Below are 71,003 nucleotides of genomic sequence, written 5' to 3' on the forward strand. Positions count from 1 at the left end.
TAAATCTTACGGGCGTACCTAAGATTATTTCTTAATTAGAGCAGTGATTAACGGGCGTACCTTGATCACCGACACAGTAAGGAGGGGCTGACTGTCATCGCTTGTTTGGCAGTTATAACCTATTTATTGGTGAATAATTGGGACTGCCTTTGCATCAATGATCAATTAGGTGAACCATTGCTGAAGTTACTTCTTGGCTAGATCTTTAGTTAATATTTCCTTGATTGTAGTGGATTGCCATTTGACTTTTAATTGCCTACTTTATTTTATTTTTTATTGTCTCTTTGTTTTAATTGATTTAGGCCTTTGATTATTGTTATCCTGAGTTCAGTAAATTGTGGTTCAATTTCTAGTTAGTTGTTTATTTTTATTTTCTCATTTGAATTTATTTAATTATCGTCGTTCCCACAAAATCACCTCCTGTGTTACTTTGGATTTCTTAAGAAACAAATATACCCAGTCTCTGTGGATACGACCCTACTTGCCCTGTCTACAAATTCATAATTATTTGTGAAAAGGAATAACCATTCCATTCGGGTATATTGGATCAAGCAAACTCTTCGGGAACAGGGTGAATCAAGTAACCCATTGCACACCTAGAGTCCCTGCTCCAGTACTTGGAATTGGGTTTTGGTCATTTTAACTGGCAATTAGGTTTAACTTTATTATTGCACAGGCTGACGACCTGTCAGCTGGGAACGCAGGCTGCTGTACCTTTTTGCCACGTGGTCGAAGGCCACTGACTGCTCGAGAGAGATCGGGCCCACCAGGATGAACAGTCTATTGGGTAGAGTAGCGAACAGTGCCCGGAGACATTGTTGAAATTTGAATTTAAATTGAAATTCGCCAGGTGCCAAATTGTGGCCAAGCCAAGAAATGAATTGACACCTACAATGGTAAGCTCGATCAGTCTTGAGCATTAGTCTAAAAGAACTTTATGTGGTCATTTTGTTAACGAAAAAAGAAGATAAATTTCAGATGATAAGAAACAAAACAAATATGAAACGCAAAAGTTTCGGGGTTTCGATTAGCCACTACAATCAAAGATGCATACACGATCAAACTTTTCAACAAGTTTTGTCACCCACTTCTATTAACTAAATAGGGTCCGTTGAGTAAGCATAATTAACAAAAAAAAATTATTTAACTTACATCATAAACATAAATTATTGTACTAACTTCATTATAAAAAGAAAATTCCATTTTCGCCATTAGAGGAGGATCCATGAAGTCATCCGCTACAGCCCTAAGAAGCAAGAAACTGGTGTTGCTTAGCAAATAGCGTTAATCACAATACCCCCCTTAAGATTTAATCTGTTTTGCACTTTACTCCCTAACATTATTTTTCTCGTTTTATTCCCTAAACCATTAGTCAAGTTTAACCTCGTATGATAGAAATGTCAAAAAGACATTTATACCTCTAGAGGTTAACTCCAATAAATCTCCTATAGCATATTTTGCACTTTATCCTCTAATATCATTTTTCTCTTAATTTCACTGTTTGTCCCTAAAATCACTCAAGATAGATAATATTTAAAATATCATTATACGTAACATAATAATGAAAATGGATAACTTCAAAAATCTCACTCGAGGTTCCTGAAAATTGCAGACAGCTCCTCTCTAATTTGAATAATTACACTTGCACCCCTTGTTATCATGTTTCTTGTAACACAAAAATCCATTTGGCTGACATCAGCCAAAAATACCCAATGAATATCTTAGAACGCCCCAACACGCTACTCCTCTTTTTCTTTTTTTTTTTCCCTAAAGAAAAAGCCATGAATCTTAAGCCAACATGGGTGTCCAGATCCTTTTGCTCATCAGTGTCATCACATTTAACCTATAAACAACACAAGCATCCTTTGCTGCCTCCTCCTAAGAATCATTGAAATAGGCAGGAGCTTCAACAACATCTTTTTTTCCCTATCATCCCAAGGTAAGCCTGGTAATCTCCTTCATCTTGCAGAGGATCGAGGATTATGGAGGAAATCTCCTCAGCCACAAATTGATTCTTCTCATTCTTATAGTTGACTTGCAATCACGAATTTATCATCAGAGACAGCAATGATCTTGAATGGCCATAATTCCATTTCACTTTGAACAAATAAAATGCTGAATATTTCCCAAATTAGTATCTCCGCATATATATCTTTCATATTTTGCAGTTTGTTAGTACACGAATATCAACATAATGCATTCCATAACTGACAATCCCTTTCCAATACCAACTTGAAATCATCAAGCAAAGTTTTTTAGCTTCATTTTAATCATATAAGATTGATGGCCACCTAACTCGTCAAATACCAATCATCTACAAATTCCTCGGGCATACTTATCGCATGTCTCTGTGGCCAGAGGCACTATTATTGATATCAAAGCGCATCCCATCTATTCATCACCGTCACTGCTAGGTATGAAGTTCCTCTGCTGTATTACTACCACCACCATATTCAATTACTAAAGCAACCCTCCACATAAATCTACCATCACCTCACTGACCTTAAACCCAAATCGAAGAAACTGTTATTTTTGTCCCTAGAATATATATTTCATATCTGCAAACACTATAATAAAGGATATGGCAAACGATGCTAGATGGTAGAGGGATTTTAGGGATTAAAGGGAGGGAGAAATTATAGACGTGAGGACACTTAAGATGCCCACTAAATGGATATGAAGGAGAAGAGAGATAAAAATGGACATAAGAAGGGGAAAAGGTTATTGGTGGGTCTGAGTAAAGGAGACCGAAACAGAGACATAGGCAGAGAATGGATTGCGTAGCAGTAATTGGGGTGGTAGGAAGTGGGGATTGAAAAAGGAGGGAAGGAGAAAGTAGGTAGCTAATTAACATATCTAGTCTATTGGGGAATGCCATTGTTTTCAATTGGGCTTCAATTGCTGACGTGGCTTGCTTGCATTGGTTGATTGGTGGTCGTCCGGCCCATGAAAATTCCGAATTGACGGTCGTCCAGCCCGCTCAGCATTGGTGGTCGTCTCCAATTAATTGAGCGAATTGAGTTGAGGACAAAATTGAGATTTCACCTCCTTCTTGGATAGATAGGGTTCTTGAGAGTCTTCGCTTGTGCCGCTCATTGTGTTTCTTGCTTTTGCTCCGTCGCTTTCTTCCTTTCTTCTCAGGTTCTTTCTCCCTTCCTTCCTCTTTCTCTGTTTTTCACTTCTCTTTCTTCTTTAATTGAATATTAAATAACAGTGCAAGACAAAATAGAGGTCACACGTTGGTCTTCTTCTTACAAGTTAAAGGGTATTTGCCTTTGGTTTTCTCTCTTAATTACCTTAACTTTCATTTTTATTTTTTTTTACAATCTTTCTCTGTATAGCTTTTTATTTTTTTATCCTTTTATGAAAGTATCTATTTACTATCTATTTTGTTGCTACCGTCTTTTCTTCTATTGTTTGGATTTGCAGGTTCGCATGGTAGCGGTTTCATCTTCTTGCTCCGGTATTTCGCTCTATTTTCTCTTACTGCTATTTTTTCTTTTTATTTTGAATATCTCCCCTCCTAGATCTTTCTTTTTTCTTCAATAATTTTTTTTTACCATCCAAAAATTATCTATCGTTGTTGTAATTTTTTCAGAGATGTCTTTTTTTAAAGATCTCTGGTTGTTGGTACTTTTAAACGGGAGTTCAGTTTCTTTTTTTTTTTAGTTTGTTCTACACATACAGAGTTTATGAATCTAGGGAAGTTGGGATGAATTTTAAGTATTTGATATTTTTTTTTTTTTGCAATATCATTAAAATGTTTAGATCATTATTTGACTTGTGTTTTTTTTTTTTGCTAGAGTGTCATTAGTTAACTTGGCTTAATGTCTTTATAGCTCGACATATTACTGTTGCTTGGGTAAACATTTTAGCTTTAGGAATCAGTGTTTTTTTATTGCCTTGAAGATTGCAGGGTGTAAAAAACACTTATTTATGTCGATATATTCACCAAGATTTAGTTCTACCTTTTTTTGGGAAGTCATTTGCTTTATTCATATATAAAGGAGATTTTTATTGTGCCTATAGCACAGCATATGGTAGCACAGGCGTGATGTGGACAAGATTTGCTTCAAACAAGAAGATTTTCTCTAGGAAAAAAAATCATATGATTTGCTTTAGTAATTTTATTTAACATGCATTTGTTTGCATTATATTTCAGGTTTGAATCTGCAGTTTGCATTTGCAGTTGATGTTTTTAGAGATTTTAATAGTTCATGTTCCAATCTCGGTCCTCCTTTATGTTTTGCATACTGTTTAGACAGAACTATCCAAAAGAAATATAGGTTTAGCTGGTTAGAATTCATCATATGCGGAATTTGATGGTTTTTTTTTTGATAAAAAAATCTGGATTTGTTTTTCTTTTCCCTTTTCTGATTTTTTCAGTTGGCGTTTTCTTTAATTTTGGTTTCTTAATCAATTTGCTTGATTAAGCTAGAATAATAGTGCATGCATGCATGTCTATTGTAGTGCATGTTTGCATATCTTATGCTAATTATATACAATTTGCATGTCTTCTTGAACAATCATGAACTCATATGTGAAAAAGATCATTGGCCAAAGTTTCGAGTTACCAAAGGCATCTTGTGATGATACGTATTTTAATGACTATTTGTTAATAATTGTTCTTATAGTACAAAAAATTATAAGTCTCTTAGTAAAATTTGTTGACAGTTTATATAGTGAATCTCAAGTTGATAAATGATCGAAGTTCTTTCTGCAATTTTTTTGGTTGTAATAGCTATTTTAATTGATTTTTTGTGTTTGTAGGCAGTCAAAGGTTTGCCCAAGGATAGGAAATCTCTATCAGATGCTGGGCAGTGGCTTGAAGCAGTGAGTAAATTAACAATTTGATTAAAGACTTTAAATCATATCATTAACTAGAAAATGGATCAAGTTACTGCGTAGCTATAGTTTTGCCCCTTGTTATTTTGCACTAATTAGCTGGATAATTTCTTACTTTTGCTTCCATTAAAAAGGTAATTAAAATCTTATCTTTACTTCGCTGACCTATTTCAATTTAATTCGTCTTACCTATTTCAATCTTTTGTGATTACAGATATAGTTCCATGCTTGAGAAAAAGACCAATGAATGACTTCATATTACCTATTTCAATGTGATTGTATATTTCCTTTTGTAGACAGCATATAGTGGCCCAAATCCTTTCACAGATTCACCTGGCATGCAATAAAATTAGCTTTAAAAGTTTTTTTTTTTGAGTTTAACTATTTGCTATTTTGAGTTTTAGATCATTGTTGTCTTCTGACATTGCAAATTACTTTTTTTTTTGGTAATTTCTAAAAGTCACATTAGGGACTAGGGGTTGCCCTACTGCATTGATATGAACTGGATGTGAAACTTTGGAAATGCATTCATATGTTTAGTGCTTAATGCCATTTATGGTTTGGCATAACAAATTCTTCAGTTCCTGCTAATACTCAGGCTTTGTTGCTATTGTTTTGCTTCATATTGTGTTTTCACATACCCTATGCTAGATTTGATGGTCTAATATATTAATTATAATTATCTTTTATACTCTAATATGTTCCAAATGTTTATTACAAGATATTAAGATATGCAACAAAGTACAAAGGATTGGAGAAATTCTTTTTTCAAAGTGCACCTTTATTTAGGTTCTTTGTTTTTATCCCCTGAGAAAAGGTTAATCTAATTTGATTTAGTATTTTTCTTGATAGGACTTATCAATATCTATCTTATGAATCTTTGTTGTACAAACTAACCAATTGCTTTCTGTCTAGGGGCAGTTTTTGCTTAATACGACTAATATAAATGGTTTTGATGCTTGTAGGTAGTAAAATATTTGCCGAAGGAGAAGTATCAAATATTAGATTTTTGGTACAGGCTATGATAGGTTGCAATTTTATCATTTATTTTATTGTTAATTTCCCCTATTACCTGACCCAAGGTGAATTAATTGTTAAATTCTATTCACTTTAGTGTTTTGCATTTATTTCAGGGAGTAGAATGAAAATATGATAACAAATGCCAATTTGACAGAAAAAGAGTCCAAGTCATAGAGCTTATCCGAGGGGCATAGTTGGCAAAGGAAAATTTGTACCCATCTTGGTAATTGCTGATGAGGGCGGAAGACGGTATAAAAAAGAAGAAAAAGGAACGCAGGACAAGTCTTCTTCTTCCTCTCCGGAAGAGGGCCGCCGCACAGAAGAATGGAGAGGACTAGAGCTACTTCTTTGCCTTTCTCCTTTAGCTTCACTTTTTGACTTTTTCTTTGTAGAACTTTTCTTCTTGTTCTTTTCTAGTTTTCTTAGTCACGCATGATAGGAACTAGAGAGCTTTGACTTTTTCCTTCTGTTTGTTTCCTTTTGGTAGTTTTCGTCTGCAGCAAGCGACGAATTGAACCATGTTTTTCCTGTAGCTTTCTGTTAGAATTTTTCTTAGAACGATGGCCGCAGCTTTTGCTTCAATTTCTTGTGGATTTTGTTCATCAACTATGAACTAATTTCCTCACCCTAGTCAAGGGACAACGGATGCTTTGGGTTGCCTAAAAATTGTGAGATCGATTTAATTTTATCTTTTGCTTTTATTTATTGGTATTCGCATATTCCCTGATTACAGTGCTTATGATTGTTTAATTAATTGATTGTTTTGGATCCGGATAATTAGTTAATTTGATAATCTATTGTCAATTGGGACGTTAAATCCGTAATTGTTTAATTGTCTCAAAATAGTGATAACTGGCATGATTGGATTCGTGTCAGGGGGATACGCGGGCTAATCTGAAATAACCCTAGTAGTGCGTTATTTGGTTAGAATAGGGCTCCTCTAATACGTAAGGCAATTGGGGAATTAAATTCTATGGGCGTACCTAGGATTATTTCTCAATTAGAGCAGTGATTAACGGGCGTACCTTAATCATCGACACAGTAAGGAGGGGTTGACTGTCATCGCTTGTTTGGCAGTTATAACCTATTTATTAGTAAATAATTGGAATTGCCTTTGCTTATCGATGATCAATTAGGTGAACCATTGCTGAAGTTATTCCTTGGCTAGATCCTTTGATTTTAGTAAATTGTTATTTAATTTCTAGTTGGCTATTTTATTTTTATTATTTTACTTTTAGTTGGATTGCTTAAATTGTCACCCCTGAGATAAAAACACCCCCTTTGTCACTGTGAATTTGAAAGGGAACAATTACTCCCAGTCCCTGTGGATTCGACCCTGCTTACCACTATCTACAGAAATTACTTTTAGTTTGAACAGGTATTTATTATTGCACAGGCTTCGACAACCTGTCAGGCTAGAAAGTGGTAAGTAAAGTACCATTTTTTTTAGATGTATTAAATTATGCATTTATGCTTGGAGTGGTCATTGACCACATTACAATATTTAAATTACCATTCTTGGAGTATGAAATTTTGTGAAGGCACCACGTTTCCTTTAGATTTAGAGTCAGTTTCTTTAGTATTTTACCGATTTTAGTAAATTCATCAATAAGAGGTTGCAAGTCGAGGTTTAATAGCATTTGCTTTCACCCTATTTCATTGAAAGTTATGATTACTGATGAAATCATTATAAATTTTTCTCTGCTTTGATGGTGTCATTTTTGAATTACTCTTTAGACGTAGTAATTTCTAAGAAAATGATGTACATTGACTGATTGTATCTTTTGTTACTCGCTGTCCTATCCTCGGAATGATGTAACTGAAATGGCTAAAAGAACCTCTAAGATAAGATCTTTGTATATAGAAAAAGATTGTTCATGTGCTGCATCCCAGTTGTAAGTTTAAATAGTGCCGCCCTAAATTTCTAGCCAAATTGTGTATGACTGGGGAATGATCAAAATGGTGGTGATTACCCCTTAGCTTCTCCACCTTTTCTCAATTAGACAACTAGAATTTTCCAACACCTTTATGTAAAAAAGAAAATTAAAATCTCAGAATTACAAAGAGAATAAAATTGCTTTTCAGGATTTAAAAAATAAACTCTAACAAATACCAAACTAATATATTAAAATTTCTTTGTAGCTTTTGCTTGAATCTTTTGGAGCTTTTTAAGAAAGAAGAGACAATTTTCTTTTAGTTTAAATTGATGTCCTATGTTCATTCATGTTGTCTAGGTGAAAATGTGGCATGAATGAAATATATCTACATGATTTATAGGCTAAAATGCATATGTTGTTTTTGGCTTTCTGTTTTTTATTTATTTACCTAGAATTCATGTTTGAGAAAAAATTGGCTGGCAAGAGGTATTTATCCAAATATGATGGTGGCTCAGAATGCATCTATTGTTTATTAGTTTTCTATTCTTTATTTATATATCCAACATTAATGTTTCAGAAAAAGTTGAATGGCAAGAGGTATTATTCAAATATAATGGTGGCTCAAACTTAGGAGTAGGGAATATGTTCTTGATGACTTTGTTTTATATTTCATGCTTTAGTATTTCCTTAAAATTTTGCAATGAAGTGTGGCAAAAACTGCAGGTACGTTACCTGTGATTTAACAAGATTGTCATTCTACTATTTATACAAAATGTTATTAAATTCTAATATAATTCATTCTTGGCAGATCTGATTGATATTTAGATAGCTGGAACTTGGATGTCATGAATGCTTGATGCTTTGTTTTCTCCTTTCCAATATCTTTAGCAAAATTCATTATTTACTTCAACAGCCACTTGTTATAGTTTAGATGATTTTTTTTTTGGGGTTCTTCACCACTAATACATAGTTCCACTAGAATTGGCTGATTGAACGCAACGCTAGATAAGAAAAGGTGAGAGGCAATTCTAGATATAGTAGTCCGTACTTTTGGATGAGTGTATCTTATATCTTAAATTGTAACTTTTCACAGGTAATGAGATACATAGTACAATTGGAGAGTTTACCTCAATTATGTGTTATTATGCTCTTCAACTTTATTAGTATTATTTCTTTTCTTAATTGAAATGTCGGCAAAATGCTTCATTATCTACCACATACAAAAAATAATAAAAAAATAATTTTTGATTGGAAAAATACAGCCAATGAGGGCTATGGGCATATTAGCCTTGTAAAATCCCACTGGGCATATTGAACTTGTAACTTCACACCGCACATAGTGCGGTGATCCTCTCCTAGTTATAAGAAAAGCGCAACCATATGCACATTCATAAAGAGAAATCGACAACATTCAAGCATTTTTAGATTTTTAATAATAATTTTTCAATAACAATTTTTTTTATTTTTCCACTATTACATGAAATTGCCAAGATATTTCTATCAATCTAAAAAATTATAATTTTGGGATGAATTTAGTTAAGAGCATATCTATAAATTTATTATTCTTTCATTAATGTATTCGGAATGTTGATTTTTTATACATTATTTGTCCTGGATGTTATAAAATAGTGGAGTTGATTAACGATTTTAGTGACAAATTGGAAAAAAATGATGTTAAGGGATAAAGTAAAAAATAAGATAGGGTAATTGGGGAAAGAGGAAGGGTTGGATTTGGTGGTAAGATGGAAGGGGTTGTAAGGAGGAGGTCTTGGATTCAAGACCTCCTACTTATTTTGTTTTTAAAAAAAGAAGCCAGGAAAATTACCGCATTTAACTATTAAGGGTATAAATGTCTTTTATCATTACCATTACATAATGTTAGAGTCAACTAACGGTTCAGGGGATAAAGTAAAAGAAAAAAATAACATGCATTAGAAGATAAAGTGCAATATATATATATATATATATATATATATATATATATATATATATCTTAGAGGGAGTTTTTATAATTTTTTGTCAATCTAGGGAAAGTTTTTATAATTAATCCAAATATATGGAATTCCTTACTACTCTTGCAAATGAGATTATCGGTTAAGTGAATGCTATTATCTTGATTAGTTATGGCGTAATTTCCTAATATATGTGAAACCTACTTTCGTAGTGAATCAACTATACTTGTAATTAAGTCATACCTACTCTCGTGGTTATGAAATTAACTACAAGTTCATTTCTTCTATGAAATTACATGAAACAAGTCACTTAAGCCACATAGGTGCACCTCTACTTTCGTGAGTGTACTCCCTAGGCTTATCACTTCTTTGAACTAGTGTTAAATTCCAATTTTCATTGCAAACTTAACACCTTAAGATTATCACAATTAATGGCCAATTAATCACGATTAGATAACCAAAAGTAATAAATAACTTGCTCAAAATAATATCATCAAATAGCCAAGTAAACCTCACAAACAAAATATAGCAAGTTCAACCATAACTCTAGGCATAAACTTTAACTAAACATAATAAACATAAAATCCAGTACTTGCATATTAACTAAATTTGGAATCAAGTACAAAAGATAAAGAGTTGGAAAGGAATGTAACCCATGTCACTTGAGCTCATCACCTTGCCTTCTTCATCTCCATCTTAATCCTAGTCTAGCAATATACAAGAATGGATGAACTACACTAGCTAAACTATACTACACAAAGGAAATGGAAGAACTACATTTCTGCACTCTTCTCGCTCTCTCCCGTATCCTCTCTGGTTTCTTCCCAAATGTCTCTGCATATAAGCTGATGAAAATCTCCTCTCTCCCCGTCCAAATTTGCTGCTATGATTCTTCAAATCTCCTTTTGTTAAGATAGTCAAAAACCATTGTTTTTGACTTGAAAATAAGCCATATTGTCTGCCATTTTGTCTTCTGAAGCATGTGCACCGAATTCTCTTGCAGATTGTAGCTGGAAAGTAGTTTGAACATAAGAGAATTGACCGAGCAAATTGCAGAATTGCGGCCAGAAAACGCGCCTACACAAAACGCGGTTACAAGTCACGTTTTGTGTACTCGCGTATTCACTTTTTCCTTACTTCAACGGCGATTTTCTCTATTATAAAGGCTGAACTGGCTTTTGTGCAAAACACCAAAGTTGTAGCCCTTTGAGTTAGCTTTCCAATGCTTCACGAATCATCCAAATCGGAGCTTTGTAGACTGAGATATGATCAAAATACTAAACACTGGTCGGAACTCTGTTTTCCACTTTGGACAGCTGAGTTGAATTTCGGTATTTCAACTTTTGGACTATGAAAACGGCTGAATTGGACTTTGATGTCTTCATACCAAATGTAGATCTCTTTCTTAGCTTCAAAATGGTACCAAGATCACCTTGATCCGATCTGTGTAGCTCCAGATATAGTCAAAATACCAAAACGTGTCAGAGTTGTTAAACCTGACTTTTCTTGCATTTTTCCTTTTACACTTCATATTTTATTTTCACCACTTTAATCCATTTTCAATCATCCAAATATCTTCCCAATGCACTTCATTTGATGATTGAATCATTAAACCTACAAAATATGAAGTTTTTTACCATAAAAATCCATAAAATGCAATGTTTAGCCATTTTAACATAAAATGTAGTTTTTTTACCAAAACCTTAGTTATTTTAGTTATAAAACTAAATAATCAAACCAAAATTAACTAATAAAACACACTAAAAATACGTAAAATAAACTCTTATCACTTTCCTACACTGATAGCGTAGCGTTAGATAAATGACAATTATACAAAATTTGAATTTGAATTTGAAATTGAATTTTTGCACACATATCATAAATCAAATGGTAATAGTATATACAAGATTTACTCTTATATATACTGACCGTATATATACTATCACAATTCGATTCATGACATGTGTGGAAAAATTGAATTTTAAATTCAAATTTCACATAGTTGTTGTTCATCCAACGCTGACAGTATATGCACTGTCAGTGTAGCAATGATTAATCCATAAAATAAATGGTGGGAGTACGATTAACAAAAAATGAAGTGAGATTAACATTCTTGGGATAGTACTTCTACTAAATAATACTTATGAACAACCTTAATGCTAAAAGATGGAGCAACTCAAACTTTTTCTCATCATTTAGATAATTCATCATCATTTTAGGTAATGCAATCAACACCATTTTGCAAATCTTGAGTAGGATAACGGACCTCGGTTGGGTTCCTATGACCGATATAGCTAAATCAAGATCCTCATCAACAAAGAAATGTGACTCCTTTGCATAAAAACCTTTCATCCACCTCCAAGTCTTCTTGACCTCCTCAACGATTAGAATCTTCATTTCAGCATCAGCTGGTTAGCATTTTTCCTAGGCGAATATATCAAACTCATACACCTGAATATTGGCATCTGCAACTTGGCTGAATATTGGCGAGAGTTTACTTCTTTTGATCTCCTCAACCATTCATTTCATCAATAATCAGACAACATTTTTCGCAGCAGATGTTAATGAACTATTGTACTTGTGCATACTATTAAAATCACAGGGGGTGAATTATGCAACTCGATCGGCTAAACGTTGAACTGTTTTTGGCTTCATTGATCGCTGCCTCAACGCTTCAGAAAAGCTGTTCAAGTGTCGTCTGACGTGATGCACATATTGTTTATGCTTATTTGAGAGTAAGGAAGCAATTAGAGACGTTTCTGAAACGAAGACAATCCAATACTCCCTTGAGCATTTCCTCAAGGCTATCCATTTTTTTGTGTTGATTGCTATATTTCAGTGATTAGGATAACTTTTTCAGTGATTGGGATCGGGGGCTAATATTGGTCAAGTTGCATGGGAACGAAATACGTACGGGGGGCAATCTCATGCCATCAAATTAAGGATAACAGATGTCCAGAAGAGAATGGATATTTAGCTTCATCCTCAACAGATATAGTATCAAATATTCGAATATTTAGACTGAAAATACGTAAAATTATATTAGTTATTTTTAACGTACTTTCAGGCTTTCTTCGGGTATGCTTTAATCTTTAATGCAGAATATAGTTTTTGGGATATGCGGTTACAATTATTTTTTGGGAGGAATGGTTTCTAGGTAAGCTTTTGCAAAAGTAAATCAAGGTAAATGATCGGTGGCCGCAAATAATTGAAAGTAAAAGAATATTCTAGGATTCATCCTCCTTGTATATACCTTTTTGTCCCTCCTAATTTTAACATTTTAAAAGTTAATACTACGGTAACAAATTGGCAATGGATAAAAGGCATTTATCCCAAAGCCAAAACAACATCAGAATGGCTTAATCATCACATATTTTTGATGTTTTCTCACTCACAACAGCACAAATATGTAATGTTCCTCAACGAAAATATCCACGCATTAATCCTCAATTTTACGCTTGTAAAATATGTAATGTTCTTCTACAGAGTCAGAAAATGGCGTCACGATTATAATGTAAAAGCTTATCAACTTTTCACTGATCACCACATAGAAACATACAAGCTTAGAGCCGACTGAGCTTAATTGTACATGAAAACTTTATTGGAAAGTACAAACACCAAATCCGATATAACATCATGACAAAGTAACAAGAAGTTACCCTTACCACTATTTAGGGAGAGGACTTCTTTAGAAGTAAATTCATGGTTGAGAAACAAAAGAAAAGCATATTAGAACAGTCAACAAGCAAATCTGTTTAGAGACATATGAACCCTGGTGGAGTATGCCGGCCACAAGCATTCAGACTCACGGCAAGGGAAAGTGGGTGATTAAAGTGGATGCCCAAAATATTGGCTTTGATGGCTTTGCAAAGGCAAACGGCTGCGTCGAGGTCAACAAGACCATCAAGGAGAGAGCAACAAGGTCTTGTTATGAGAGGTCCACCGAAGATCCCAATCACACTCAGCAAATGAGCACATATGCCCAATTTCAAGGCATCTTTTGGGCAAGTTGCTTGAGGAGGTGGTGGTGCGCAATGGACACAAGCACTGACCAGAATGAAAAAGGCAAGGTTAAAGGCAAGAAAGAGAGCTGGGGTTGTAGTGGCCTTGGAGCCCATATTCTCAAGCCCCAATAATACCTAAGCACTCTTGGTTTAGTCAAGAAAGGAGGATTTTTGCTGTGCAATGTTTTGGAAGAGGTTGAGGGTTTTATACTGAGCAAGGAGGGTCAATTTTCTTGGTTTAGCCGGCTACAGAAGCATAGGTTTGGCAAGCCCATTGGAAGCGTTTATAGTTCTTTATGAGTTTTAAGCTGTGCTGTAAACTTTCTAGTGGGTTTACTTATTTCGTGCTTAATGTATTTATTCCTTACATGATAGCTTGAATGGCATGGCAAAGTTTTTGTTATTTATGCAACTACTCTACTATTTCTACCCTGTCAAAGAACACTTGGGATCCTTGGTGACATGTTTTCTATGTCAATCCAATGCCACCTATAATATTGTGCCAAGTGTCCTGTTATTATTTATACTTATATTAAACCAAACCAAGTTGAATTATTAGAAAATTAAAGTGTAAATAATAACAGGACACTTGGTATAATATCATAGGTGACATTGGATTGACATAGAAAAACATGTCACCGAGTATTCCAAGTGGTCAAAGAAAGAAGGCTCGAATGGCATAGAGATTCAAAAGCAACTTTATTAGCCGTTTTTGCGCTGCTTAATTTATGCCTGACTCGTGTGCTCAATTCATTCTAATAGCGTCATTTCGCAATACAAGCTGGCTATATTAGTCAGGATGGATTATTTTTTCATAAAAGATTGTGTGTTCAAATCTAGCTATCAATGTGAAGGTTATAATGGTGGCTGATTTATAAAAATTCCCATAAGTAACATATAATTCTGAGAGCATTGCCTTGACCCATGGTGGTGATATGAGTTGAATCCATCCTAGTTTGAAACTTTCTACAAATTCACTTACTTTTGAAATGATATACCGGAACTTCAATTGAAGCTTAAACTCTTTTATGTACACTTGGATTAGTCTACTTTCCTCGATGATTGAAGATGAAGACAGTGATTGATGACTCAATGAGTTCAGGGATTTGAAAGGTTTTTTTTTTTTCTTATTGAAGGATCTATCTTACGAATGTCCAATGGGCACAACTTAAGATGGAGTTCAAATATTAACTTTTTTTTTAAAAAAAAATTCAATCCAAATAGTGTAAATTATATATCCCAGATGACAATAATGTAAATGTATACATTTACATAGTAAATTGATGTGCATTAACAAGTGTTCCATTAGAAAAACCCTTGACTTAATTCAGTGCTCTTAAATTTCCATATTCATTGCAAAATGATCTAAAAATACTCGACAATTTGGCACTTGTCTAGCCGATTATAATTGAATGACAAGGTACCAATTTAATCAAATCATGCGTGCAAGATCTCATCCCACATCCCACCTTTGAATGCTCAGCTATCTTTTAACTTTGCCAAATTCTTCCTTTGATGCAACCTGAAAAATAAACAACCACTTCTTTTGATGTGTGCAAACTTTATTTTGTCTTTGAAACTGGATCAAACTTTTAAATTGAATAATTGGATCATAATCAGCAAAATAGAAAAGAAATGGTAAAATCAATGTCGTAATAAATATAGGCTCGCATGTTTGTTAGTCGTGGTGATGCACCATGAAAGCTAAAGCAGTCGAAGGTATTTTGGAATAGAATGTTTCAATCTTTTTTCTTTTCTATTTATTTTCGTTTAAGATAACTTTAAGACGAGAGAAGCAAATTTGAAACAATTTTGCAATGAACAGAATTTGAATATAACATATTACATCAGGAATTCCAGATATCTTAATCATTAATTTGACGAACATAATGCCTAAGAACAAACTTCTCTGCACCATTTTGAGGATAATTGCTCAACATATCTAAAATATCAGAGCATGAAGCAGATCAGCGGGATAACCCACCATGGTATGCTTTCATGAAGAAACATTTCAAATAGATCCAAAATGATCATCTTACTCCAATTGTTCAAGAACTTCTGAACAACCCAGTTTTTCAGCAACTTCTGGATAACACTATTTTTCACAATAAAATGTGTTGAACTCCAGAGCTGCAACAACTTCTGAATAATACTACACTTCAGAAATTTCTGGATGACAAATTTTCTTGCAATGCTTATTTTACTCCTGATGTAGCTCCAAAGATACAATACCTTATGAACAAGCCAACTTAATTTTCAACAACTGCTGGATAACACCTTTCACAGTTGAAAATATAGAACTTTTGATGGAGCTAAACATTTCCGCTATTCTATTAATCGATCTATTAGCCACCATTTTGGCTACACCAAAAAATCGCCTAACACAATTTGCGGATTCTTGAACCTTTTTGGAGATAAAGGAAGCCGTTTGACATACTTTTGAACTAATCCACCCAAAAACTCCTTTTAGCATATCCATAAGTTATTTATGTATGTGTTGGCTTGAAACTCTTAACTATATAATTTTCCTACATCTCTTAGCTTGCTTCTCTGGGGTGATCATCAAACTGATATATATATATATATATATATAGGTTGGATCAGAGGTTGGTGAAGGAATTTGGAAAGTCAACTTGATTCGTTGAAACATGAAACCGACTTTGATTAATTGTACATGTACATGTAGAAAATATTGGCACTTGTGCCAAAGAAAACAGAAGGTTACATACAAAAAATCCAACCCCCATTGTCAATATTTATGCACTATTTCTGATGAAATGCACTATTTCTGGGGGTCACTTGATTAATCGATTAAGGTGCCAAATAGGGTAATATATCATTAATCTTACAGTTGGGTGCTCATTTAACAATGAGATCACAACGTATTAAATCATATAGTGGCTGTGCAACAAATTAAGAATATTCATCCAACAGTGATGTCACATGGTGCACCAAGTCATATACTTTTTTTTTTTTTTTTTCCGAAACGATATTTGATTATATTACTTTCAAAAATATACAAGTGCGAGCGAAGGCTCGAAATGGCTTTCCAACCAGTGTCCTCAACACCGAGGAAACATCAATTCCTCATCAATTGTGATGCCTAAGGCATACATGCTGATACTAGAGCTTAGATAATTTTTATCACTACTAGCTAGACAAAAGGAGCACATATGAAACAACCTTTTCAACTGTACAATGTCTTCCACCAGCGTAGCTATTCTGCTGTCACTTGCCTTCTGAGTTCGGATATGATTGAGGAGTTGCCTGTTCTTCACTTGGAACTGTACTTTCCTTTGGTGCAATGTAGTTGCTTTGCACATAGCCAGTTTCAATGCTACTGCATCGTCCACTAGCTGTACCCCTGAGCTTCTTTCGTTTAGCGCCCATCCTATCATTGGTTCTTGGTTCCTTTCAGCTGCAGTGATTCCAATGCCTAAGATAGGTTTGTCTGTTTGTCTTGTTGCCGCAACTATCATCTTCACAGTTCCCTCTTCCGGCTCTAAATGCTGGTCTTCATTGATATGAGTTGATGTTTCTCCTGTGCTCATCCTAGCTTCCATCTTTGCAACTTCATCAAATTGTAGCCATTCCTCCTGTGCTTTCTTTATAATCTTCCAGGGTTGATGGACTTTCCCTGAAAATTCCATGTCATTTCTAGCTTTCCAAATCTGCCACAGAATGTTGACAGTTAAGGCTAGATGTTGCGATCCTGCTAACCTATGCCTTGCCTCAGTGACAGAGATCCACCATCTTTTGAAGCAGCCGTGATGTTGTTGCATCCCTTCCCATTGGATTGGGGCAATGTGCCAGATATGTTTTGTTTCTCTGCAGTTCAGTAGCAAGTGCTCAACCGTCTCTACTTCTTCCCCACACCTTCTGCAAATGGGGTCACCAGTTTTGGTTCTACCGTGGATTAGCTCCCTTACAGGCAGTGCGTTATTCAAACATTTCCATAGGAATATCTTCAGCTTGTGTTTGAGCTTGAGTCTCCACATTACTTTCCACATCTTGTGAGTTTGTTTCCCCCAGCTTGTTGATACCTCCCTCTGGCTCTCTTCTTGTGCCCTTTCTTTATTGGATACCAACAGCTTGTACCCAGAACTGACTGAGTATCTTCCATCTTCACCGTGTATCCAGAAGTAGCTATCCTCTCTTCCAGCGAGACTTATTGGAATGCTCAAGATTCGTTCTGCGTCCTCTTTATTAAAATACTGGAACACCAAATTTCTGTTCCATCTTTTCTGGATGATCAGGTCTTCCACCTTATGCAGTCTGCTATCCCATTGTCTCATAGTTGTCACTCTTCCAGTGGTAGTAGCTGGAATCCATCTGTCCTCCCATATTTGTGTGGTCCTCCCATTGCCTATTCTCTTTCTAACCCCTTGCTCCACTACTTTCCTTGCTGCCATTAGGCCCCTCCATATCCAAGATGCATTATTTGGAGTTTTGCACTCAAATATGGAGCTCCTAGGGAAATATTTGGCCTTCAGGACCTTACTAACCAGGAGGTTTGGACTTGTAAGAATCCTCCACACCTGTTTGCCCAGCAAACCAGTGTTGAAAGCTTCCAACTCCTTGAAACCGAGCCCCCCCCTTTCCTTATCCTGAGTTAGTTTCTTCCAGGAGCACCAGTGGACCTTGTTCTTACCATTTGCTTCCCCCCACCAGTAGTTAGACATGAGAGAGCTGATGTCTTTGCATAGTCTTTTTGGTATTTTGAAGCACGACATGGTGTACGTGGGCATAGCCATGGATACCGACTTGAGCATTGTCTCTTTTCCAGCTGCACTTAAAAGTCTATTCTTCCACTTGAGGATTCTATGGTGTATGTTTGTTCGCACGAAGCCAAAAATCTGTTCCTTTGTTCTAGTCACCACCATTGGTAGCCCCAGGTACTTGCCTTGATTTACCTGTTGCATGTTTCCCATAATATGACAGATGCGATGCTTCTTATGTGGACACATATTTTTGCTGAAGAGTATGGAAGACTTATCCAGGTTTATCAGTTGACCTGAGGCAGTTGCGTACACTTGCAGCACTCTCATCAGTTCAGTTGCTTGCTGCTCGTTTGCTTTGCAGAAGATTAGGGAATCATCTGCAAAGAACAAGTGAGTAAGACTTGGTCCCTGCCTGCAAATTCTCATTCCTGATATCCTCTTGTTCCCTGTTGCCTGTCTAATAAGGCTTGAGAACCCTTCTGAGCAAAGAAGAAATAGATAGGGGGATAAGGGATCCCCTTGTCTGATGCCTCTTCCTGGGATAACATATTCTTTAACATCCCCATTTATAGAAAAAGAGTAGGTTACTGTCCTTAAACATTCCATAATCCAGTTTCTCCATTTGTTGTGGAATCCCATTTTGGACATCATTGCATCCAAGAAGCTCCATTCTACTCTGTCATAAGCTTTGGACATGTCCAGCTTCACAGCCATGAACCCATCCTTACCTTGCCTTTTATTTTTGAGGTAGTGCAAATATTCATGAGAAAGCATAATGTTGTCCAAAATTTGCCTACCAGGGATGAAGGCTGATTGGTTTTTGCAGATGCAACAATGCAAGACATTTTTAAGCCTATTTGCTAAGATTTTAGCAATGATTTTATACACGGTATTACAAAGGCTAATGGGTCTGTACTGGTTCAGAGAAGTAGGATTCAGCACTTTAGGTATGAGAGTGATCACCGTATGATTGACACTTTTTAAGAGATGACCATTGTGAAAAAAAGTTTGGACTGCATTTATTACATCCTTTTTGATGATGTCCCAGAATTTTTGGAAAAAGATTGGCGACATACCATCAGCCCCAGGGGCCTTATCAGGACTCATAGAGAAAAGAGCAAATTTAATCTCCTCTTCCTCCACAGGTTTGATGAGGTTTTCATTCATTTCCACTGTTATAGTGTTTGATATACCCTCAAGTACCTCAGTTAAGTCCCCCTCTCCCCTACTGGTCAGGAGTTTCCTATAATAGTCGGCAACCTCATAGCTGAGTTCATCCTCACTCACAGTCCATGATCCATCTTCTCTTTGTAGCTTGTTCATCCTATTTCTCCTCCTCCTTCCTTTCACAGTTGCATGGAAAAATTTTGTGTTCTTGTCACCCTCCCTGAGCCACTGGATTCTTGCTTTCTGTGACCAATACACTTCCTCTTCTCTATACGCTTCCTTTAGCTTCCCCTTTAGCATTGCTAGACTGCCTTTGCTGGCACTGATATCGCTGTCCTTTAGCTCGCTCATTTGCCTCTTAATCTGATCTATCTTTCTTCTTGAGTTTGCTTGGAAGGAATTTTTCCATTTCAGTAGTGCCACTCTGCAGTTTCTGATTTTTTTTGTCACTTGGAACATTCTTGATCCTTCAGTTTGCAGTTCCCATGCAGTCCTAATAACCTCACCAATGTCCTCTCTTTTTAACCATCTCTTTTCAAAATAGAATCTCTTCTTCCTCCTACCTGGCCTTGGACGTGTGTCTATCATGATCATGCTGTGATCTGAAGCATAGGTCTCTATATGTTGACACTTGACTTGTTCGAAAGTCTGATACCATGAATAACTGCAGAGCCCCCTATCCAGCCTTTGTTTAATTTCACCTTCAACTTCCCAATTGTTACACCATGTCCATGGGTGACCTTCAAATCCAATATCAATCATTTGATTTCCATTGATGAACTCTTTAAAATCTCTAAAGCTTCTTTCCTCCCTCCAAATTCCACCCCATTTTTCATCATTTGAGACAATATCATTAAAGTCCCCAGCTATTATCCACCTTTCTCCCCATAGTCTTTTTCTGTTCTATATCACTTTCCATTGCTGCCCTCTCACCTGATTATCACAGCTCGCATAAAGACCAATGAACCACCAATCAATGTTAGCTTCTTGGTCCTCCACATGTGCCTCAATGGTAAAGGCAGACCTCAGAACCTTTTTTACATTCACATCCTCTTTCCATAAGAGAGCCATTCCACCAGCTTTGTTCATGGCTTCAGCTACTACACACTCATCGAATCTTAACATATTTTTTACTTTTTCCAAATATTTTTTCCTGTTTTTGGTTTCACACAAAAAAATCATGTTTGGAGAGGAGAGGTTATTCACCTCCCTCAGTTGGGGAATTGTCAAGGGGCTCCCCACTCCTTGACAATTCCACACCAGCACCTTCATTCTCTCTCTGGGGTCCAATATGGGTTGGACCCCTCCCCCTCAGCTTCTGTCCTTCGAATACCAGCCTCACTATCATTCTTACTTCTCTTACAGCCCCAAGTTCCTTCTCCAACCGTTTCCATCTCCACATCCATCTCATTGGATTTCCTTTTCCCTTGATTTTTCTGATCATCATGTTTATTGTTACTATCCCTTATAGATGATCTTCTGTTCCGTGGTGGCCTCAATGGGTTCAGTATTCTTCTGATTTGCTTCAGCCCTGAGTCTTTCTTCCTTTTATCTCTCTCAGTATCCACCTGCATTATTTCAGTTTCTATTAGTCCTTCGTCATTATGGATATGGTCCATCTTCTGATGTTCAACCTCCATTTGTTTATCCTCTTGCCTTCTTTCATCTGTGATCATTGCCTCTACAGTCTCATCAGCCCCACCTTCTAGATTAGTGATACTACTGACTCCCTCACAATGTGTAACGTCCTCCTCCTCTGTGTCTCTTCGCCTTCCCATGCATGAAGTCTGGCCTAATTCAGGTTGTATTGTAATAATGTCCCTGCCTGTGGGAGTAGGCTGAGTATGTCTCTGTTCCACAATCCTATCTCTGTTTCTTCCTGTGGGTATTTCTGGTTCCCCTCCACCCACTCCATTAGTATCTTTCCTTGTCACTGGAGCTTCCTGGTTCTCTTTCTCCACCCATTCCCCATTTTTGAAGCTCCAATGGTGTCTTTGGGGATTATAGTTACCACTTGTTTGGTTTTTCTGAGGTGACATTTTCCTATTTCCATGTCCAGCCCGCATCCATGTACCATACTGATTATCTCTTTTCCCTTCTCCAACAATCACAGGTTTATCACATGTTTTTTCACTGTGACATATTCTGCCACATTTATAGCAAAAGTCTGGGCACCTCTCATACTTAAAGCTTGCCCATTTTGTATTCCCTGCTACCTTAACTGTTGTCCCTCTCAGTAGAGGTTGTGCAATGTCCATTAGTACTGATAGTTTGAGATGTCTTCCCTCCTTCCCACCCGTTTGTGGGATTATTACATCTCTCACTTGATGGAAAACAGCACCAATCCTTCTCCCAGCTTCTTTAGACATCCAATGTACTGGTAAATTCCAAACTTGTACCCAAATTGGTGCCAGATTAAAAGCTGTTTCGTCATCCTCTATACCTTCATACCATCTATTCATCACTAATATCTGGCTATCCAGTATCCATGGACCTCCATTCATGACTCGGTCCCTGTCATTCTCTCCTGGGAGTATGAACTGGAAAAGGTTAGGCCCTAGTTCTGCTACTTTCAGATCTCTAGGGTAGCTCCAAGCTGTGCTAACAAAGTTCTTAACTCCTGTGTAATTTGCAATCTTTTCGCCCATAATCTTCCCTATGAGGCTGCATTGACACTCCTTAATGCCTATGGCCAGCTCCTCCCTGCCTACATCAGTAACCTGGAGTTCCTTACTCGAAAGCTCAAAGCTTTGCAGTATTTCTGCCAGCTCCTCAGCCATGGGACTTAAAAAGAGATACAACTGGTATACCACGCACTATAGCAACAAAACAAAGAAAACACCAAGAAAACTATACGGAAAAACAGAAAATATGCTTTTTATCTATGTAAATGCAGATCTGGTAGGCAAGTAGACAGTGTAGAAAGCCCCTAACACTAATGCATAAAAAACAAGCAAGATAAGATCAGGTACCGACCATGAGAAAGCCTTTATGTTTCATCACTCCACAATAAATGTCACTTAATAGACGCTTTAAATGCTTCTTTCGTGGTAGATCCGGACAAAAGTCTTAGTTTAAGGTTGTCTGAGATCGTGGAGACCGCCAGCAATTTGGATCTTGTTGACCTTGAAAGCTTTTTTGGCACTTTCTGGTCTCCCACCAAGGAAAGAAAAAGCTCCCTTTCTAAGACAGAGAGAGCCCCTACAGAGAGAGGATAAACTAAATCTTTCTACCAAGTCATATACTTCACTTGGATAAAAATTTGTTGAGTACAATTTGGTAAAGCTTGAACCTTGCGACATGTCCACTGTATGTATCTTGGACAGATATTGTATTTTCCCTACTTTGCGACGCCGTCCGATAGGCCCAGAGTGCGTCCTCCAACCTTTGGCTCCAGTCTTTCCTATCAGGGCGCACCATTTTCTCTAAAATGGACTTAATCTCCCGATTCGACACCTCCGCTTGACCATTGGTTTGAGGGTGGTATGACGTTGAGACCCTGTGGAGTACACCATACTTGCGAAACAACGAAACTATGGTTTTGTTGCAAAAGTGCGTTCCCCTATCACTGACAATAGCTCTTGGCATTCCAAATCGCACAAAAATATTAAACCTAATAAAATCTGCAACTACTTTCGAGTCATTAGTCCGAGTGGCCTTGGCCTCCACCCATTTAGACACATAATCAACTGCCAACAAAATATATATAAAACCAAATGAAGTAGGAAAAGGCCCCATGAAATCTATACCCCAGACATCAAAAATTTTAACAAAAATCAACGGGACTTGGGGCATTTGATCTCTACGGGCTATATTACCTACCCTTTGACAGCGATCACATGACTTACAAAACACATAAGTATCCTTAAACAATGAAGGCCAATAAAATCCACTTTCTAAAACCTTATGAGCAGTTCTCTTGGGTCCAAAATAACCTCCACAGGCAAAAGTATGACAAAAAGCTAAAATCGATTGAAATTCCATCTCACTTACACATCTCCGCATTACTTGATCTGCACACCTCTTCCATAGGTACGGGTCGTCCCAGATAAAATACTTGGCGTCGCTCTTCAATTTATCCCTCTTCGATTTTGGCCAACCTGTAGGAAAATTACCAGTTACCAAATAATTGACCAGATCGGCATACCAAGGCAACTGAGAATTTATAGAAAATAAGTGCTCTTCAGGGAATGCATCCCTTAATGGTTCATTATCCTCTCCAACGGGTATACGACTCAGATGGTCAGCTACTAAATTCTCTGAGCCCCTTTTATCCCTTATTTCCAGGTCAAATTCCTATAGTAGCAATATCCACCTGATGAGTCTCGGCTTTGCATCTTTCTTGGTCATCAGGTACCTTAATGCTGCATGATCAGAAAATACAATCACTTTAGCACCTAACAGATATGACCTGAATTTTTCTAGAGCAAAAATAACTGCAAGAAGCTCCTTCTCAGTGGTGGAGTAATGCATAGTAGATGACGTGAGCTGCCTTCCCTACTCTTTGCCCCAATACAGCCCCTACGGCATGATCACTGGCATCGCACATAATCTCAAATGGTAGACTCCAATCAGGGGGCTGGATGATTGGGGGTGAAGTCAACAATTCTTTCAACTTGTCGAAGGCCTTCTCACATTTGTCATTGAATTCGAAGGTCATATCCTTTTGTAGGAGTTGGAACAACGGGACTCCAATTTTTGAAAAATCCTTGATGAACCTTCGATAAAAACCTGCATGTCCAAGAAAAGAGCGCACCTCCCGTACACTCGCGGGGTAAGGTAATGTAGAAATAATGTCTATTTTAGCCTTGTCAACTTCTATGCCCTTAGACGATACAATATGACCCAAGACTATCCCGTGCTCAACCATAAAATGACATTTTTCCCAATTAAGCACAAGATTAGTCTCTATACACCTTATCAGGATCAATTTCAGATTATCTAAACACGTATCAAAACTATCACCATACACATTGAAATCATTCATAAAAACTTCAATAATTTTTTCCACATACTCAGAAAAAATACTTACCATACACCTCTGGAATGTTGCAGGTGCATTGCACAACCCAAATGGCATTCGTCTATAAGCAAAGGTCCCGAACGGGCACGTGAAAGTTGTCTTCTCTTGATCCTCTGGAGCAATTGCTATCTGAAAGTATCCTGAAAATCCATCCAAAAAGCAATAATAAGCTCTACAAGCTAAACGCTCAACCATTTGGTCAATGAAAGGGAGAGGAAAATGGTCCTTTTTGGTGACGGCGTTTAGCCTACGGTAGTCTATACACTGCCTCCATCCAGTGGGTTTGCGCACTGGCACGAGCTCACCCGTTTGGTTGGCCTCCACCGTCACCCCTGCCTTCTTTCGGACTACCTGGACTGGGCTCACCCAAGGGCTATCTGATATTGCAAAAATAATCCCCACATCTAGCAATTTTAAAATTTCTTTCTTTACAACTTCCATCATGAGGGGGTTGAGCCTCCTTTGGGCCTGCCGAGCAGGTTTAGCATCCTCTTCCAATCTAATCCGGTGCATACAGATGGCCGGGCTGATCCCCTTAATGTCTACAATTGTCCAACCTATCGCCTCTTTATGCTCTCTAAGGACCCGGATCAGTTTCTCCTCCTGGATTTTTGACAGTGCCGATGAGATAATCACCGGGAGTGTCTCATTATCACCCAGATATGCGTATTCAGGTGCACTGGTAGAGGTTTCAACTCCAGTACAGGTGCCTGCACCACAGATGGCAATACCCTCTGGTGAGGCTCGAGAGTAAAAATAGGTAAGACTTCATACCTTTTCGTGATGGTTTGCAATGAGTGTAATGCACCTATTGTGCATTTTAGATCCTCGCTCCACTCCACCTCAGGAGTTGTCTCCAATTCGAGGTGCCTGGTCAAAGCCACCTCCAACGCATCCTTGCCATCAGTTTCAAACACTTCCTGCACTACAGGATCAATAGCACTCACAGAGAAAACTGAGCTAAAGTTGGAGTTTGAGAGATATTTCATAGTATCAAAGATATTGAAATGCACAATTTCCCCATCAAACTCCATGGACAAGATACCCTTATTAACATCAATTTTCGTCTGTGCTGTGCTCATAAAGGGTCTACCCAATAACAGAGGTGAGGGATCAGGGGAGTGATCATCATCCATATCAAGTACATAAAAATCAGCTGGAAACACCAAATCATTAACTTTTACCAACACATTTTCAACCAACCCATCAGGATATGCATTAGTTCGGTTAGCTAATTGAATGATTATTCCAGTTTCTTTTAATGGACCTAATTTTAGAGAAGTATAGATAGATTTAGGCATGACATTAATTGATGCTCCCAGATCCAACATGGCCCTTCTGATCACAGTATTACCTATCCTACAGGGAATAGTAAACATACCTGGGTCACCGCACTTTGACGGGAGCTTTCTCTGTAGAACTGCTGACACATTCTCCCCAACAATAACCCGTTCATCTCCCCTCAACCGCCTTCGGTTGACACACAAGTCCCTTAGGAACTTGGCATATTTCGGTACTTGTTTGATTGCGTCTAAGAGGGGGATATTTATCTCAACCTTGCGAAAAACCTCCAAGATCTCCTTCTCCTTATCATGTTTCTTTGATTTTTCCAACCTGCTAGGAAAAGGAGGCGGGTTAGTTTTAGCTGTAATTACTGGGTCAGGAAGTACCTTTAGATCTGCACCATTGCTGTCCTCCCTTTCAAGCTCATTTTCGATCTTCTCTTCATCCTTGTCCTTGGGGATCACAGGCTCAGGCCCTTGAACTTCCTTGCCACTCCTCAAGGTCATGGCGCTCACATTCTTCGGGTTCAACTCAGGTTGAGATGGCAATTTACCTTGATTTTGGGCATCCAAGCGGTTGATTGTTGTGGCCATTTGACTTATCTGATTCCTTATGTCCTGCATTTCGGAGTCCGTCCTTTGCTGATGTTGCATAATGGTTGCCTCCGTCCTTTGCTGATTTTGCGCCATGGTTGTCATCATTTGTTTCATCATCTCTTCCAAAGATGAACCAGAGCTTGGGGCCGGAGGCGGTCGGGGTTGGTATTGCTGCTGGTACCCCGGTGGTTTATTTGGCACGAAATTAGACTGCCTGTTCGGCGTAAAGTTGGGTTGCCTATTCCCTCCATAACTGAGGATGGAATGGTCTCTCCACCCGGGGTTGTAGGTGCTTGAGTAAGGGTCGTACTGCTTCCTTGGCGCGGGCGCGTGGTCAGCCATGTTCACCTGTTCTGCAGTTTCTTCTTGAATCATTGGGCACATGTCTGCAGAATGACCCATGCCAGTGCAAATTCCGCACACCCTGGCTTGTGATGCATTTCTCACAGCCTGTTGTCTAACAAACGCGGTCAACTCAGCTAGCTGCTGCTGCATAGAGGGTGTCTCTACCTCATTCACCCTGCGTATTGGAACATCCTCTCTCGTACCGAATTGTTGTGAATTTTCTGCCATCCCCTCTATTAGGTCCCGTGCTTCTTGAGGGGTTTTGTTTACCAGTGCCCCTCCACTTGCAGCATCAATTATGCTCCTGTCCCCGAAAAGGAGCCCCTCATAAAAATACTGTATGACCAACTGCTCACTTATTTGGTGTTGGGGGCACCTGCGCAACAAGTTCTTATACCGTTCGCAATACTCATAAAATGACTCCCCTGGATGCTGCTTGATCCTGCAAATTTCTTTCCTCAGACTTGCAGCCCTGGACGCAGGAAAATATTTATCTAAAAATTTTTTCTTCAATTGGTCCCACGTGGTGATGCTGCCTGGCGACAGGTAGTACAGCCAGTCCTTCGTAGAATCTTTCAAGGAGAAGGGGAACGCCCTCATTTTTATCTGCTCTTCTGTGATTCCCGGAGGTTTCATACTATTGCACATGACATCAAACTCCTGCAGATGCTTATACGGCTCCTCACCTGGTAAGCCATGAAAAGAAGGTAAAAGATGAATTAGACCTGATTTCAATTCGAACGAAGTGTTATCACCCAAACTCGGGAAAGTAATGCATAAAGGCTGCTGAGTCAAATCAGGAGCAGCCAACTCCCTTAATATTCGTGCATTAGCCATGGTGCCCTCCTCCTGGTCTGAGTCACCCGAAGTGTTACCAAACGAATCTGTTGGTTCAATTTCTGACTCGGGTCTTTGAGATGTAGCACTGGAGTGCTCTTCTCTGAGCTGTCTGGTTTCCTTTCTCGTTCTACGTGCGGTCTTCTCTACCTCGGGGTAAAAAATCAAATCACCTCTACGAGAAGATCGAGGCATACACTAGAAGAAAACCAGAAAATTAGGACAAAAAAATGAATTTAAAGAGAAACAGTTAATAACGCCAGTCCCCGGCAACGGCGCCAAAAATTGACAGGGTGTCGAAGCCTGTGCAATAATAAAATAAAACCTATTTGCCAGTTAAAATGACCAAACCCGATTCCAAGTACTGGAGCAGGGACTCTAGGTGTGCAATGGGTTACTTGATTCACCCTATTCCCGAAGAGTTTGCTTGATCCGATATATCCGAATGGAATGGTTATTTATTTTCACAAATAATTATAAATTTGCAGACAGGGCAAGTAGGGTCGTATCCACAGGGATTGGGTATATTTGTTTCTTAAGAAATTCAAAGTAACACAGGGGAGTGATTTTGTAGGAACAACGACAACCAAATAAATTCAAATAAGAAAATAAAAATAAATAACTAATTATAAATTAAACCACAATTCACTGAACTTAGAATAACAATAATTAAAGTCCTAAATCTATTAAAACAAGGGAACAATTAAAAATGCAATAAAGTAGACAACCAAAAACCAAATGGCACTTCACTAAAATCAAGATAATATTAATTAAAGATCTAGCCAAGAAGTAACTTCAGCAATGGTTCACCTAATTGATCATTGATGCAAGGCAATCCCAATTATTTACCAATAAATAGGTTATAACTACCAAACAAGCGATGGCAGTCAACCCCTCCTTACTGTGTCGGTGATCAAGGTACACCCGTTAATCACTGCTCTAATTGAGAAATAATCCTAGGTACGCCCGTAGAATTTAATTCCCCAATTGCCTTACGTATTAGAGGAGTTCTATTCTAACCAAATAACACACTACCAGGGTTATTTTAGATTAGCCCGCGTATCCCCTTGACACGAATCTAATCGTGCCAGTTGTCACTATTTTGAGGTAATTAAACAATTACGGATTTAATACCCCAAGTGATAATAGATTACCAAATCAATTAATTATCCGGATCCAAGACAATCAACTAATTAAATAACCATAAGCATAGTAATCAGGGAATACACGAATACCAATAAATAAAAGGGAAAGATTAAATTAAATCGATCTCACAATTTTTAGGCGACCCAGACCCTTCGTTGCTCCTTGACTAGGATTGGAAAATTAGCTCATAATTGATGAACTAAATCCACGGGAAATTGAAAAGGGAACTGCGGCCATCAATTGAGAAAATGCCCAGGTTCAACTCGGTCAAAACAACAAAGCACAGCAAAGTTTCAGAGTATCATTTACTGTCATCGCTTGTCTGCTCATACGAGAGGGAGAAGGAAAAGAACAACTAAAAGCTACAAAAGGGAAGGTCAAAGGCTGATGCCTCCTTTCTTCCCCATGTCCGTGAGAATGACTCCCATAGGCTAAGAAAAGTCAAAAACTAGAGCTAATAATTGCTTGTTTCCCCCATTCGTACATGTCTTAAGCCAAAAAGTAAAGTACAAGGGAAAAATCAAGAATTGCTGCTAAGCTACAGACGGAAGACCCCGCACAAGCTAGCTCTCCAACTTCCTCCTCCTTCTTTCCTTTTAATTGCGGCGCACATCAACAGGAAGCGAAGCCCTCCGTCCGTCATTCCCTTGCGAAAATTACCAAAATGGGCGTGACATCTTTTTTTCCAAAAGTGCCCCTGGGACAAGCTTTATGATCTGAATTCTTTTCCTGTCAATTTGGCACCTGTTATCATATTTTCGTTCTACTCCCTGAAATATACGTAAATTAAGAAAAATGAGTAGAATCCAGCAATTAATCCACATCAAGTCAGGTAATAGGGGAAAATGATAATAAAATAAATAGATAAATTGCAATCTATCAATTCCCCCCATACCTAAACCATGTTTGTCTTCAAGCATAAGAAAAGTAAACGAACACCAAAATTCGATGATGGTCATTGCCCAATCTCCTATATTGCCAAGATATTCAAGAGAAAAACATATATCGAGCATTGGTGATTAAAATCCAAGAAGCCTCCCCCCCGGTTAGCCCCTAAACTGCAAATTCCTTCAATTTCCAGGTTAACTACTCTAAGAAAAGGGAATGGCGCACAACATTTATCAGCTAATGGTCCAAATATTCACACAAGTCTCCATATTAAGTCCATAAACAGGCAAGCCTTCCCATTATTTATTCTCTCTTTTTTCATTTTTTTTAAAGGCAATAATAATTAACACAAAAAGACTTAGTCGTTAGCTGTCGGGGCCTTTTGACGCGAACTCCAACATTTTTAGATGAAGGAACCCGGTTACTCAACTCCTACCGCTATACGACCACGTACTCATATAAAGTACCACCTTTTGACGCGAGAATCGACACTTTTAGGTGCCGATCCCCGGTTACTCAGTAGTAACTCATAGCGGAGTACAGTCCAGATTATTCACAGCCAAACAAAGCCAAAAACACATAATAACAACACTAAGAACCAAAAATAGGAACAGCTCGCCTCATTATTGCCAAACATAGAGAACTGGAGTCAATATTGGACCAATTCACATTAAAATACCAACAGTCATTCCCTATGCCTAGAGAAATTAACACAGAAATCAAAAGAGCCAAGCAATCCGATATTCACCAGGGAGATATTCTGGATCCAACCACATTAACCCGATACATTTTTATTTTAAAAAAAACTTGGCAAAAGTAGAGTTAGAGTCAATAAACCAACATTTTTTCTCTTTTTTTTTTGTTTTCTTTTTCTTTTCACATGGGGAATAAGCACTAAGAAAAGAAAGAAAATACGCAACTAGAAATAAAACTAAAAACTACTAAAAAACTAAAAACTAACAACTACTAAAAACTAGAAAGACTATAGACCCCCCCACACCTATAGGACACATTGTCCTCAATGTGTCAAAAAACAGCAAAAGTGAGGGAGAAAGTAACCAAACTTCCCTGAAACCGGGTCATAGTGGAGGGTGAGGTTGGACTGGGGGCGGGAAACCCGAGTGCTGCAGGAATGCCGCCAGATTCTGTGATATAGCCGCCACGTTGCTCTCGATGTTAATCATCCGAGCGTCCAAATTCTGAATCTGCGTCCTAATTTGGTGCCAATCTTCAGCCCCTGCTGTGGAGGGGGCTGAGCGGACGTCGACGGGCCAGAATCACCGCCAACTGGGGCCGAATAGGTGGAGGAAGAGCGAGGCGGGGCGCGGGGCGGTCCCGGGGGCACAAATCGGTAGTGGCCATCGACAAGCTCCAGAACCCCCATCTTCTTTAGCCGGTCAGCAGTGAGATACTCCATGTCGCAGGCCAAGTGCAAATCGTGATCCTGTAGATTCAGAACGCCTAGCTGGACCGCCAAGTGCGTGATATACGACCCAAGAATCAACGGCTTGTTCTTCTTTGCCATGACGGTCTTGAACTGTGCCACCAACCAACAACCCAAATTGACCTTGAACCCATTCTTCATACACCAAAGGAAGAAGAGCTCCGGCCGAGGGATAATACCGGAGCTGTCCTTTCTGCCCGAGTAGCTATATGCTAAAAGCCGCTGAACATACCGAGCACTCGGGTCCTCTAGAAAGGAGCTCCAAGACCGAGAGGGATCGTAACGCTGCGTGTCCGCAGACATGTCCTCCCACACCTCACGGTAGGCGGTAAGGAAAGGTTCCACAAAATCGCAGGCACTCTCGCCGTACTCCCTAGTCTCTGCATACTCCCGAGTGATGAAACCGAAAGCCAGATTGAATTGGGTGATAGAGAAATTGAATTCTTGGCCCATGAGACGGAAGTGAATGACATCGGGAGTCGCAACAGTATACCTAGTCGGTAATTCAAACTCAAAAGTGGCGTAAAACTCTCTAGTCAACTCGACAAAGGTTGGCTGGAAGATATCAAGATAGGGGCGCCATCCAATGGCCGTGTACATGCGCTCAACCTCCCCTTGGATCCCAGAAAAACCATAGTAATGTGGTCCGCGCATTTGCACGGGATGATACGCCGCTCACAAGCTTGAGCATAGCGCCGCTGATCGGCGGCTTTAGTGAATTCCAAATGCCCTCCCAAGTGAGCGGCAGAAGCCACGTGGGCACCTCTACCCCTACCTAACCGGGTTCGGACACCGGGAGCAGTAGGTTGATTTATAGGGGTATTGACTGGAGTAGAGGCTTAGGGTTGAGATTGCGAGGTTCTAGGGGTCCTAGACCTAGAGGAGGACTTTGGTCTCACCATGTCACCCAACAGTCAGCTCAAAGCAGCAGAAGTTCCAACAGGTATGGAAACCAGCAAATGCAACTAGTAAAGGAAGCTCAGCAGAACAAAGCAATAATTTCCCCGTAATAAACCAATCAATAACAAAAAGAAGGGTTCTAGCAATTAAAAATGCCCAGTCAAAGCCTTCCCACTTCAAAAGTTTAAGGCATCAGTCAGAGGGCCCCCCAACAATGAAATTATGCAAGACCAACGTTACAAAGTAAGTTAAACGGCACAGGATCTCCACTTTCTAAGCAATAGCAGAATTAACTCAAGCAAAACCCCCACAAAAACCTCAACAATTCCTCCAGTAAAGCAAGCAAAATAGACCTCAACAGGGTACAACAAGTGGCTCTAGATGGCCAGTTTATTGCACAAGTACACCCAACCCACAGGAATTAGCAATTCTAAGCAAAAACAATCCAACCAGTACCACTGGTGGAAATCGCACACGGCCAAAATATCAACGCTTGACGAACCCAGATAGCATTAATCAATTTAGGAGAAATTGGGGAGCAAGCTCCAAATACCTCCGCCAATATCTTGGCAGTCGGCTGACAGGGCAGAGGGGTCAAAGCTCCACGCAAGTGAAGTGCTCGCTGCTGGTTGGGTCGCCTCGCGCAGGAGAGCTGTCTGGCAGCGATTGCGGCGGTGGTCGAAGGGCTGGCTGTCGCGTGCGGCTGCGGTGGCGTCTGAAGTGGGTGTGCCGCGGCTGGGCAAGGGGAAACCAGACAGCGGCGGCGCGCAGCGGCAGCGTGGGAAGCTGTCTGTCGCGGGCCTGCGCGCGAGCTAGTGGCGCCCGGCTGTGGGCAAGAGGCCGCGACGCTGGAGAGAGGGCTGGTGCTCGATGCAAGGGGGACAGCGGCGGCGGAGCGGGCGATTGGGGCGCGCGATGGTGGAGGCGCTGCTCGAGGCGTCGGTCAAGCTGGAGTGGTTGCGCGATGGGAGAGGGAATTTCAGCCGTAGAGCAGATCTGGTGGCGGAGGAGATGCGCCAGTGGGCGGCGGACAGGGGGTCTTCAGTCGACAGAGAAGAAAAAGAAACAGGGGAGAAGAAAGAAAGAAAAGAGAAAGAGAAGAAAGAAAGAAAAAGAAAGAAAAGAAAAAAAGGAAAAGAAAAGGAAAAAAAACAGAAATTGTTTCGTTTCTTTTTTTTTTCTCTTCTCCAGGCTCCATTTAAGCCATGATGATTATGATTTTTTTTTTTTTGAATCCTTACCTTTCCCGCGAACGTGACGCGGGCACGTCAAGAGAGCAAAAGAGCTCTCAGAAGTTTCTGATCGTGAGCTTCCTGCACGTCACCACGCGGACACGTTATGAGGGCAAGAGAGCTCCAAGAAGTTTCTGATCGTGAGCTTCCTACACGTCACCACGCGGGCACGTCATGACTGAAGGGCACCTATAAATCAGCAAAAACGAAAACTGAAACCCAAAATCAGTCGAATTCAAGGAAAACATATTTAAACTATCACACGAAATCAAACGAACAAAGAATTAAAAGAAACAATTAGGTTGCCTCCCAATGAGCGCCTTTCTTTAATGTCTTTGGCTAGACATGGTAAAGTGTCACTGATTAGGACATGGTGGTGCGTCAAGCCTTATTGTCTCCACATCTCTACCTGAAAATCCTTCGTAATAATATTTGAGATGGTGTCCATTCACCACAAATTTGTTGTCTATCTTAGCACTCTGGATTTCAACTGCACCATAGGGAAAAACATGAGTCACAATAAAAGGTCCAATCCAACGGGTACGTAGCTTACCTGGGAATAGCTTGAGCCTGGATTGGTACAAGAGGACCTTCTGACCAACCTCAAAGGTTTTTCTAGAAATTTGTTGATCATGAAATGTCCGGCTTTTCTCCTTATAAATTAAAGCGTTTTCGTATGCTTCGTTCCGGATCTCCTCCAATTCTTGCAAATCCAACTTTCGTTGAGCACCGGCCTCCTCTAAATTCATATTGCATTGCTTTATCGCCCAAAAAGCCTTGTGCTCGAACTCTATTGGAAGGTGACACGGCTTCCCAAATACCACCCTGTACGGTGACATCCCTATAGGAGTCTTGTACACCGTCCGATAGGCCCAGAGTGCGTACTCCAACCTTTGGCAGTCTTTCCTATCAGGACGCACCATTTTCTCTAAAATAGACTTAATCTCCCGATTCGACACCTCCGCTTGACCATTGGTTTGAGAGTGGTATGACGTTGAAACCCTGTGGAGTACACCATACTTGCGAAACAACGAAACTATGGTTTTGTTGCAAAAGTGCGTTCCCCTATCACTGACAATAGCTCTTGGCATTCCAAATCGCACAAAAATATTAGACCTAATAAAATCTGCAACTACTTTCGAGTCATTAGTCCGAGTGGCCTTGACCTCCACCCATTTAGACACATAATCAACTGCCAACAAAATATATATAAAACCAAAGGAAGTAGGAAAAGGCCCCATGAAATCTATACCCCAGACATCAAAAATTTCAACAAAAATCAACTGGACTTGGGGCATTTGATCTCTACGGGCTATATTACCTACCCTTTGACAGCGATCACATGACTTACAAAACACATAGGCATCATTAAACAATGATGGCCAATAAAATCCACTTTCTAAAACCTTATGAGCAGTTCTCTTGGGTCCAAAATGACCTCCATAGGCAAAAGTATGACAAAAAGCTAAAATCGATTGAAATTCCATCTCACTTACACATCTCCGCATCACTTGATCTGCACACCTCTTCCATAGATACGGGTCGTCCCAGATAAAATACTTGGCGTCGCTCTTCAATTTATCTCTCTTCGATTTTGGCCAACCTGCAGGAAAATTATCAGTTACCAAATAATTGACCAGATCGGCATACCAAGGCAACTGAGAATTTATAGAAAATAAGTGCTCTTCAGGGAATGCATCCCTCAATGGTTCATTATCCTCTCCAACGGGTATACGACTCAGATGGTCAGCTACTAAATTCTCTGAGCCCCTTTTATCCCTTATTTCCAGGTCAAATTCCTGTAGTAGCAATATCCACCTGATGAGCCTCGGCTTTGCATCTTTCTTGGTCATTAGGTACCTTAATGCTGTATGATCAGAAAATACAATCACTTTAGCACCTAACAGATATGACCTGAATTTTTCTAGAGCAAAAATAACTGCAAGAAGTTCCTTCTCAGTGGTGGAGTAATTCAACTGGGCTCCATTCAATGCTCGGGATGCATAGTAGATGACGTGAGCTGCCTTCCCTACTCTTTGCCCCAATACAGCCCCTACGGCATGATCACTGGCATCGCATATAATCTCAAATGGTAGACTCCAGTCAGGGGGCTGGATGATTGGGGGTGAAGTCAACAATTCTTTCAACTTGTCGAAGGCCTTCTCACATTTGTCATTGAATTCGAAGGTCACATCCTTTTGTAGGAGTTGGAACAACGGGGCTCCAATTTTTGAAAAATCCTTGATGAACCTTCGATAAAAACCTGCATGTCCAAGAAAAGAGCGCACCTCCCGTACACTCGCGGGGTAAGGTAATGTAGAAATAATGTCTATTTTAGCCTTGTCAACTTCTATGCCCTTAGACGATACAATATGATCCAGGACTATCCCGTGCTCAACCATAAAATGACATTTTTCCCAATTAAGCACAAGATTAGTCTCTATACACCTTATCAGGATCAATTTCAGGTTATCTAAACACGTATCAAAACTATCACCATACACACTGAAATCATCCATAAAAACTTCAATAATTTTCTCCACATACTCAGAAAAAATACTTACCATACACCTCTGGAATGTTGCAGGTGCATTGCACAACCCAAATGGCATTCGTCTATAAGCAAAGGTCCCGAACGGGCACGTGAAGGTTGTCTTCTCTGGATCCTCTGAGGCAATTGTTATCTGAAAGTATCCTGAAAATCCATCCAAAAAGCAATAATAAGCTCTACAAGCTAAACGCTCAACCATTTGGTCAATGAAAGGGAGAGGAAAATGGTCCTTTTTGGTGACGGTGTTTAGCCTACGGTAGTCTATACACTGCCTCCATCCAGTGGGTTTGCGCACTGGCACGAGCTCACCCGTTTGGTTGGCCTCCACCGTCACCCCTGCCTTCTTTGGGACTACCTAGACCGGACTCACCCAAGGGCTATCTGATATTGCAAAAATAATCCCCACATCTAGCAATTTTAAAATTTCTTTCTTTACAATTTCCATCATGAGGGGGTTGAGCCTCCTTTGGGCCTGCCGAACAGGTTTAGCATCCTCTTCTAGTCTAATCCGGTGCATACAGATGGCCGGGCTGATCCCCTTAATGTCTGCAATTGTCCAACCTATCGCCTTTTTATGCTCTCTAAGGACCCGGATCAGTTTCTCCTCCTGAATTTTTGACAGTGCCGATGAGATAATCACCGGGAGTGTCTCATTATCACCCAGATATGCATATTTCAGGTGCTCTGGTAGAGGTTTCAACTCCAGTACAGGTGCCTGCACCACAAATGGCAATACCCTCTGGTGAGGCTCGGGAGTAAAAATAGGTAAGATTTCATACCTTTTCGTGGTGGTCTGCAATGAGTGTAATGCACCTATTGTGCATTTTAGATTCTCGCTCCACTCCACCTCAGGAGTTCTCTCCAACTCGAGGTGCCTGGTCAAAGCCACCTCTAATTCATCCCTGCCATCAGTTTCAAACACTTCCTGCACTACAGGATCAATAGCACTCACAGAGAAAATTGAGCTAAAGTTGGAGTTTGAGGGATATTTCATAATATCAAAGATATTGAAATGCACAATTTCCCCATCAAACTCCATGGACAAGATACCCTTATTAACATCAATTTTCGTCTGTGCTGTGCTCATAAAGGGTCTACCCAATAACAGAGGTGAGGGATCAGGGGAGTGATCATCATCCATATCAAATACATAAAAATTAGCTGGAAACACCAAATCATTAACTTTTACCAACACATCTTCAACCAACTCATCAGGATATGCATTAGTTCGGTCAGCTAATTGAATGATTATTCCAGTTTCTTTTAATGGACCTAATTTTAGAGAAGCATAGATAGATTTAGGCATAACATTAATTGATACTCCTAGATCCAACATGGCCCTTCTGATCACAGTATTACCTATCCTACAGGGAATAGTAAACATACCTGGGTCACCGCACTTTGGTGGGAGCTTTCTCTGCAGGACCGCTGACACATTCTCCCCAACAATAATCCGTTCATCTCCCCTCAACCGCCTTCAGTTGACACACAAGTCCCTTAGGAACTTGGCATATTTCGGTACTTATTTGATTGCGTCTAAGAGGGGGATATTTATCTCAACCTTGCGAAAAACCTCCAAGATCTCCTTCTCCTTATCCTGTTTCTTTGATTTTTCCAACCTGCTAGGAAAAGGAGGCGGGTTAGTTTTAGCTGTAATTACTGGGTCAGGAAGTACCTTTAGATCTGCACTATTGCTGTCCTCCCTTTCAAGCTCATTTTCGATCTTCTCTTCATCCTTGTCCTTGGGGATCACAGGCTCAGGCCCTTGAACTTCCTTGCCACTCCTCAAGGTCATGGCGCTCACATTCTTCGGGTTCAACTCAGATTGAGATGGCAATTTACCTTGATTTTGGGCATCCAAGCGGTTGATTGTTGTGGCCATTTGACTTATCTGATTCCTTATTTCCTGCATTTCGGAGTCCGTCCTTTGCTGATGTTGCATAATGGTTGCCTCCGTCCTTTGCTGATTTTGCGCCATGTTTGTCATCATTTGTTTCATCATCTCTTCCAAAGATGAACCAGAGCTTGGGGCCGGAGGCGGTCGGGGTTGGTTTTGCTGCTGGTACCCCGGTGGTTTATTTGGCACGAAATTAGACTGCCTGTTCGGCGTAAAGTTGGGTTGCCTATTCCCTCCATAACTGAGGTTGGGATGATCTCTCCACCCGGGGTTGTAGGTGCTTGAGTAAGGGTCGTACTGCTTCCTTGGCGTGGGCGCGTGGTCAGCCATGTTCACCTGTTCTGCAGTTTATTCATGAATCATTGGGCACATGTCTGCAGAATGACCCATACCAGTGCAAATTCCGCACACCCTGGCTTGTGATGCATTTCTCACAGCCTGTTGTCTAACAAACGCGGTCAACTCAGCTAGCTGCTGCTGCATAGAGGGTGTCTCTACCTCATTCACCCTGCGTATTGGAACATCCTCTCTCGTACCGAATTGTTGTGAATTTTCTGCCATCCCCTCTATTAGCTCCCGTGCTTCCTGAGGGGTTTTGTTTACCAGTGCCCCTCCACTTGCAGCATCAATTATGCTCCTGTCCCCGAAAAGGAGCCCCTCATAAAAATACTGTATGACCAACTGCTCACTTATTTGGTGTTGGGGCACCTGCGCAACAAGTTCTTATACCGTTCCCAATACTCATAAAATGACTCCCCTGGATGCTGCTTGATCCCGCAAATTTCTTTCCTCAGACTTGCAGCCCTGGACGCAGGAAAATATTTATCCAAAAATTTTTTCTTCAATTGGTCCCACGTGGTGATGCTGCCTGGCGATAGGTAGTACAGCCAGTCCTTCGCAGAATCTTTCAAGGAGAAGGGGAACGCCCTCATTTTTATCTGCTCTTCTGTGATTCCCGGGGGTTTCATACTATTGCACACGACATCAAACTCCTGCAGATGCTTATACGGCTCCTCACCTGGTAAGCCATGAAAAGAAGGTAAAAGATGAATTAGACCTGATTTCAATTCGAACGAAGTGTTATCACCCAAACTCGGGAAAGTAATGCATAAAGGCTGCTGAGTCAAATCAGGAGCAGCCAACTCCCTTAATGTTCGTGCATTAGCCATGGTGCTCTCCTCCTGGTCAGAGTCACTCGAAGTGTTACCAAACGAATCTGTTGGTTCAACTTCTGACTCGGGTCTTTGAGATGTAGCACTGGAGTGCTCTTCTCTGAGCTGTCTGGTTTCCTTTCTCGTTCTACGTGCGGTCTTCTCTACCTCAGGGTCAAAAATCAAATCACCTGTACGAGAAGATCGAGGCATACACTAGAAGAAAACTAGAAAATTAGAACAAAAAAAAATGAATTTAAAGAGAAACAGATAATAACGCCAGTCCCCGGCAACGGCGCCAAAAATTGACAGGGTGTCGAAGCCTGTGCAATAATAAAATAAAACCTATTTGCCAATTAAAATGACCAAACCCGATTCCAAGTACTGGAGCGGGGACTCTAGGTGTGCAATGGGTTACTTGATTCACCCTGTTCCCAAAGAGTTTGCTTGATCCGATATACCCGAATGGAATGGTTATTTATTTTCACAAATAATTATGAATTTGCAGACAGGGCAAGTAGGGTCGTATCCACAGGGATTGGGTATATTTGTTTCTTAAGAAATTCAAAGTAACACAGGGGGTGATTTTGTTGGAACAACGACAACCAAATAAATTCAAATAAGAAAATAAAAATAAATAACTAATTATAAATTAAACCACAATTCACTGAACTTAGAATAACAATAATTAAAGTCCTAAATCTATTAAAACAAGGGAACAATTAAAAATGCAATAAAGTAGACAACCAAAAACCAAATGGCACTTCACTAAAATCAAGATAATATTAATTAAAGATCTAGCCAAGAAGTAACTTCAGCAATGGTTCACCTAATTGATCATTGATGCAAGGCAATCCCAATTATTTACCAATAAATAGGTTATAACTACCAAACAAGCGATGGCAGTCAACCCCTCCTTACTGTGTCGGTGATCAAGGTACGCCCGTTAATCACTGCTCTAATTGAGAAATAATTCTAGGTACGCCCATAGAATTTAATTCCCCAATTGCCTTACGTATTAGAGGAGCCCTATTCTAACCAAATAACACACTACCAGGGTTACTTTAGATTAGCCCGCGTATCCCCCTGACGCGAATCTAATCGTGCCAGTTGTCACTATTTTGAGGTAATTAAACAATTACGGATTTAATACCCAAGTGATAATAGATTACCAAATCAATTAATTATCCGGATCCAAGACAATCAACTAATTAAATAACCATAAGCATAGTAATCAGGGAATACACGAATACCAATAAATAAAAGGGAAAGATTAAATTAAATCGATCTCACAATTTTTAGACGAGCCAGACCCTTCGTTGCTCCTTGACTAGGATTGGAAAATTAGCTCATAATTGATGAACTAAATCCACGGGAAATTGAAAAGGGAACTGCGGCCATCAATTGAGAAAATGCCCAGGTTCAACTCGGTCAAAACAACAAAGCACAGCAAAGTTTCAGAGTATCATTTACTGTCCTCGCTTGTCTGCTCATACGAGAGGGAGAAGGAAAAGAACAACTAAAAGCTACAAAAAGGAAGGTCAAAGGCTGATGCCTCCTTTCTTCCCCATGTCCGTGAGAATGACTCCCATAGGCTAAGAAAAGTCAAAAACTAGAGCTAATAATTGCTTGTTTCCCCCATTCGTACATGTCTTAAGCCAAAAAGTAAAGTACAAGGGAAAAATCAAGAATTGCTGCTAAGCTACAGACGGAAGACCCCGCACAAGCTAGCTCTCCAACTTCCTCCTCCTTCTTTCCTTTTAATTGCGGCGCACATCAACAGGAAGCGAAGCCCTCCGTCCGTCATTCCCTTGCGAAAATTACCAAAATGGGCGTGACATTTTTTTTCCAAAAGTGCCCCTGGAACAAGCTTTATGATCTGAATTCTTTTCCTGTCGATTTGGCACCTGTTATCATATTTTCGTTCTACTCCCTGAAATATACGTAAATTAAGAAAAATGAGTAGAATCCAGCAATTAATCCACATCAAGTCAGGTAATAAGGGAAAATGATAATAAAATAAATAGATAAATTGCAGTCTATCAGGAAGTGAGTGTTTCGTATGTAGTTTCTCATGTTCCAATTTTTAACACATCCAGTAATTCATATACTTCAATAGTTCCCATCTAATACAGTCTCAATTTTTTAACATATAAATCACCTTTATAGTTTCAATTAATTTGATATTAAACGTACTTTTAATTTCAAAACTTGAGAGGTTAACTATTTCAAATTGCTGCATAGATTTCAAATCAAAACAAGTAAAAAATTCAAGTAAATTTGTGCCTCATTAAATATCTATACATCTGTATCTATACATTTATAGATCCTCCTATATATAAAGTATGAGGGATGATTTAGGTGCTAAAATTTTTTGTTAATTTGCACACCCCTAGGGTGTGCTTTTCCCTCCCTATGTATAATGTACAAGTGTTGGATTTGAAGTTAAGAAATTATATTATCAGTTATTATTTCAGTTTTACCCTTGCATGATAGAACACTATATAATCACATCTCATCTTCCATACCCTGCATTCAAGCATATTACACACAATATCTCTAACTTTTACAACTACAACTAGAATAAACCTTCTAAAAACAACCAATAACTTACTTTCATTTCAAAAAAAAAAATAAAAGATATACTCCCATTTATAAGCCTAATAAAATTTCAAATAATCACTAACAAATTAATATCTTTTTCTTTAAGAATATTTTTATGTGTTAAAATTTTTTTATTGTGCATGCATCTACTATATGCCTTTTCCACTAGTAATATATAAAGTGGGAGAATCATTATGTAATATAAACATAAAATATCACTTTTTGAAGTTTCTTTGCTACCCTTTAATTATAAGGGCAAATTGGTCCCCATTTAACGCAATACAACACCCCACGATCAGAAGTTTTTTGCATAATAACTCTTTTCTCGAAAAATTTTCCCATAGTAAAGACAATTTGAAATAATATACCATTTGTATTTGGTGCGACACGAATTTTTTATGCAAAAGTTTAACGCAATTATGTACTTCAGCATTATCATCACACCCCATCTTTAATCCTTGCTCTTTTTTCTTCTTTAGCATTACAATGATAACTTTTAAGTATAAGGTGCATCAACTCTACTTAAAGACAATAATTATCACAAACTTTACTATCTTGGTTTAGTTTTTTCTATACAAAAGAAAAAAATTCAATGGGTGACAAACATTGGTTCAATTTTGTCTTTTTTTTTAAACTTGAAAATTTCATTTCTGATTTAACTTGGAAATAGCTTCTTTTTTTTTTCATTGTTTCAATTTTGTCATTAATTAGTGAAATGGTCAGAATATAATTTTTGTTTGGGATAATTTTAGAAACCTCCCTTGAGGTCTCTAACAATTTCAGAATCCTCTCCTTAGCTTTCAAAAATTACACTCACTTTCACTGTTTATGTTTCAAAATAGGCTCAATAGGCGACCAATTCTTTCAAATATCCTAAACTATCCTTTTTGTCAAAAAAGATAAAAAGGAAAAATAAAAAGAGCTTCGCTAATTGCCTTTCTTCCAACACCAAAGGCAACAAAACTCTTTCTGCCAAAAATAAAAGCTTGGAAAAAAGGATAAGCCTAATCATTTTTGCAAAAGAAAAAAGATGAAAATAGAGAAAAAAAAAAAAGAAAGGAAAGGAAGGGGATAAATACGGACAAAAAAGGAATATTAGGCAGAGAGGAATGGATGGTAGAAATTGGCCAAAAAAGGAAGTGGAAGAAAGAGTAAGGTAAAAAAGAAGTGAGAGAGAGAGAGAGAGAGAGAGGGAGAGGGAGGGAGGGAGAGAATAAGTCAATTTTGGTTTTCCTTGGAATTTTTGAAATTTTTGAAAAAAAAATGTCATTAAGTATCCTATATAGGGGTAGTCGAGTACTTTTGAAGCAATAGGGGAGGTATGTGTAATTTTAAAATATTAAAGGGAGCTTTGTGAAATTGTTAGAAACCTCAAGGGAGGTTTTCGAAATTACCCTTTTTGTTTTCAAGCTATGAGAGCTTTTGAATTTGAGTATATTTTTTTCTCTTCTTTTGTTCCTAATGATGGTATTTATCACTTCATGATGATCCAAATTATTTAAAGCATTTCAATTGTTTTGAAAGATTTTTTTAAACGTAATGCATTTTCTGATAAAAGTACTTAAGACTTGATATTAAACTTTGTTTTTCAAATATGTATCCACAATATTCTCACATGTTGCTATTGATTTTTTTCCCATTTTTTCCCTCCCTTCTTTCAGAGATATATCTTGCTACAGTATTGCATTAAATTCTTGTAGATAATTTGCTTTGACATTGTCTCTAACAGCATGCATAGCTATCTGTTTACTTGTATGAGTAATTTAGAAAGAATAAAGTATTTTTAAGAAAAGAATGGAAGTCTTTGAAAAAAACGAAACAAAAAAAGAAAAGAAGAAAAGTTTGAAAGTCTTAAATGGACTAAATAGGTTATGTTGGGAATATGATTTAGAAGTGTATTACTGTGGGAATGCTTTTGGAAAACAAATTTAATTTAGAAACAACTTCCTCACGCCAATTCCACTAGATGCAATCTTTATGGTTTTGAATTGTTCATCATAGTTTCATACGTTGCCAATCCTTTACTATTGTTACTGTTTCAAGTTCTTTTCAGTGGCGGATTTACACTGGGGGCACGGGCCTCCACTGTCCTCCTTAAATTTCTATAATACCTATAAAAATTTGATATAATTTCAAGTGTGCCTCTTGGAGTTTTATGTATTTATTCGTTATATGCTTTTAAAGTTTTCTTTGATTTTACCTGTTGTTATAACTACCGTAGAAAGAGTTTTTTCAATTATGAATATAGTGAAGAATCGATTACAAAAAAAAAAATGGAAGATACTTGGATGAATAATTGTTTAGTTATTTATATTGAGAAAAATATACTTCGTGAAGTTCAAAATGAAAAGGTTGTAAACCGTTATCAAAATATGAAAATTCGTCACGAGCAATTGTAAATGATTTAATTTGCTTTTTGAAATGATTGTCTTTTTATGTTTTACATGAAATATATGCATCATTTGTACTTGTTGGTGAATTTTTTTTCCTTAAAAAACTAGAAAAAAGGTAGGTAAAAAGTTTTAGAGTTGGTTTTGCCCCAACTAAAAATTTTTTCTGGCTCCGCCACTAGTTCTTTTCAGTATAACGTCCTTATAAAAGTAAGTTAGACAAAACCAGGAAATATGAGAAACTGATTGGGGACAAATGAATTCAACTTTGTCTCCACTTTTGAAGGAAGGCCAATGTGTAGTGGGATTAGGATTGAACCCTCTAGCCTATTTTGAGTTCCTGTAAATTTTTTTCTTTTACTTCTCTGTGCCGACCACCAAAGTATGTAAAACTGCAATAAGATTCAAATATAATTCAAAAAAACACGAGTTATGGTCTTGGATAAATTTTTTCAGACCAAATGGTTCTTTGGGTCTTTGCTTAAGTAATCGTTACGAAGTGTAATATAGTAACTTTGTATGTAGTTAACTAATTTTTGCCTAATTATTTTCCCAAAATTTTGGCTCACCTTTCTTATATGGACATAGATATGATTTCATACTCCTATTTGGAAGCCTAATAAAATAAAGGACTCTTGACTTGAAAAAAAGCTTTATAAAGAAATAATTTTAATAAATGTAAATTTTTATTAATTGTACACACATTAGGTATATGCCTTAATCACAGCACATAACAAGAGGTAACAGTGATGGACACAGGATTTCGATTTTGAGGGGAAGGGGAAGGAGAAAAACAATCAAACAACGAATAAGAAAAAATTATCAAAACAAATGATGCACGCTAACTTGAAATCAAAGTCCTAAAACCAAAGTTTAATAGACGAAAACTAAATACTAAATGTTTTTAATAACAAGAGACAAAATATAAACAAAAGATGAAAATTAACTCACAGGCCAAAATCATATAAACATTAGCTAAATTCAATAAATAGACATTAACCCTACACAAATTAACATGAAAATTCTAAGATACAAATTTAGAATAAGAACAACCAACAAATTAATAATCATAAAAATATATAGGTCACAAATTTAAAATACGTGTATGTGTCTAAATAATGAATGATTATGAATCAAAATATAAAGAAATTGCAAAGAAAAAAAATTAGACCTACCTTGAAAAAATCGAGTTTTGAGAAAGTGGATGCTTGAGATGAGTTGAATGAACTTGGGAAAAGATCGATGCTTGCTTGTCCTTTTAGGTGTTGGCTTTTGACTAATACATCAAGTCAATCATGTATTAATATAATTCTAAACATGATTAAATTTCCTTTTATTTGTCAATTATTTGTTTGCTTACCATAACTAATATAAGGGTACACTAAATACATTATAGTTATAATAATGAAATTTAATTTATATTTATATATATATATATATATAAGGAAACTAGAATGAGCTATTATAAAAAAAAAACATGTTTTCAAAAGAGAAATTAAAGGAAAATTTAAAGGAGATAAGAATGTTAACTAATCAAAACAAAAACAAAAACAAAAAAACTTGTTAATGGGACAAAGTGATAGAGTTAGCCAAGAGAAGATCTAAAATTTCGTTATTTTAACTTTTCTGGTTTTTTTTCCTCTGTTGATCTTGATCCCTATCTTTTGATGTTTACAAAACAAATGGATGATACTAATGTTTCTTCAAGATATATTTTCAGTTATGAAGTTATTTGATTCCATGATCAAGTCGATGACAAAGTATGCTGAATCTGTCGGACGCTCAAGATGTCAGGATCGGACGTCCGATAATCATTGCACAACTTCGGACGCATGCTTCGGACTTTCGATAGGATCCTTCGAAGTCGACGAAACTATCGGACCTATCGGACGCTGAATATGTCTCTACCGGACGTCCGATAGAAACAAGATAATTTCTCAAATCTGTTTGTTTGCTGTCGGACGCATAAAGAGCTTGCACCGGACGTCCGAAAGAATTGAAGAAAATCTCTGAAACTCATTGCCTGTTGTCGGACGCATAAAACAGGGCTATCGGACGTCCGACACTCCAACGGCTAGTTGACTCTTCAGCTACTTTCTATCCATTGGAAGCTTTAATGAGGCTCTTTCTTGGTCCTATATAAATAGTGGTTGGTCAGATACTTCAAATAACTTTGGCACACTGAAGATACAAAAGATCTAGAGAGATTTTAGTGAGAAAATACTCCAAAAAGAATATTTGTAGTCTTAGTGGTGTGAGGTTCATTGTAAGCTTTTTATTTGTGAGTGAATCTTTCATGAGTGTAGCTCTGTGAGGGTTGTCCTGAGGGATAGTAAAACGTCCTGGCTTGACCGAGTGCTGCTTGGGGCAAGGAGGAGGTGAACCTTCCTTTGTACACAAGAGTGATTGTAATTCATCAACTTGAAGTAGCTTGTTTCAATTAATCTACAAGCTCAAGAGAAGTTGGATAGTTAATTGGTTTGCAATCCTTTCCTTTTTATTTACTTATTGTTTCGTTTATGATCTTTGCATTGGTTGTTTTGGGCCTTACATCCTCCATGCTATATCTCGAGACAGAGGTAGCCAAGAGAAGATCATCAACTAGAAACATCATATGTAATATTTGCTCATGAATTCTGTGGTGACCTTTCTCTTGTAGTGGCCCCTCCAAACCTCCTTCTGGATTTTGGGTTTGTCACTGTTACTTTTTGTTCGGTTGCGTGCTCATTTTTAACAGTTCTCATGTTACTTTACTCGGGAGTTTATTGCTTTACATATTTGTCTATTTCTTTGGCCTTTTTTGGGGTAATTTCTTTGGTCTTCTAGACCCTTATACGAACTTGTACTATGATTTTCATAGATAGGAGAATTGGTTTGGTTCATTTTTTGGTTATTTTGGATTCGTAGGTTGTTAAAACCTTCACAATTCTTTTGCATAAGTTAAAGGTTAAATTACATATAAACCCCTATGATTTCTTCTATTTCCACATGACCCTGCTAATATTTCAAAATATCTAATTCATCCCTTATAGTTTTATATAAAGTGGAAATTTGAAGGAAAATAGTCTATATAACAACTTGTTAATTGAAATATCAGTAGTGTCCTTTTCTAAATGCTAAATCAATAAACGGTTTAATTGCCTTGTATATAGGGATGACAATGGGAGCGGCTGCCCGCGAGGGGCTAATAGGTCAGGGCGGGGGGAATTTTTCCCCTTGTTTAGAAATGAGGCGGAGGGCGGGGGAGTACCCACCCCATTCCCCGTCCCGCCACACATTAAAAAAATTAATAAATATATATATGTATATAATTACATATATATATAATTTAATTTAATTAGTTATAAACTTATAATAACGATATTATTAGTTATATGTATTATATAATATATATTAGTATATGTAATATAATGATATTATCAATTATACTAATAATTATACGTCTCTACTAATAGAAATTATTATTAGTTATACTAAATTTACTAATACAGCTATACTAAACTCCTAATTACACTTAAGGCAATAACACTTTTTTTCTCAAAAAAGAAAACACAATAATGACTTAGTGATTGTATTTGTGTCAAAATGAAAAATTAACTACTTTAGTTGTATTTGTTTCATCATGTTGAATTGTATTCAAATAGTTTTTGTTTGATTATTTTTATAAGTTTCAATTGTAAAATTACAATGGATAATAACTTGGTGATTTGTTAATATTTTAGCATTTGATTATTTACTAAATTTTGATTATAATAAAATTATATGACAAATTTTTATTAGCTCCGTCGGAGGACCCGCAGGGGAAGAATGGCTTGGTGGGGGAAGCGAGGGAAGGGGGGCAAGGCGGAGGGGGGGGAATTAGTGGACAGCGAAGCAAGGGGCGGGGAAGGGGTCCCCTATCCCAACCCCACCCCATTGTCATTCTTACTAGTAAAAAAATATTGGAGTATTACGCGGATGAATGTAAAAATCACAGAAGGTAAAATGGATATTTATACAAACTATTAGGGGTTATATGGAGATTACAATTTTTCACATGTGCTGTTAAAGTGCATTAGGTAAAATCACCGCAACTAATTGTGCATTTCGTCCATTTTATACCTTACATAAAACTATATGAGGATTATGTAACTATTTTAAAACCTTAAAGGGATAATCTACATTATATAAAACTATAGGAGATTATAAATAATTTATGCTAAGTTAAAACTTCTTAATCATTTTTGGGCAACATATATACAACCTTCTTCCTATGTCGTTTATTTCCAAGTCTTATAACCCTAGCCCCCTCTCATCTTTCCCTCCTCAGTTCTTCCATAACTAGTTGCTCACTTGCTCCTCATTGTCCTCCCCCTCGAGCCGCCTTTTCCCTCCTCTCCCCTCCTCCTAACATTCTATTTTTCCACCTCCATTCTCTCCGAATCCAGGTTTTCCGCAAATTATCTCGTCTTCAGCCCCTTTGTTGCCACTGCAACTGCAGTCATGAGCACCCGATGGCCGACAATACTTTCGTGGCTCCCCTAAACTCGCTGGTCACCGTCGCCTTCTTTGCGGCTTACAGGCTACATGACTAATTATAATCAGTTGAAAATGATAAAAAAATAAAAATAAAAATCTTGCTTTTCCTAATTAGAGTTGGGCCTCTCGATCTCCTAAGTTATATAAAAATATTACTACTTCTTCAATGAAAATTTTCGGTACTTGACAACCTTGTTCACTTTCGCAGCTCTCTCCTCCTCTGCCCCGGAATCCCGCCTCTGGTATGATGATCAGGCTCCCTTCTCAGCCTTCTGCCCGACTTAATCCTTCTGCCATTACAGGTCTAATTGCTTCTTTTCCCTTTTTTCTTTTTTGAGCTTTCTTATTTTAGGTACAATACTAGTTTTGACGACAATGGTGATTTATGTGATTAAATAATCTCTCATTTTATTTTTGGTTGGCTAGCATTTGATAAGCGTTCTCCTTTGTTGAGGGCTCTATCGGACTCTGCCTCAGACTTTGGCTATGGTTAGTTTGGATTACAATACTTTATGCACTAACTATCTTGCGAATCAGTGACTTGGTTTTATTTTGATTGTCTTCAGGTCTTTCGGTGGGCAAGGAGAAAGCCAAGCTACAACACGATTATGAAATAGCAAATATCAAAGTTTCTGAGCTTTCATATCAATCTTTTGCCTATGGCGTGAAGCATTTTTCCATACATGTGCTAGGTGTTGTGGTAATGAATTTTTGGTAGCTTTTCCTCTTTTGGTTTTTTGGGGTCTAATTGAAACTAACTTCTTTGCTTTTATTTTGTTCCTAAAGGTTGGGATTAGAGTGGTAGCGAAGCTAATCGAGTTGTTTAGAGAATCTCGACTTGAACTTCTTACATCATTTTGGTTCTTGATCACTGCGATGTTTTTCACCACTGCAATGGTATAGATCGATGTTTTTCTACAAGAATTACATTTGGATAAAAGCAGATATCAACATATTATTTACGCATTTTTTTCTTTTTTTTTTTTAAAATTTTTTGTTAGATTTGTTTCTTGGTCGATGCTTTGATCGTGTCAAGCTTTCCACGGTACAGATTGGAAGAAGCAATTCAAGACCTTAAGCTTGCTAAATTTAAATTGGATCAGCATAATGCGGAGCAATAGGTAAAAGCTTCTTAGAAGATGTCCAAATGACGGAATGCTTTAAAGAAGCAAAGCCATTTGAGGGGGAAGATGGAACTTGAATGGTATTAAAAGATTTTTTTTTTTTTTTGGTTTTGTTTTTGAGTTTGGTTATATTTGTTTTAAAGGTGGCAAAGGATATGGCTTGCTAACTATGCCTCTTATGTGGGAAAAAAAAAAAAAAACTATGTCTCTAATGATACTCCCTCCATCTTATTTTGATATTTTTGTTTCTATTTTTCATTCATCTCAAATTATAGTCCACTTTTCAATTGAAAAATATAATTTATTTTTATTTTTTTTAAAATACCCTTATGATCATTGGTCACATTCCTAATATTAGTGTAAAGTTAGTTTAGAAAAATAGTAGATCAGATTTACTCTGAAAAAAAAAGTCCAATATTATCTAAGTGGAACGAAAGAAGTAATTTTTTTGGAGTATTTATTCTTTCGTTTCAATCACATGTCCGATACATACATACACACACATATATACATATGTATACATACACACACAATACATATAGACACACACATATATACATATGTATACATGTGTGTGTGTGTGAGAGAGAGAGACAGAGAGGCATTATCATGAATTTTGACAGCCAGCCACTGCGCATTGGTCCAAAAGGTTCCCTTCTGCATTCTCACAAACGCTGTCTGCATAAATCTTTAAGATCAGATGGTAGAACCATTCGAAATACTATACATACAATGATTATGCATTTTAATTTTATTTACACGAACTTTTGACAGTTTGCTGAATTTATTAACTCTTGGATTATCAATTGCTTTGGATTATAGGAGCTATTACATCTATATATATAGATTGGAGAGACTGGGGAAAGGAATTTGGAAAGCCAATTTCACCTCATTGAAACATAAAAGAAATAAAATTAAAAATTATGCCTCAAAAATATAGATAAAGGAGTAGAAATTTCAATTTGTCTGTTTCCTCCGGGTGGACCAGTAACCGTCTTAACAGAACAACGGAACGAGCAACAGTACACCAACTCCAACCGCTGGTTCGCAATGCATTCTGCCGCCGGCACTGCCGGCGGTGGCCCATCCCGGGGCTCTTTCTACGCAGCCCAAAAGTCAAAATTCCCACTCATAAAACACATGAAAAACCCAAGAGAAATCAATCTCCACCGCTCCTCCTCTGCTTCAGCAACTTTGATCGCCGACAATCAAGATCTTCTGCTGCGCATTCTACACTGCTTACCTCCAAAATCACTCATCCGATTCCAAGCTGTCTCCAAGAAATGGCTATCCATTATTTCCAGCCCGGATTTTCGCCGTCTTCACTGCCGGAAATACCCCTCTACTGCAGCTTCTTCTACTGCCGCTTCAGCCCTTTTCCTGTTTGGCAAAATAGGCGGAATCCGGGAGCTCAATTTCATCTCTCTTGATCAAGAGTACGTGAACTCGATGGGTGGTATCTTTTCCCGCTTAACTAATTTCGTTAAGAGTGAAATTCTTGGCTTACATTCGTGCAATGGTTTATTGCGCATCGAATTCAACATGAATTATTCTGCTCGAGAGTTTATTGTTTTCAACCCTAGTCAAACCTGCGAATAAGCGATCATATGTACATCCATACATGAATATTGCCTTTGACCCATCAAAATTATACTTACATATTCCTCGATTAATTAAGTTTCGTAGTTAAATTAATGTTCTATTACCATTCGTTTCTTTTGCTCCAATCCTCCGAAGCATTTTCTTAATGAACACCCTCGATACGTTCAGAATGTCAAGAGCCACTTTGATCTTTAATGTTACTCATTCCTTTTTTATGCATTTAAAAAAAAAAAAAAAGAATTCAATTGTTGGCTAGAAGGATTTTTCACATTCCCTGTCTTTATAAATACATTAATTAGGATTAATTAGAAAAATGGGATTTCAATTCATTAAGTTATACTATATCCTAGAAAAATATATATCATAAAATATCCTATTAAATAAAGTTATGTATCCTATACATATATAAGAAAATCTTCGTTGTGCATTTCGACTTTAAGTTTCAACCGCCCTTTTTGGATATCGTTGTCAATTTCCTCTACATGGTAGAGATGTTGAGCTGATATTGTACAAGTTGTTAAGGCAATGGTTGGTGTTAATATGACTATTTTATCCATGATGCTTGCAATGTTATCACCCATTGTAATCTGCTCTCCTTTTATTATTTTGATGGGTCCCATAAGTGTTTCTTAATTGTCTAGGGGCTCGTATTACCAAATGAGCCCATATCTAGAGTACTAATTCCTAAGTAAAATGCGCCAGTATAATCATCTGAAGTGGCCGGTGCTAAACTTAATTACGTAGCACTGAATAAGGGGCCCCACCAGTTCAGTAATCAAATGTAACATTAAATGCTCAGACCCCTGTTTCTCTTCCTCTGCCGCCCAAAACCGTTTTCTCATTTGCCCCTTTGCAAATTTCATCGAAGCCCCTTTGATTATTGATGACTATTATGAGAGGGGTTTTTAATTCAACTTCCACCAGTTTCACCTCCCTCTGTTAAACGGTCTCTTAATTTCTCCATGTTTGCCACCCATGTCAGTTTCTGTTCCTCTTATTATGTTGGGTTTGTTTAATTCCTTGGCCGATTAGGTCTGGTTTCCGCTTATTTGCTTCTTCTTCCACTTTATTCCTCTTAATGGCTCTAATTATTAAACAGCCACCAGATGAAGTATTAGCTCCCCCACGTTTGCCACCTATGGCTTTCCTCCTCCTTCCGCATTTGCTACACGCATAGCCTTCCATCTTCTTCCGTTTCTCTCCTTTCCTTCTTTGATTGGTTGATGTTAAATATGTTGCTACATATAGCTGTTTCTCTGTGATATGTTTGGCCGTCGATATGGAATTTCCTTTGAATTGAGGTGAGATTCGTATACAAGTAATTTTGCCCATTTGATTTTGGCTTTTGCTTTCAAAAAAGAATTACCATGCTTTCTTAGACCTGATGTGTTTGTTCTCATCTGCATCCTTCGTCCGTTTATTAGTTCCGGCCTTTCATACAAAGTTAATTATTTTTTTTGTTATGCAGGCTCAAACTCTTCTCATCAAGATCAAGTTTTATCGATTTCTTTTTTAAAAAGGTTAGTTCATTTTCTACTTTTCTCCAAACTTGCTGGAATAGATGTTTTTTTTTTAAAATGATTTTGTGGACTGTGTTTACCATTGAATTCATGCCTGCTTGGAAATCTCCGTTAGTTTACAATTTATGCTTGTTTGGCGATCTTCTTTTGTTTACATTGGATTTGAATATTATGCGGTGCAGTTAAAAAATCTTTTGCTCTTTCATCGCTCATAAATTTCATGGCATGTGTATGTACATGAAAGCATAAGCAATTAGTATTGTAGTTGCTCCTTATTTTAAAAGAGCTGCAGTTCATTCGGTAGCAAAAGTGGTTAATATTTGTAGGCTGAATCTGTGCTGAAGTATACTACAAATAAGCTTGTGTCTTAGGATTCATTCGAATTGTTCAAGTTTGTGTAAACCTCAAGTTCCCACCACTTTTGTTAGTTGACCCTACATTTCCATAGCAACCCACTATGAATCGAAATATTGCTCCTTTTAAAATGTTCAACCGAAAAGCTCAACGTAACGAAAAGGCTAGACAAAGATATGCCTCTTTAACTAAGGAGCAGAAAGAAATCCAACGAAAAAAACACCGTGATACCTATAAAAGTAAAAAAGAAAAGACAAGGACTACTTTTACCTCCTCGTTAGTATTAAGAGGAAAAGGTATCGCGTTGTATATACTACATTATAGTGAATATTTAGAGGCCCACCTACCTCTATAATAACTCCCAACAAGTATGGCTGTAAACTAAACTACCTTTTCCTCTATCTCTATGCTCAGATGATGAGCACACCAGTAATAAGCAACTGTTACAGCAGGCTTTTCGCATTCAAGAACCTAACTATGGTCATAAGCACCACAGTGAGGCAGGTTATTTTGTAATCCCTTTTCCTTTAGGCTATTGTGATGTCATATAGGCATAACATTTTCACAATCTATTTAGTTCCTGCAGACAAAGTTGAAGATAATCGAAGGCAGAAGGAGCATGTTTCAGAATTTTCAACATATCACAAAGGTGAACCACATGGAATACTATGAATTCAAACATTTTGATCTAAGCTATGGTTTTTTATAATACTATGATGTGGTTCTCTATTACTTTCGTATGGCTTCTTAGTTACAACTTCCATCTTTTCTCTCTTCACTGTTCTTATATTTGTATGGAATTTGTAAGGATGTTTGCAAGTGGTGAGATCTATCTAACCTTTGTAAAGAGCGGACCCATAGGCACCCGACTCCCGCACATTGCGCGGGCCTTCCCCCCTAGTATTATTATTGGAGAAACTGATCATCATTCATCAAGAGTCCGAGTAACCTTCTTCAACCGACAATAGCATTAGATGTTCCCTTTAACACTAGGCCTCAGTTCAGAAACTTTAACGTGTGAAAATGTTATCTTGGCTGTTGCAGCCAAAAAGTGTAAGTATATATTAATGAGGGTTTATTGGAAAAATGGCATTTCCATGCAGTAATTACTAATTATCCTATATTCTAGACAAATAAATATCGTATAATATCCTATTAAATACCAATTTCCTTGTCCAAATTATGTACATTATTATTTGAAGAAAATCAAGAGTCCCACATTCTTCAACCGAAACATTAGGAGGTCGGTTGAGAAACTTTAATAAGCGAAACATCATCATCCTAATGCAGCAAAAAAGAGCCCCCTTTTTTTTTTTTTTTTTTTTTTTTTTTATAAAAAGGCTGCTAGGAAGGCTTAACGGCCCATTACCTATCTAGGAATTGTAAGGAAGGACATGCAGCATGGAGTCATAGTTGCTCAATGATCATTGGATCCACTTCATCTAACTTTTTTTTTTTCCAATGGTGAAAGAGATGACAACTTTTGTTCAACATAACACATAAATTTGCCAATAAAGATGGAGGGAAATATTAAATACACTCTCTTTTTTGGTTTATCACACCCCAACTATTAATTTTAGAATTAATTTTTCCTACACTAACAATGTAGCATTGGATAAATGACAATTATACAAAATTTGAATTTGAATTTGAACTTTTGCACACATATCATTAATTCAATAGTGATAGTGTATACATTGTTAGTGTATATAAGATTTACTCTTATTTTATAATATAGTCTAATAAATGAAAATCATGTGATAAAAATAAGAGTAAATCTTATATACACTGATAGTATTTACACTATCACTATTGAATTCATGACATGTGTGCAAAAGTTGAATTTTAAATTCAAATGTTGCATAGTTGTCATTCATCCAATGCTGACAGTATATACACTGTCAATGTAAGAAAGATTAATCCATAAAATAAATGGTGGGAGTACGGTTAACAAAAAATGAAGTGCGATTAACATTCTTGGGATAGTACTTCTACTAAATAATACTTATGAACAACCTTAATGGTAAAAGATGGAGCAACTCAAACTTTTTCTCATCACTTAGATAATTCATCATCATTTTAGGTAATGCAATCAACACCATTTTGCAAATCTTCACTAGGATAACGGACCTCGGTTGGGTTCCTATGACCAATATAGCTAAATCAAGAGCCTCATCAACAAAGGAATGTGACTACTTTGCATAAAAACCTTTCATCCACCTCCAAGTCTTCTTGACCTCCTCAACGATTAGAAGCTTCATTTCAGCATCAGCTGGTTAGCATTTTTCCTAGGCGAACATATCAAACTCATACACCTGTGCCTAGTTATAGCACTGGGAATATATCTGCAACTTGGCTGAATATTGGCGAGAGTTTACTTCTTTTGATCTCGTCAACCATTCATTTCATCAATAATCAGACAACATTTTTCGCAGCAGATGTTAATGAACTATTGTACCTGTGCATACTATTAAAATCACAGGGGGTGAATTATGCAACTCGATCGGCTAAATGTTGAACTGTTTTTGGCTTCATTGATTGCTGCCTCAACGCTTCAGAAAAGCTGTTCAAGTGTCGCTTGACGTGATGCACATATTGTTTAAGCTTATTTGAGAGTAAGGAAGCAATTAGAGACGTTTCTGAAACGAAGACAATCCACTATTCCCTTGAGCATTTCCTCAAGGCTATCCATTTTTTTGTGTTGATTGCTATATTTCAGTGATTAGGATAACTTTTTCAGTGATTGGGATCGGGGGCTAATATTGGTCAAGTTGCATGGGAACGAAATACGTACGGGGGGCAATCTCATGCCATCAAATTAAGGATAAAAGATGTCCAGAAGAGAATGGATATTTAGCTTCATCCTCAACAGATATAGTATCAAATATTCGAATATTTAGACTGAAAATACGCAAAATTATATTGGTTATTTTTAACGTACTTTCAGGCTTTCTTCGGGTATGCTTTAATCTTTAATGCAGAAAATAGTTTTTGGGATATGCGGTTACAATTATTTTTTGGGAGGAATGGTTTCTAGGTACACTTTTGCAAAAGTAAATCAAGGTAAATGATCGGTGGCTGCAAATAATTGAAAGTAAAAGAATATTCTAGGGTTCATCCTCCGTGTATATACCTTTTTGTCCCTCCTAATTTTAACATTTCAAAAGTTAATACTACTGTAACAAATTACTCCAGCTATTGGCAATGGATAAAAGGAATTTATCCCAAATCCAAAACGACATTAGAGTGGCTTAATCATCACATATTTTTGATGCTTTCTCACTCACAACATCACAAAAAAAAAGGATAGAATTTTTTAGGACGTTGATATCTCACAGTCTAAGCAGTGCAATCGGTTGATTGAACTGCAGGTTGCGGGCATCTTACTAAAGCATAACCTTGCCTCTAGGACAACAATGAAAATATCCACGCATTAATCCTCAATTTTACGCTTGTAAAATATGTAATGTTCTTCTACAGAGTCAGAAAATGGCGTCACGATTATAATGTAAAAGCTTATCAACTTTTCACTGATTATCACATATAAACATACCAGCTTAGAGTCGACTAAGCTTACTTGTACATGAAAACTTTATTGGAAAGTACAAACACGAAATCTGAGATAACATCATGACAAAGTAACAAGAAGTTACCCTACCCTTACCACTATGTAGGGTGGGACTTCTTTAGAAGTAAATTCACGGTTGAGAAAGAAAAGAAAAGCACATTAGAACAGTAAACAAGCAAATCTGTTTAGGCACATGTGTACCCTAATGGAGCATTCCGGCCACAAGCATTCAGAATCACGTGAAGGGAAAGTGGGATATTAAGGTTGATGCCCAAAATATTGGCTTTGATGGCTGTGCAAAGGCAAACAGCTGCCTCGAGGTCAACAAGGCCAGCAATGAGAGAGCAACAAGGTCTTTTTAGCCCAGGTCCAATGTCGATCCCAGTTAGATTCAGCAAATTAGCACATGTGTGCAATTTCAGGACATCTGTGGGGCAAGTTGCTTCAGGAGGTGGGGCAATAGGAGGTGGTGGTGCGCAATGGACACAAGCACTGACCAGAATGAAAAAGGTAAGGTTAAAGGCAAGAAAGAGAGCTGGGGTTGCTGTGGCCTTGGAAACCATATTCTCAAACCCTAATAGTAGCTAAGTACTCTTGGTTTAGTCAAGAAAGAAGGATTTTTGCTGTGCAATGTTTTGGAAGAAGTTGAGAGTTTTATACTGAGCAAGGAGGGTCAATTTTCTTGGTTTAGCCGGCTACAGAAGCATAGGTTTGGCAAACCCATTGGATGCGTTTATAGTTCTTTTTAAGAGTTTAAAGTATGCATACTCCACATGAAGTACATTTTTTTACCAAACATTAGCTGTGCTGTAAACTTTCTGGTGGGTTTACTTATTTCGTGCTTAATGTGTTTATTCCTTAAAAGATAGCTTGAATGGCACGGCAAAGTTTTTGTTATTTATGCAACTACTATACTATTTCTACCCGGTCAAAGAAAGAAGGCTTGAATGGCATAGAGATTCAAAAGCAACTTTATTTGCCGTTTGCACAGCTTAATTTATGCCTGACTTTCGCAATAACAGGCTAAAAAAGCCGTAAGTTGGAGCTAAACCCAGCAAATGAGAGTAACAGACAGTTCGTTAGGAGTGATGTAATACAATCGTGCCAATACAAGTTGACTAAATTAGCAAGGATGGATTATTTCTTTGTAAAATTTAGCTCTCAATGTGAGAATTGTAATTATAGTCAATTCATAAAAATTTCTATAAGTGACGAGCATTACAATGACTCTTGTTGGCGATTAAAATTGAACCCATCCTAGTTTGAAACGTCATGCAAATTCACTTACTTTTGAAATGATATACCAGAACTCCTATTGAAGCTTAAACTCTTTTATGTACACTTGGATTAGTCTACTTTCCTCGATGATTGAAGATGAAGGCGGTGATTGAAGACTCAAAGAGTTCAATTGAAATAGTGTAAAAAAATCCCAGATGACAATAATGCAAATGTGTACATTTACATAATAAATTGATGTGTATTAACAAGTGTTCCATTAGAAAAACCCTTGACTTAATTCAGTGTTCTTAAATTTCCATATTCATTGCAAAATGATCTAAAAATACTCGACAATTTGGCACTTGTATTGCCGATTATAATTGACTGACAAGGTTCCAATTTAATCAATCATGCATGCAATATCTCATCCCACATCCCACTTTTGAATGCTCAGCTATCTTTTATCTTTGCCAAATTCTTCCTTTGATGCAACCTAAAAAACACTTCTTTTGATGTGTGCGAATTTTGTTTTGACTTTGAAACTTGATCAAACTTTTAAATTGCATAATTGGATTATAATCAGCAAAAAGGAACAGAAATGGTAAAGTCAATGTCCTAATAAATATTGGCACACACGTTTCTTAGTCGTGGTGAAGCACCATGAAAGCTAAAGTAGTCAAGGTAATTTGGAACTGAATGTTTCATACCTTTTTTTTCCTTTTCTATTTATTTTCGTTTAAGATGACTTGTTCAAGACAAAGAGAGCAAATTTCAAACCCCATAATTCAAGAACAATTTTGCTAATGCCACTGACATATTATGAACAGAATATGAATATAATATATTACATCAGGAATTCCAGATATCTTAATCATTAATTTGACTACATATTGCCTTAGAACAATGGAGGAATTCAAACTTTTCTGCATCATTTTGCTGATAGTTGCTCGACCTATTAAAATATCAGCGAAAGCAAATCAAATCTGTAGGATAATCCACCATGATGTGCTTCCATAAAGAAACATTTCACATAGATCCTTCAAGAACTTCCGAACAACCCAATTTAACAGCAACTGCTGGTGGATAATAATTAAACTCAATTCACAGTTGAATTTTACATTTGTACATTTCTAAATATCCTACATGCGATGTTTCGCAAGTATACGAGTCGTAAGCGAATATAGAGTATTAAAGGTCGAATCCACAAAGAAGATGGACAACTACCGGTACTACTAAAACTTCTCTATTATTTAGACTATCAACAAATTAAAACAAATAAACTAAATTATAAATGGATAGACAAATACAAATAAAAGCTCTTTGGGTAATGGAATCCCTACTTATTCACACTAGTGCAACTCCCTAACCAAATGAATACCAAAATCTCGTTTAACTTATGGCATAATTTCCTAATATGCATGATACCCGTTTTTGCCTATGTACTAGCTATACCTATAGTTAATTCATACATACTTTCGTGGTTATGAAATCAACTACAAGTTCATTAACTTCTATGAAATTACATGGAACAAAACCACAAAAGCCACAAACGTGTACCTCTACTTTCGTGAGTATACTCCCTAAATTTAACACTTTTATAAACTAGTATCAAATTCCAATTCTCATTACAAATCTAACCCCTACCAGTTAATCATTATTATAAGAGTAAAAGTGCTAAATAACTCAAACAAGATAATAGTATCAATTAGCCAAAAAAATTAACACTAAACAATCATATAGAACTCAACCAAATACCCAAGTCATATGCTTTAAATCAACACCACAAACACAACATCCAAATCTTGCATTAACAACTTAGAGTTCAATACAAATATAAAGATGAGGAGGAGGTCGTTATAGCTGAAAAACGGGTGGAGGAGGATATCTCGGTTGGAGCTCAGGAATCCTTAAGGAGAGCCCAAGCAAAATTTCGTTAGAGCTTGCTAGTGGAAGAAAGCTTCTGGAAGCAAAAAGCAAGAGTTCGTTGGTTAGATTTAGGAGATAAAAATACTAAGTTTTTTCATTCAGTGGTAAAGCAAAAGAGATTACAGTCGATTATTCACCGAGTCCAAGATGAGACAGGGAGCTGGTTATGCTTTGAAGCTGATATAGGGCATAAAGCTGTCAGGTTTTTTTCGTCCTTATTTGCTGCCGAGACTTCATCTTGTTGGGATTTATCTGCCATTATCCCACAATTAATTCAGCCAGCTGATAATGCAAAATTAAAAGAAATTCCTACAATGGAGGAGGTGCGGTGAGTGGTTTCTGATATGGATGGTGATAGTGCGACAGGTCCTGATGGGTATATTGGAAAGTTTTTCACTTTTGCTTGGGATATAATTGCTCAAGATTTGTATAAGGCTGTTGTTAGTTTTTTTTGTGGTGCTGAGTTGCCAAAACAAGTGACATCTACGCTACTGGCCTTAATTCCCAAGGTGAAGAACCCAAAGGATTTTTCTCAGTTTCGTCCAATTAGCCTATGCAATTTTATAAATAAGGTATTTTCGAAGCTTCTGGCTGTTAGGTTGTCTCCTTTGCTCCCTCAAATTATATCTCCAAATCAAAGTGGATTTGTTCGTGGGAGGTTAATATCTGATAATTTCTTACTTGCTCAAGAAATTATTCAGGGTATTGGTAAGAAAAATAGGGGAGGGAATATAGCTCTCAAATTGGATATGATTCAAGCTTATGATAGGGTTTCTTGGATGTTTTTGATCAATGTGTTACGTGCTTTTGGGTTTGGCGAAAGATGTATTGATTTGGTTTGGCGTCTTATATCTAATCCATGGTTTTCTGTTTTGATTAATGGAGTACCATGTGGTTTTTTTTCATCGTCTCGGGGCCTTCGTCAAGGGGACCCTTTGTCTCCTTCTTTGTTTATTATTGGCGTAGAGGTTCTTTCACGGCTTTTGAATCAACTTCTGCTGCATCCGCGATTTAATGGTTTCAAGGCTCCTCGAGGGTGTCCTCTAGTTAGTCACTTGGGGTATGCAGATGATATTCTTATTTTTTCTAGTGCCTCAGCAGTATCCCTGAAGCTTTTAATGGAAACGTTGGAAAGGTATGAAAGTGTTTCAGGGCAGAGGATAAATGCTTCTAAAAGTTGTTTCATGGTTCACCCGCGTCTACCTCGGCGTAGGAAGGCATTAATTCAGAATATAACGGGTTTTTCTCCCAAGGAATTGCCTGCTCGCTATCTTGGTTGTCCTCTAATGATGGGGAGACGTAAGAAGAACTATTTCTAGGATTTAGCCACGACAATGGCTGCTAGGATTAGGTCTTGGGAAAATCGTTTGTTGATGCTAGGAGGTAAGGTTGTTCTTATTAAAAATGTGCTGTCCTCGATTCCATTGCATTTGCTAGCTACTATGTCACCTCCAAAATCTGTTTTTTCTTATCTTGAGCGATTATTTGCTAATTTTTTTTTGGGGTTCTGTAGACGGTGATTTAAAATACCATTGGATTCGTTGGGAGGATCTATGTGTTCCAAAAGAGGAGGGTGGGATTGGCTTTAGGTCGCTCGAGGATGTTTTTCATGCCTTTTCCATTAAGTTATGGTGGAGGTTTCGACAAAATGCGTCTCTTTGGGCTAATTTTCTGATGGCCAAATATTGTTCAAATGCGCACCCAGGATGTTACATGTGCGGGAAATTGTTGAACAACATATAACCTTCATTGTTCATTCTAGGAACTCCAATTTCTGGTTCGATAATTGGTTAGGATCAGGACCTTTGGCTTTGCGATTAGGGAGTGTTTCGGATCATAAAGTGTTTGATTTTTTTTATTGATGGCGGGTGGAATTTTCGGTTACTGAGTTTGTGGGTCCCTTCATCTATCATCAATGAGATACAAACGCTCTCGTTCCCTCAAATTGAGCATGGAGTGGAAGATTTGATGATTTGGGCTCCTTCTCAATCTAGAACTTTCACACTATGCTCAGCATTTAACCTGGTGCGATCACATATGCAACCGTCATTTATGTTTACAAAAATTTGTCATCCACGACTTCCTCTGAAGGTGTCTATTTTTCTCCTTCGATTGTTGAGAAATCGATTACCACTGGATTCGACAATATGCAAACTCGATATTTCTGGACCATCGAAGTGTTTCTGTTGTGTTTAGGCGAATGTTGAATCTATGGACCATGTTTTTTGTAATGGACAGGTAGCAGTATATGTTTGGAATTTCTTTGGCTCTGCTTCAGGAGTGCTGAATTTGGGTTGTTCAGTTCGTGCATATATTACGGGTTGGTGATATAGCGCAAGCAGGACTGGTTTTCTTGCATTTGTACATTTTATTATACCTTCTCTGATTTGCTGGAATATTTGGAAATTCAGAAATTTAGCACGTTTCGAAGGGAAAATTCTTTCTCACGTTGCTATTTGTGAGTTTGTTTTTGAAGAGGTGAAAAACCTCTTTAGGTTGCAATTCCCTGAGCACCCGTTCCTTTCCTCAACATGGATGCAGTTTTATTCTTCACTCTCTTCTCTTAATCAGACAGCTTCATTTAAGATTGTAAGGTGGGGTCGGCCACCTTTGGGTGTATTTAAGCTTAATACTGATGGCTGCTCAAGAGGTAACCCAGGGAGGGCAGGTGGTGGTGGGATTTTGCGTGATGATGAAGGCAATTTCCTGCTTGCTTTTTCCTCATTTTTTGGAAATGGAACCAGCATTCAAGCTGAGACGCGCGCTCTGATAGAGCAGTTATTTAGCACATTTTTCACTGTTATTTCGTCCTAATTTTGGCTATTCATGGTACTAAGAATTGAAATTTCACTCATATTCGATATTTGTGTGAATTGTAGGTGGTCGACATTAAAAATGATCTCTCGAGGTAAATTTCCAGAAGACCCTTCATCTCAGGGCGTGGCCACGCCAGAAAAGGTAGACGCTACCGAAAGACGGACCCCGGTCCACGTGAACCCGAAGCATGGGATCAGAACTCTTGAAACAAAGCTTTGCTCCAGACGTCTCTTTTACTTTTCTTGGGCGGCGGCTATAAAAAGAAGATAGGAAGCGAGATTCAAAACATCATCAAGACCTTAGCTTTAGTTTTCTCTTTCTACTTTTTTGGTCAGACATTTTTTCTTTGCTTTTGTTTTTCCTCGGCCGCAATTAGATTAGCTTCTCGTCTCCTTTTTCCCTAGCGGTCAGACATTGGAGACTTTTCTTGTTGGCTTTTGGCCTGGTACGACGGAGACGTTTTTGCTTCTACTCTTGCTACGGATAATATTCCGTGAGATTTTTCTAGTGCTCGCGGCTCCAGCGTAGACGCAAAATAAGAAAAAACTGTTCCTTCGTTGTTTCACCTTTCCAATTCTTCGACAATTAATTGAATGAATTCAATTAAATCATGCGGGATTGACACGATGAGGAGCGGCTAATTTTCTCCTTTACCCAAAGGTTGACGCGAGAGCACGGTCCATAATATTTGTGAGATCTAATCGAATCCTCATTATTTATTCCAATTTATTGCTATTCATGCGTTTCCTGAATTAATTGTTCATGGGTATTTTATTAATTGAATATCAACGGCCGGGTATTTGATTTAATTTAATAGCCTACTATCACATTAACTAAATTGAATCCGTAATTGTTCGTTTAGTTGATACCTAGTGGCGACCACTATAATTGGTTTTATGTTGGGGAAACGTGAGATCTAGTTTAAATAAACCCTCTTAGCGTGTTTATTGGTTAGGGTTGGGTTCTTCTAACTTTAATGTAATTGGGTAATTAAATTCCTACGGTCGTACCTAGGGTTGTTATCTGGTTAGGGAAGCAGTCAATGGTCGTACCTCGACTGTCGAAAAAGTAAGGAAGAACTGGTTGTCAGAGCTTATTGACAACTATAACCAACCTAGTGACGAATGGATGAAATATCTTTGCATTGATGATCATTTAATTGGACCGTGCCTGAGCAGTTGATCTTTTGGGTAGAACTTTTAGTAATTGCTATTTTTAGTAAATTGTGCTTTGTGAGTTGGTTTTGAATTCTGTTTGTTTTATTTTTATTTTTATTTGTCTCCCATTGAAAATCTCCCAATTTCGTTCTACTAATTTGGAAAGAAATAATTTCCTACCCGTCCCCTGTGGAATCGACCATACTTGCCATTGTACGCAAAATCAATATTTTTTATAGACAAATCTGATATATCGGATCAAGCAAACTCTTCGGAAACAGGGTGAATCAAGTAACCCATTGCACACCTAGGGTCCCTGCTCCAGTACTTGGATTTGTTCTATAATTAATTGTGGTGGTAATTAGGATTTTTTAGTAATTATTATTGCACAGATTTGGCACCTGTCAATTTTTTGCGCCGTTGCCGGGGGAGCTGGCGTGTGGATTATTTGTTTCTTTTCAAATTCAGCTTTTATTTTATTCTATTCTTCTTGATATTTTTGCTAGTTTATGCCCCGTTCTTCTCGTACAGGTGAATTGATATACGACCCTGAGGTTGAGAAGGTAGCGCGTAGGCGGAGGCAAGAGACCAAAAGACGAAAAGAAGGGCACGTATTTATTGCAAACGAGTCAGAAGAAGACGAAATAAGCATGGCCAACACCTAAACATTAAAAGAGCTGGCTGCTCCGGAGCTGACTCACCAGCCCTTATGCATCACATTCCCCACTTTGGCTGACACTACTGCTTTCGAACTGAAGTCGGGATTGATTCACCTCTTACCTTCTTTCCATGGTCTCTCTGGCGAAAAATCCCACAAGCACGTTAAGGAGTTCGAGGTGGTTTGCTCTAGTATGAAATCTCCTAGGGTCACTGAAAAGCAAATTAGACTGAGAACTTTTCCGTTCTCTCTTAAGGATGTAGCTAAAGATTGGCTGTACTACCTACCAGCAGGTAGTATTACCACATGGGCACAGTTGAAAAAGAATTTTTTGGAAAAATTCTTCTCTGCATCCCGGGCTGCGAGTTTGAGGAAGGAGATTTGCAGCATTAAACAGTATCTCGGGGAGTCCTTGTATGAATATTGGGAAAGGTTTAACAAGTTGTGCACTAGATGCCCGCAACATCAAATTAGTGAGCAACTGTTAATCCAATATTTCTATGAAGGACTCCAATCAACTGATAGGAGTATCATTGACACTGTGAGTGGGGTAGCGATGGCAAACAAGACACCGAAGGAAGCGTAGGAGCTTATTGAAGCTATGGCAGAGAATTCTCAACAGTTTGGCTTCCGTGAGAGTAACCCTACCCGCAGGGTTAATGAGGTGGAGTCGACATCTATTCAGTATCAATTGTCAGAGCTCACATCCGTTGTTCGACAATTAGCTGTGGGGAATGTGCCCCAAGTAAAGACCTGTGAAATTTGCACAAATATGGACCACCATACTAACTCATGCCCTATGTTGCAAGAGGATGGGGCTGAATAAGTGAACATGGCTGGAGGCGTGCCTGCGCCTCGTAGACCGTACGACCCATACTCCAACACGTACAATCCGGGTTGGAGAGATCACCCCAATTTCAGTTATGGTAATAGGCCACAAAATGTATTCTCCAATCGTCAACCAGGATTTCAGCAACCTTGGCAATAGAAGTCTCAACCCTCGTCCTCAAGCTCATGGAGTTCTTTGGAGGAAATTGTCAAGAGTTTGGCCACGACTACCACTCAGCTCCAGCAGGAGACTAGAACCTTAGTCACGACCACCGCTCAACTCCAGCAAGAGATTAGGTCCTTAGTCGCAAGTACTACTCAGTTCCAACAGGACACCAAAGTAGGCATGAAAGACATGGAAACTCACATGAGTCAAATGGCAACTGCCATAAATCGCCTGGAGTCCCACGTTTATGGGAAATTGCCGTCGCAACCTGAGGTAAATCCCAGAAATGTAAGTGCAATGACATTAAGGAGTGGCAAGGAAGTGGAGGGGCCAAAGGTCACGAACTTGAAGAGTAAAAGTGAAGACGTGATCGAGAAGGAGATAGAGGAAGAAGGACACATTTGTGGAAGTCCTGAGGTAACTCTTACACCATCAATACCCGTTAAATCTAATTTACCCCCTTTTCCTTGCAGGTTGGCGAAGACAAAGAAGGCAGAGAAGGAAAAAGAGATCCTGGACGTGTTAAAAAAAGTGGAGGTCAACATCCCCTTGTTGGAAGCAATTAAGCAAGTGCCGAAGTACGCGAAATTTTTCAAGGATTTATGCACCCATAAGAGGAAATTGAGAGGGGACGAAAGAGTAGCGATGGGAGAAAATGTGTCAGCCATGCTCCAAAGAAATCTCCCACCCAAGTGTGGAGATCCAGGTATGTTCACGATCCCGTGCAAAATAGGAAATACACCAATTAGAAAAGCAATGTTAGATTTAGGGGCGTCAATTAATGTGATGTCAAAAACCATTTTTGCTTCTCTAAATCTTGGGCCACTTAAAGAAACAACCATCATAATCCAACTAGCTGATCGCACAAATGTTTATCCAGAGGAGCTAGTTGAGAATGTCTTGGTCCAGGTAAATGAATTAGTATTTCCTGCGAATTTTTATATCCTGGACATGGGAGATAAGATATCATTAAACCCGTCACCTATCTTGTTAGGTAGACCATTTCTTAGCACTGCCAGGACTAAGATAGATGTGAATGAGGGTACTTTATCAATGGAATTTGATGGTGAAACTGTGAATTTTAATATTTTTGAGGCGATGAAGTATCCAGAGGAATCTAACTCAGTCTTTGCTTTGAGCGTTATTGAGCCTCTTGTGCAGGAAACTTTCGAATTAGATGGCAAAGACGCATTGGAAGTGGCTCTAATCAAGTATCTGGAGTTGGGTGTAACTCTTGATGTGGACCTAAGGGAAGAGTTGCTCCATGCTGTTGAAGCCTTACACTCACTACCCACCATATCTCCAAGATATGAGTTTACTTCTCTTTTTGTGCCAGAGGTTCAGACAAAGTTGCTTCCTTCAGTTGTGCAGGCACCGGAGTTAGAATTAAAGCCTCTCCCGAAGCATCTAAAGTACGCATTCCTAGGAGACAGGAAGACACTACCGGTGATCATCTCTGCACATCTATCTCCAAGTCAAGAGGACAGGCTGGTGCGAATCCTTAGGGAGCATAAGGAGACAATTGGGTGGAGCACAGCAGATATCAAGGGAATAAGTCCATCCTTATGCATGCACCGAATTCGGCTCGAAAAAGACGCGAAACCAGTAATACAGGCGCAACGGAGGTTGAACCCCCTGATGATGGAAGTTGTGAAAAAGGAGATACTTAAACTCTTAGAGGTGGGAATCATTTTCGCTATCTCGAATAGTCCGTGAGTGAGTCCTGTTCAAGTGGTCCCGAAAAAAGCGGGAGTGACCGTAGAGGAGACCCAGGAGGGTGATATGGTCCTGGTTAGGAAAACTACTGACTGGCGTCAGTGCATCGACTACCGGAGGCTAAATTCTGTGACTAAAAAGGACCATTTCCCCCTCCCTTTTATTGATCAGATGGTAGAACGATTAGCGGGTCGTGTTTACTATTGTTTCTTGGATGGCTTTTCAGGTTACTTTTAGATCGCGATAGCGCTAGAAAACCAGGAAAAGACTACATTCACATGCCCATTCGATACATTCGCTTACCGCCGGATGCCTTTCGGTCTCTGCAATGCTCCAACAACCTTTCAAATGTGCATGGTAAGTATTTTCTCCGAATATGTTGAAAAAATTATTGAGGTGTTCATGAATGATTTTAGTGTATACGGAAATAGTTTTGATGAATGCCTTGATAATTTAGCTCTAATTTTAAAAAGATGCATAGAGACGAATTTGGTTCTTAACTGGGAGAAGTGTCACTTTATGGTAGAACATGGCATTGTCTTAGGGCACATTGTGTCGGCTAAGGGGATAGAGGTAGACAAAACTAAAATAGATCTTATTTCTGCTCTGCCTTACTCCGTATGTGTACGGGAAGTGCATTTCTTTTTAGGCCATGCAGGATTTTACAGGAGGTTCATCAAGGACTTCTCAAAAATTAGAGCACCCTTGTTCAAGTTGTTACAAAAGAATGTGACATTTGATTTCACAAATGAATGCAAGGTGGCTTTTGATAAATTGAAGGACTCATTGACGTCGCCACCCATCATTCAACTATCAGATTGGAGCTTACCATTTGAGATAATGTGCGACGCTAGTGATTACGCCGTGGGGGCCGTGTTGGGGCAAATGGTAGGCAAGGCGGCACACGCAATCTACTATGCGTCGAGGGCATTAAATGGAGCCCAACTAAACTACTCCATGACGGAGAAAGAATTACTAGCTGTTATTTTTGCACTAGAAAAATTTAGGTCATATTTATTGGGTGCAAAAGTAATTATTTTTTCTGATCATGCAGCTTTGAGGTACCTGTTGGCAAAAAAAGATGCAAAATCGAGGTTTATAAGGTAGATCTTGCTCCTGCAGGAGTTCGACTTAGAGATCAGGGATAAGAGTGGAGCCGAGAACTTGGTGGCTGATCATTTGAGCCGGTTGCTCACAAATCAAGAAGATCTACCGTTGAGAGAATCATTCCCTGAGAAGCAACTGCTAGCCATTGATTCGTCGGTACCTTGGTAAACTGACATTGTCAATTTTTTGGTAACGAATCAATTACCTGCAGGTTGGTCCAAAGCTAAAAGAGATAAGCTAAAGAGTGATGCCAAACATTATCTTTGGGATGGCCCGTACCTATGGAGGCAATGTTCGGATCAAGTACTTAGACGGTGTATAAGTGCCGGTGAGTTTCATTCTATTTTAACTTTCTGTCATTCGTTTGCATGTGGAGGACATTTTGGTCCAAAGAGGACAGCTCGTAAAGTGTTAGAAAGTGGTTTTTATTGGCCTACTCTGTTTAAGGATGCATACTTGTTTTGTAAATCGTGTGACAAGTGTCAAAGGGTGGGGAATATCTCTCGCAGAGACCAAATAGGTCAAACTCCCATGTTATTTGTTGAAATTTTCGATGTCTGGGGTATAGATTTCATGGGTCCCTTCCCCTCGTCTTTTGGTTTCTTGTACATTATACTGGCTGTTGACTATATTTCCAAATGGGTGGAGGCAAAAGCCACCCAAACTAACGATTCGAGAGTGGTTGCAGAATTTATAAAGTCTAATATTTTTGTCCGCTTTGGAATGCCAAGAGCCATAGTGAGTGACAGGGGCACCCATTTCTGCAATAAGACGATCACGGCATTGTTTCGGAAGTATGGCGTGCTCCACAAAATATCCACCTCCTACCATCCGCAGACGAATGGTCAGGCCGAAATGTCGAATAGGGAGGTCAAGTTAATTCTAGAGAAGATGGTGCTGCCCGATAGGAAAGACTGGAGTTTGAAGTTGGAAGATACTCTCTGGGTCTACCGCACCACATATAAAACACCGATTGGGATGTCCCCATACAGGTTAGTTTTTGGGAAGCCTTGCCACCTCCCGGTGGAATTTGAACACAGAGCATTCTGGGCGTTCAAGCAGTGTAACATGGATCTTATGGAGGCCGGAGGACATCAAAAGCTCCAACTACAAGAGTTGGAGGAGCTAAGGAACGAAGCCTATGAGAACGCCGTAATTTATAAGGAAAAAAGTAAAATTTTTCACGACCAACAAGTTTCAAAGAAGTCGTTTGTAGTAGGGCAAAAAGTCCTGTTTTATCACTCGAGACTTAAGCTCTTTCCGGGTAAGTTCCGTTCGCGTTGGATTGATCCATTTATTATTTCTAATATTTTTATTATGGTGCAGTGGAAATCCAAAGTCTGAAGACGGAGAAGAAGTTCATAGTCAATGATCACCATTTGAAGCCCTATTATGAAGGATTTAATAGTGAGCAAGTGTGGGTTACATTCCTTGATGATCCAAGTGGTGAGGTCTAAACAACAGATGACCATGTTTAGCCAAAGACGTGAAAGAAAAGCGCTGCTTGGGAGGCAACCCAAGGATTTCAGTATTAGTTGTGATCATTTTTCATTACTCTGTGATTTTTCAGTTTTATTTTAATGTTTTGATTGTTTTTGTGATGATTGACAGAAGAATAGGGGTTTCAAGGCATGCCCATGCCTTGGAAGGGGTACGCCAGGTGCCCTGAGCAAATTGGAGACTAGCAGTTCCAGGGCGTGCCCACGCCTTGACGGAAATTCGTTTGGACATCATCTAGATGCCACGGTCAGAAGACCATGTCTTTCAAGGCGTGCCCACGCCTTCCAACCCTTCCGATAACGAAAGTAAAAAAAAAAGGGCTTTTGACCAAGAACCCACTTTTCCACTTTGCATTCTTCTTTGTTTGGTCTCGTCAATTCCTCCAAGTTCCTCCGTTGAAATTTCCTTTGTCCTAATCTTAGTCTCCATTTTACTTTCTTCTTCCCCCTTTTCACCGTCCGCCGCCGCTCCTCCACCGCTAGCTGCCGCCCGTCATCGTCCGTCGTCCGCCGCCGCCAACTAGATCGCGCGGCCGCGCTCAACCTCCAAGGCCTCCATTGCGAGCGTACGCCTCTCCAGCCGCGCGCCAGCACGCAGCCGCAGGCTAGTGCCCCGCCCCAGTAGCGCGCTTCTGCCTGCTTCACCAGTTCCACACCCATCGCCGTCGCCATCGACCAGATCCGCGCGCAACCCCAGTGAGCGCGGACAGCAGCCGAGCCCAGCCAACCGCGCGGGTTTTATCCCCTGCGCAGCCCAGCAGCGAGCTGCTGCTGCACCCGACCAGCACCTGTCGCGCTCCTCGCCAGCACCACGCGCTCCGGCGCGTCTCTCCATCGCGCCCCCAAACCCTAGCAGCAGGCGCACCCAAGACCCAGTAGTAGCACAGTTGCGCGCGCCCTATCCTCCTCAGCAACAGGCGCGCTCAGCCACACGCGCAAGCTCGCACGCGACCTTACGCCCCACCTCACCCAGGTGCGCGACAGCGAGCGCAACATTCCTGCGCGCCTCTCCAGTCGAACACTCCCACTCGGCCAGCAGCCCATTCCGCAAGCGAAGCACAACAGCAGCAGCCTCAGCCAGTACGCCCAGCGCGCTTAGCCATGCGCGGCCTTCCTCACTTCCGCGCACGCTACCAGCCCGCCAGATCTCATTCTTCATCGTGATTCTCCACCACGGTCCTTCCCAGCAGGGGCCGGTGCTAAAAAAGTGGTCTATTTTCCTCTCTTTTGCACTGGTGACTAAAATCTGGGAGTTTTTATTGCTACGATTCTTGTTTCTTGATTGGTTGCCATAATTATTGGTTTTGTCGGGGGACCATTTGGTTGTTGTCTGAAAGTGAGAGCCCTCATA

At 38.6% G+C, this 71,003-nt stretch overlaps 5 protein-coding genes, 2 long non-coding RNA genes and 1 other non-coding gene across 9 annotated transcripts; 4 read left to right on the forward strand and 4 right to left on the reverse strand.

Annotated features, from left to right (window-relative positions):
* The first annotated feature begins 1,742 nt into the window (after window positions 1-1,742).
* Window positions 1,743-6,553, forward strand: LOC140008933 (uncharacterized). 2 transcript variants are annotated; one of them, XR_011816260.1, is made up of 5 exons: window positions 1,743-3,141; window positions 3,430-3,463; window positions 4,771-4,833; window positions 5,811-5,873; window positions 5,979-6,553. It is a non-coding gene; the product is annotated as an uncharacterized lncRNA (long non-coding RNA). The 2 variants fall into 2 exon arrangements; XR_011816261.1 differs by lacking the exon at window positions 5,811-5,873 and having other exon boundaries at window positions 1,747-3,141.
* A 17,321-nt stretch (window positions 6,554-23,874) lies between these two features.
* LOC113693401 (uncharacterized) lies at window positions 23,875-27,671 on the reverse strand. The gene is made up of 4 exons (XM_027211949.2): window positions 25,418-27,671; window positions 24,976-25,319; window positions 23,998-24,083; window positions 23,875-23,950 (listed from the first exon to the last, which is right to left on the reverse strand). The coding sequence occupies exons 1-4, from the start codon at window positions 27,669-27,671 to the stop codon at window positions 23,875-23,877; spliced, it is 2,760 nt and encodes a 919-aa protein (XP_027067750.2).
* A 5,966-nt stretch (window positions 27,672-33,637) lies between these two features.
* On the reverse strand, window positions 33,638-38,898 carry LOC113693402 (uncharacterized). The gene is made up of 9 exons (XM_072053776.1): window positions 38,459-38,898; window positions 38,122-38,366; window positions 37,452-38,070; window positions 37,219-37,307; window positions 36,203-37,104; window positions 35,846-35,965; window positions 34,398-35,476; window positions 33,835-34,283; window positions 33,638-33,771 (listed from the first exon to the last, which is right to left on the reverse strand). The coding sequence occupies exons 1-9, from the start codon at window positions 38,896-38,898 to the stop codon at window positions 33,638-33,640; spliced, it is 4,077 nt and encodes a 1,358-aa protein (XP_071909877.1).
* Window positions 38,899-48,513: 9,615 nt separating this feature from the next.
* Window positions 48,514-49,589, forward strand: LOC140008149 (uncharacterized). Its single transcript, XM_072051718.1, has 5 exons — window positions 48,514-48,694; window positions 48,819-48,881; window positions 48,959-49,092; window positions 49,179-49,289; window positions 49,394-49,589. Exons 1-5 carry the CDS (start codon window positions 48,637-48,639, stop codon window positions 49,511-49,513), a joined length of 486 nt encoding a protein of 161 aa, XP_071907819.1. The 5' UTR covers window positions 48,514-48,636; the 3' UTR covers window positions 49,514-49,589.
* Window positions 49,590-51,947: 2,358 nt separating this feature from the next.
* On the forward strand, window positions 51,948-53,631 carry LOC140008150 (uncharacterized). The gene is made up of 3 exons (XR_011815552.1): window positions 51,948-52,419; window positions 52,587-52,638; window positions 53,407-53,631. It is a non-coding gene; the product is annotated as an uncharacterized lncRNA (long non-coding RNA).
* Window positions 53,632-56,745: 3,114 nt separating this feature from the next.
* Window positions 56,746-59,963, reverse strand: LOC140008873 (putative lipid-binding protein AIR1B). The gene is made up of 2 exons (XM_072053777.1): window positions 59,842-59,963; window positions 56,746-57,052 (listed from the first exon to the last, which is right to left on the reverse strand). The coding sequence occupies exons 1-2, from the start codon at window positions 59,961-59,963 to the stop codon at window positions 56,746-56,748; spliced, it is 429 nt and encodes a 142-aa protein (XP_071909878.1).
* A 4,737-nt stretch (window positions 59,964-64,700) lies between these two features.
* LOC140008989 (small nucleolar RNA R71) lies at window positions 64,701-64,807 on the reverse strand. The gene has a single exon (XR_011816351.1). It is a non-coding gene; the product is annotated as a small nucleolar RNA R71 (small nucleolar RNA).
* A 130-nt stretch (window positions 64,808-64,937) lies between these two features.
* LOC140008874 (uncharacterized) lies at window positions 64,938-69,822 on the forward strand. The gene is made up of 8 exons (XM_072053778.1): window positions 64,938-65,081; window positions 65,325-67,042; window positions 67,273-67,403; window positions 67,528-68,075; window positions 68,169-68,309; window positions 68,601-69,324; window positions 69,480-69,604; window positions 69,724-69,822. Exons 1-8 carry the CDS (start codon window positions 64,938-64,940, stop codon window positions 69,820-69,822), a joined length of 3,630 nt encoding a protein of 1,209 aa, XP_071909879.1.
* The last annotated feature ends 1,181 nt before the right edge of the window (window positions 69,823-71,003 follow it).

The sequence above is a fragment of the Coffea arabica genome, chromosome 6c (genome assembly GCF_036785885.1).
Source record: "Coffea arabica cultivar ET-39 chromosome 6c, Coffea Arabica ET-39 HiFi, whole genome shotgun sequence".
In the NCBI taxonomy this organism is placed as follows: Eukaryota; Viridiplantae; Streptophyta; class Magnoliopsida; order Gentianales; family Rubiaceae; genus Coffea; species Coffea arabica.

Excerpts from the sequence above, each read along its gene's own strand:
- LOC113693401 (XM_027211949.2), bottom strand. The coding sequence starts at position 27,671 with ATGGCTAATGCACGAATATTAAGGGAGTTGGCTGCTCCTGATTTGACT. Across the intron at positions 25,320-25,417 it reads GGATCTAAAATGCACAATAG|GCACCTGTACTGGAGTTGAA; the intron begins GTGCATTACACT and ends TCTGTGGTGCAG. Across the intron at positions 23,951-23,997 it reads TTTGCTCTAGAAAAATTCAG|CATTAAGGTACCTGATGACC; the intron begins GTCATATCTGTT and ends CTGATCATGCAG.
- LOC113693402 (XM_072053776.1), bottom strand. The coding sequence starts at position 38,898 with ATGGCTAATGCACGAACATTAAGGGAGTTGGCTGCTCCTGATTTGACT. Across the intron at positions 37,105-37,218 it reads ACCAAAGTGCGGTGACCCAG|GTCCATTAAAAGAAACTGGA; the intron begins GTATGTTTACTA and ends CTCTAAAATTAG. Across the intron at positions 35,477-35,845 it reads CAACATTCCAGAGGTGTATG|GATGTGACCTTCGAATTCAA; the intron begins GTAAGTATTTTT and ends CTCCTACAAAAG.
- LOC140008149 (XM_072051718.1), top strand. The coding sequence starts at position 48,637 with ATGATGATCAGGCTCCCTTCTCAGCCTTCTGCCCGACTTAATCCTTCT. Across the intron at positions 48,695-48,818 it reads TAATCCTTCTGCCATTACAG|CATTTGATAAGCGTTCTCCT; the intron begins GTCTAATTGCTT and ends TTGGTTGGCTAG. Across the intron at positions 48,882-48,958 it reads TGCCTCAGACTTTGGCTATG|GTCTTTCGGTGGGCAAGGAG; the intron begins GTTAGTTTGGAT and ends GATTGTCTTCAG.
- LOC140008873 (XM_072053777.1), bottom strand. The coding sequence starts at position 59,963 with ATGGCAGATAAATCCCAACAAGATGAAGTCTCGGCAGCAAATAAGGAC. Across the intron at positions 57,053-59,841 it reads CCTGTCTCATCTTGGACTCG|TGCTTGTGTCCATTGCGCAC; the intron begins GTGAATAATCGA and ends CATTCTGGTCAG.
- LOC140008874 (XM_072053778.1), top strand. The coding sequence starts at position 64,938 with ATGGCAGAGAATTCTCAACAGTTTGGCTTCCGTGAGAGTAACCCTACC. Across the intron at positions 67,404-67,527 it reads CAACCTTTCAAATGTGCATG|AGACGAATTTGGTTCTTAAC; the intron begins GTAAGTATTTTC and ends AAAGATGCATAG. Across the intron at positions 69,605-69,723 it reads TTGATGATCCAAGTGGTGAG|TTTTATTTTAATGTTTTGAT; the intron begins GTCTAAACAACA and ends GTGATTTTTCAG.